This window comes from Ammospiza caudacuta, chromosome 14 (assembly GCF_027887145.1).
Source record: "Ammospiza caudacuta isolate bAmmCau1 chromosome 14, bAmmCau1.pri, whole genome shotgun sequence".
NCBI classification, from domain to species: Eukaryota; Metazoa; Chordata; class Aves; order Passeriformes; family Passerellidae; genus Ammospiza; species Ammospiza caudacuta.
The window spans coordinates 6,068,576-6,140,664 of NC_080606.1; the positions used below are offsets into that span (position 1 = coordinate 6,068,576).

General features: G+C 40.2%; 1 protein-coding gene across 1 annotated transcript; it reads right to left on the reverse strand.

Annotated features, from left to right (window-relative positions):
• Positions 1 to 21,281: 21,281 nt before the first annotated feature.
• On the reverse strand, positions 21,282 to 25,805 carry SLITRK4 (SLIT and NTRK like family member 4). Its single transcript, XM_058814152.1, has one exon. It carries the CDS (start codon positions 25,753 to 25,755, stop codon positions 23,242 to 23,244), a length of 2,514 nt encoding a protein of 837 aa, XP_058670135.1. The 5' UTR covers positions 25,756 to 25,805; the 3' UTR covers positions 21,282 to 23,241.
• Positions 25,806 to 72,089: the final 46,284 nt, after the last annotated feature.

Consider the following 72,089-nt stretch of genomic DNA (forward strand, 5'->3'; position numbering starts at 1 on the left):
GGTGACATTACAGGGGACGTGACAGGGGCACTGCACACCTGCAAGGGCTCACTGTGCAGACCTGCCCATTTAAGAGAAAGCTGATATCCACATGTGTAGCCATGATATTTTCTGAAAAATCCTTTCCTTAGGATTTTTCCTCCTGAGAAGCTGAGAGGCCTCAGGAACAAAATGCAAACAACGATTATCTGCTGCTGTGGAATGCAACAGGTGCATCTGTGATTGGTCTCATGTGGTTGTTTCTAATTAATGGCCAATCACAGCCAGCTGGCTCAGACTCTCTGTCCGAGACACAAACCTTTGTTATTCATTCCTTCTTTTTCTATTCTTAGCTAGACTTCTGATTAAATCCTTTCTTCTACTCCTTTAGTAGAGTTTTAATAATATATATAATAAAATAATAAATCAGCCTTCTCAAACATGGAGTCAGATCCTCGTCTCTTCCCTCATCCTCAGAACCCTGTGAACACTGTCACACAAATCTTCAGGTTGCTATAACACACAGTAGATTAATAATACCCACAAAAATTAGATAATGCGGCCCTATTTCCAAAGGTGTGCTGTCACTATCTTTAAAGGTAGCTGCTTGATATCTGCAAGCACTTAAAGCACTTTGAGGATTGGATTCTCAGTGCAGATCCACAGAGCTCTTCGAAAAGTGGACAAAGTGATGCTGATCTCTCTGGATCCCTGGTGAGACACAAGTTCTTTTAAAAATTTGGTGCCAGATGAAGAACTGGTTTTGCCTGTAAGAAAGCTCTATTGGCAAACAAGCAGAATAAAAAAAAAAGTAAAAAGTACATGAATAGTACAAGTACATCCTCCTGCCTGTCTGCCCAGCTCCTTCCAGAAAGCCTGAACAATTTCTCTGTGCTCTGAGGTAACACAGCCTCATCTTAATGCAGGAATGTGAACGCAATAGTGGAAATAATGGGGGTACATCCAGATAAACATTCTGGTTCTGCATCAGTTCTTTGAGGGTATTTTTAGCTAGTGAAAAACTATTCAACCATGTTGAAAGCAGCAGTTAATTTTGTTTTTTTTTTCCCCAGAATGCAACATATTTACATAGAATCTTGAATTCTTCTGTGGTTTGGTATAGAATTTACTCCCTTCCACTTTAAATGCCTTACTGTTTGATTTTGGTGTTGCCTTACCTTTTTTTAAGTCAGAAGCAGAAGAAATCTTGATGGCTACAATCAGTTTTCTGTTACCCTTACACTGTTTCTTTAGCTTTTGCCTTCTCACAGAGCTGTTACACCATATAAGCAAAAGTAGATTTACTGGTGACAACAGTAAACAATGTTCAAGTTATAGTGCAGCATTTTTCTGATTAAGATTTCCCATTCAAGCAACACCAAGGGTTTCATAGAGCTGCCAGACTGCAGCTGTGGCATCTGCTCAGGACACTAGGGTGAGCTGGGGAGAGCTGAGGGTGTAAAAGTTTAGGCTGAGGGTTAAATACTGGATAATTTCTGAGACTACTTAAATATTAGTGAGCTCCCATTCCCAGGAAATCATAACACAGCCTCAGCTCTGAGCCAGTCCAGGCACAGCTTCCAACCTCCAACTGTTTTATTCTCTAGCACTTCTAATATTTCCACATCTGCATATGATTTTGTGTCAAGCAATTATTAGAATTATCCCTATTAAAAAGGTGCCATATAAACCAGTTCCACTATTGCTACTGTTAAAATCTATGAGTTATAATTTCTTTCCCGAGGAGAATTTAATGCACAAGAAAAATACAATTTCCCTAAAAGTGGCTTAAAAATTTATAAGGACTGGAAAGCTTTTGTCCAAGTATCCTATATTTACAGTAATGTGATCTGTTGCCCAGTGTGATTAGCACTTACCAGATCTACAGCCCTGACAGGGCTGCTTTGCTCATTTATTAGAGGACATAAATCATCACTAAGGTGTGACTTAACACTTTTTATCTGAGTCCACTCCTGTGAAGTCACCCTGCATAAAATGCACCCTGCCACACAGGCAGAGGGGCTTTAGTCTCCTGTGCATTGGCAATCTAGAGCATGAGGAAAATAAAAAACCAAAATATTGATCCATGTCTGTTCTTGTACTTATACAATACAGGGTGTGTGTGCTGTGGGTGTGTTGTATTTCTTGGTATAAATGAATATTTAAACCAGAATAATTGCCTTTGTATGCAGAGGATTTAGTACCTGGAATTCAAATGAGAAAGAAAAATCCATTCCCATCCCATTTATTAGGTGATGAAATTGTATTGAATTATGTCAATTCCTCTTCTCTCTCTTCATTTCAAATAATATGTTCTGTTTTAAAAGGGTAAAGTAGTGTCAAACAGCCAGAATTGGCACCCAGTACTGAGCAAATGGAGGGCAGCAAAGTGAGTGAGCATGGGATGCTGACAAACTGTCTGGAGCAGAGGTTTTGATTATTTCCCCTCTTAACAAACATGTAAAAAGAGCTTGGAAAAAACTTGCACTGAAAAATGTCTCTTTCTGTGCAAATATAAACTTGCCAAAGAAAAGATCAATGTGGGAATAGGAACATGCAAATTTCCTAGTCATACACAGAAAAAACCACAGATTTTTTTTTTTTGCACACCCAAAAAGTGTGCATTTCTAGCAATTGTCTCACAAAGAATGAATTTGCAATGCAGAAACAATATTATCTGATTACAAAGCACAGAGAATTAAAATTTATTGGCAATCAGCTGGGAGGATAGAATTCATTCTCACTTTCTCAGTTCACATCAGTGAGAAATACATCTGCAGAAAATCAAACCTGTATTGATGATGTTCAGGAAAAGAGATAATTTTATTAGAGCAAATAGCTGTAAGTAGTCATGTGATTTTCAGCAACCCACAAAAGAAGCATTACAGTTTTGAACTATGTTATTCAGCCTCTCTCCCAACACTTTCATCAAAAATCTCATCTCAATCTGCAAGAATCTTTTGCTCATTGGCTGCACTTTTAAATGACCAGCAATAAAGATGGTTAAGCTACACTACAATTCTAGTCTTCTGGTTATGGATTTTTAATTACTCTCAATTACTCCTTCTCTTTTTTGATCCCTTATTACTTGTTTTTGCCAAACACCATCCCAATCCCACAGCCATTCAACTCAGCAGGAGTCATTCTATTAATGAAGTTTTGATCTGTAACAGCTTCTTTCATTTGCACTGCAGACTATCAGGATCAAATCACAGCTGAATGATGTGGTAGAACAAATTGGCTCATGAGCAGTGCAAAGTCTGGCTTCCAGATTACTCCTGTCCCATTTCCACCCCCATCCCATCTCCCTGGGTAATTCCCATTTCCCCACAGCTCCATCACAGTGGTTCTGCTTTGCACATTCCCAGACCTCCTGCTATGATTCTCCTTCTCTCTGGTCCCCAGGCCCTTTCCCTGCCACATTTTACATCAGAGCATCCCTCCTGCCATGCTGATTGCTCTGCCCTGTACAGGAAGGAGAGGAGTTGGCTGAAGGGCTCTTGGCTCTATGGCTGCTATAAACCCAACTGAGAGCAAGGGAGCGCTCCCTGTTTATCTCTCACTAAAGGCTCTTTGCCATGTAGCTAGCTGTCAATTCTAACAGAATATTTAGGAGCTTAACAGCTTCCAGATCTCTCTGTGCTGTGAAAGTAGTGGATATTTCCAAATTTGGTTGGAGTTTGCTAAAAAAAAAGTAATCAAAAGATGCTAGGAAGTAAATGACTCCACAGATGGACAATGTCATCACGAGTTGTGTTCCTTTAAAAAGCCAGACTAAATGTTCCCAGAAGAAGGTAGCAGTCTTATAAAATCACAGACCAGTTACGAATGACAGTGCACTGGCAGTCAAATCATCCATTTCCAAGAGCAGGGTCATAAAAGAAGAGTTTGTTTGCTCAAGAGAAGTAATTCTGATGTGCATTTGCAGCAGAGTGTGTAAAGCTCTCAAGGTTACTGAGGCTGCAGTGAGGGAAGACTTGTTTCCAGCTCCCAGCCTGCAGGTCATGGCAATCCCAAACAAGGTCACAGTTAAACTGCTAATCCTGTTTATTCTAGAGTTAAGCTTGAAACAGAAGAGAAAATCTCAACTACCCTTGAATTTTCTACCTGGAAACTGAACATCACATGTAGGCTTATGTCTTTGTAAGAATGAACTGCACTCTGAAATTTGAAATGCTCAGCTTTAGGGGGAGTCATTTCCATTTTATTTTATCCACAAAGTTTACTTCCCCCTTTGCCTTTTGCATCAAAAGAAAGTGAGCCTTGTTCACCAAGAGAGCTCATGCAGAATGTCAGACCATTGTCCTCTAGCTGCACATTCAACTGCTGTTTCCATCTGCAAGTTCCACTGGAGAAATAAACACACTGAGCACAACATTGCCATCAGTTAAATACCAAGCTGCCTCTTCACAAGGCAGGCCGTGCATAGCTAAGCATCAAAATATGTTCCCTGTACTGTTATTATTATGATATGACAAAGAGTCCTCACATTTTAATGATGTTATCTTCTAGTGGGATGATAATAATTTAACCTGCTTCAGTGGAGATAATACAAAGTCGTGTACTTTTGCACATCTCCCTGCTGTCAATACTGGATTTTTTCCACATTTTTTTTCTTTATGTGGGATGAATAACCATCTACTAAACACAAATAGCAACTAACAAGCTGAGATGACCCCATCGAAAAATGATTATTATAAGATCCTTGACTCTTTCCTCTCTGTCCTTCAAAAAAAAAAACCTCTTAAAAGTTAACAAACTGAATTTTCTATTTCACAGAAACACCAAACAATGCTTGAAACGCTGCCCACATCTGTGAAACTATATCTAATCAAATTCACGCCTGCCTTGGTTGCCTGGGTAACAATCAGACAGTTGCTCCTACAAACAAACTGCAAACAGCAGAAGGAAATGTGCTCTAACTGGAAGCACCTACTTCCCTGAGCTTGAGCCTCGTTAGTTGAAGAAATAATCATATATAAAATGATCTTATTCACAAGGCAGTGGATGAATGGAGGCGGGATATTATAGTGATTGGCTCACTCTGGAGGATAAGGAAGACTTAGGAAAGGTTGTGAGCAAATGAACATAAAAGCTCAGCTCCATTTTTATCATTCTCTCCCTTTCTTCTCCCTAAGAAGCACAGCATGGCATTTGGATGTAACTATATGTCCCTGCATAAAAGGGTGATTCATTACTTCTCTCTCAGCACATAGCTGGAGTTATTGTCTCCATTTCCCCCTCGCAGCACAGGCCCCAATTGATGGGCTCCGTGTCAGGCTCCTCCTCAGCACACACACACAAGAGATGGCTCTCAAGGATGTATAGAGATGTGATAGGCGCTGCAAAGGGCCTCGTTTCCACAGCAACAGGGATCATGCAGGAGCTGTGAGCCAAACTTCATCTCCACCCCATTCCTCCCCCCTCCATCTGACCACACAGGTTTCCTTCTTCACGCTCCCCACGGCGCTTCCGGGGAATCCAGCCCCGTTTGGGCAGTGAATGTCCCTCACACACTCCAGTGCCGGGGCTCTATAGACAACTGCTGGCTTCAGGGCTCACAGGATTTTCTGACAAGCCAAGTTTGTTAGCCTCAAGCATTCAAAAATTGTATTTTAATAAGTAAGATTTAGTTATCTAAAACCTCAAGATACTAATGAGTATTTTTGCATGAGATTTGACTTCTTGATTATAAAACTTCACTCTTTTCACACCAAAGTTGGCTTAAAAGTTAGATATTTTTTGGTGTTGTCAATTTAAATTAACAAAATGTAAGCTGCTTACAAAAGTCAGACCCAGGAGAAAAAGAATCGAAACAAACAATCATTATGATATAATATTTATAGTGGCATGCTATAAATTGGGCATATTGCAGCTGGCCTGTGACACTGGTTTAAAAAAGGAAAGAAAACAGAATTATCAAAGAGCTGCTACTTATTGAAACCTGAATCAATGACCTGCTAAAAGTAAGTGCTGCAGAGGAATACTTGTACTGCAAATTTCCCCCTCTGCTATGTACAGGCTGAAGCCCCTAAATAGTGCCTTACATCATGGGCTTCAGGTTGGTGGGTGTTACTGCAAATCTGAAATCATCACTAAAAAACAAACATAAAGATGCCAAGCTGGCTTCCTGGTCACAGAAACAGAACTGACAGAAACAAAAGTAGTGTGGGAAAGGTTCATCAGCAGTGTGGTTACTAACTTTGCCAGCAAATAAGCCTGTTGCAGCAGCAAGGATCAGATGCTGGCTGCTCCTCGTGGTCGGTTTTTCCACCAGATTCACAGCTCTGTTTATTTTTGGGAGTTTGCTTTGCCTCTGAGCAGCAGTAGCCATCCATTACATAATGCTGGACTGGCTACATGGCACAGATTAACCAGAAACCAGCTCTGAAGTTAATGCTTTCTTCATCTTTACACTTGTCATGCTTGTATGGTAGAGAGATTTTGTACAAAAAGGCCTCACCTCTGTAATGAGTTTGCAGGCATGTGTGCACATGTGCATTATCATCCCCCTTACTGCAATCAGCCAGCAGGGAGCTCCCAAATTCCCTTAGACATCCATGCAATCCCAAATCAAAGACAGCTACTGACCATAGCAAGTTTAAATTTTACCAAACAGGGACTTTCTAAATGGTTGTTATAGGAAAGCTTCTTACTCCCTCAGGCATTGAAACAACTCTGTCTGGGCTCTGGAGGAAAAGAGGAATTTCTGCTTCCTGGTGCCTTACTTCAAAACACTTTTTCTAAGGTAATGTCATGCTTTTAATGAAGAGAAACTGTCCAACAACGCCTGATCTTTTTCCTCCTTCTCAGACCAGAGATTACTTATGTGTGCATTAATCAGATTGTAAAACAGCGTGCCCAGGACTGCACCAGGGGCAAGGATCATCTCCTGCAGACACTGCCAGCACTGCCCCTGCAGCCACTGCGGCTCCAGCTTTGAACAAACGTCCTGCAGCTGCTGGCTCTGGTGGCTGCTGCTGATTGTGTTTCCACATCAAATCAGATACAGAGGAAAACACCAACACAAAGTTGTGAACACGAGCACAGAAATAACGAATGTGTCATAAAAGCAAGAACAGCCCTCAAGTCCCCAGTGTTAGAGCATCCACCACATCTGCCTCTGCTGGCCTTACCTAGAGGGATTTGCTATGTAAGATGAAAACTGTCACATGTACTTACAGAAATCAGCAACATACTGAAGTATCAGAATTTTAAAATTTTTGTTGTCTGTTTTTTTATTCCAGCTCTGTAAAAATTGTGGGCAATCTTCAATTTCATAAAAATTTTCCCTAAAGGCTTTTACATACATATCAGCCTGAAACAGATTATCTGTTTTCCAGCACTGAAAAATGAGATTCTTCCCAGTGGTTTAGCAATAAACACTTAGAAATTATTTTAAGTTTATTACAAAGCAAAACACTTCAACCTTTAGTGCAGTTGGAAGAACACTTTCTTCCTGAAAAATATTTTTTTTATTTCTTCCCGGCCCCCATAGTATGGCTTTCCATACTATGTTCTAGAAAAAAGCCAACAGGTCATGATGATACCCACGTGCTCTTTGGGAAAGCCTCAGGAAAATGAAAGTTGCTTATTGTGACTTTTTTCATGAGAGATCTGGGCTTTTTAGTTTGTACATCTTTACTTATTGCTGAGATATTTTATAGTGTTAAGTTGGTCAGAATTTCTAAACCTATCTTGAAATGGTTAAAATGAATGAATGAATAAGACTTTAACCTAGGAAGCAGAAACTGAGGCAGAGTATGTGTACTCTAAAGCAGTATGGAAAGAAATAGATGCCAGTAGAGTCCTAGAACTCCTCATTGTGTCTTAGAAGAAACAAAATCTTAATAAATTAGTGCTAAGTGAAATATACCTTTATAAAACTGACTTATGTAGGGAATTGTGCTAAGAGATAGCATCAACAAGGACATAAGATACAAATAAAAGATAAAAGGTATGATACGTAGACATTAATGTTTGCTTTAAAAATCACATTTCTGCAGGACAGCTGACTATTTACACTTACAATGAGGAACTCTGGGATATTTAGTAGTACCAATATTACAACTTTTTTAAGACTAATTAACTCACTACCTCAAACAATATTCTATATGAAGAACAAGCTTCTTTCAGCAATTTGCTGCCCCCTTCACACCTGACTTTAAATATGAAATTGGGGCAAAGTCTACCATGGCCATTCAAGCCACAAACCCACAGCTGTTGTCATCTTATTGTAAAGTCCCATACCTTCTTGGTGATTTCTCGTGGACATCTCCTCACAGCACTAACTCCTTCTTCTTCATAGTACAGCCAACAAACTCCATCTCTCTCCTCACCCAGCTAACCCACTCTTTTGTAGCACTTTTCTCATTGGACACAGCTGTGGCCTATTCCTAATCTTTGCTAATTAGTACAGCTGTAACTCCTCAGGGGTGAGATTACCTTCTGCACTATTTTCTTACATTCTATCCCCCACACACAACCATCCACCTTTGCTGTAGTCCCAACAACAGAGAGTAGAACTTACTATTGAACATTATTTCATAAAGGTGGAAGAACATTACTTTTACTTTTTATCTCCTGCACATATGTCCCAGGGAGAATTCACAGTCTGTGCTTCCCATTTCTGGAAACAAGGCACTTTGTAAACACTGGTCATATGCATCACTTAGGTATCCGTGGTTACAAAGATGTAAAGAGCTCCTGAATTACATCCTACTTATTTTCCAGCTTCTGTGCCTCTGAGGGTTGTGGCAGCAGCAACAACCGTGGGTCTGAACCAGAGTCTACCAAGGCTGACAAGGAGATGACATTAAATACAAACCTGAATATCTGAATAAATTAGGCAGCTGGTACAACCCCAGTTGGTCTTAATTTCTATATAGTGTAAGCAAGGAAAGAGGAGAGAAGAAGGCATTAGAGACTACGAAGGATTTTCCGAGCCCACATCATCTTTCCATGGTTTCAAGTGGATAAACCTGTTACTTATTCTCCCAGCACATTGCACTTCCATGGACACCAGTGACACTGCAGAGCCTGGACCCACTGTAAAGGTCATCCTGGGGCTGCTCAGGTCAGTGGAGCTCTGCTGGCCCCACCAGATGCAGGAGAGGCTCTCAGAGGTTCTCCATTCCAAGCCTGGAGAACCTCTTTCTTATAAATAAGGCCTTTCCCATCCCCACAGTGAAGCAGGGCTAAGAACATCCTCAGTTTCTTTGCCAGGGGCCATTCCCCTGTTGCATACAGGTAGAGATATTATAAAAGAAAGGCCTTATAAAATATGGTTTAGGTCCTTCTAGTCTAGCTAAGCTAACAGTTAGCTTGTAACTTCCCATGTGAAAAATCATAAGAATGAAAGCACTTAGCACAACAAACTATTCTGGTAAGAGAACCATTTGCACCTGTGAAAAACAAGAAATCTGTCCCATGGGAATCTGTGAAAAAACATGTAAACTATCCAGGAATAGAAAGATTTGATGGACATGTATAATGCCATTTACTAACCAATGAATTGAAGGGCAAGAAAGCTACGAACCAATTAGAGTTATAGAGTTATACACAAGGTCTTGAAAATGGTGTAAAAATGGGCTGTGACATTAAAGATTGGCTTTTTCTGCCTGAAGAAACTGAGCCCTGTCTGCTTATTACTGCAACATTCCCCAATACACATCCAGTGATATTCAGGAAGATGTCCACTGGTGCCCTTGAAGTGGGTACAAAGAAAGAAGGAGGGTGAGACTGGCACTCCATGGATTCCCTTTTCTGCTCTCTGGGTTAAATAAAGGAACTTCACCATTCACATACCAAAGTTAATTACCCAAAGAGAATAAAGTGCTGTTCAAGAAGCTGAAATTCACTGTTTTTACAGAGGTTAATACATGCAGTGGCTCATTCCAAGCTATGATGTTCTAAAAATGAAGGTGATCTCGTGCTCTGGCACCACAGTTTGAAAATCGCTGTTTAGTCTTGGATCACAGAAGAGCTTGATGACACCTTGCTGTAAAAATAAAGTGATAGATTTGGGACTGCATTTTACAGTCCCACAACACTGAACTTTGATATTTCTTAGGCAAGATTTCTGTTTGAGGTTTGGAGATTGTTTTATTGTTTTTTCTCTCCTAGAAAAGGTTTGTTGCTCATATTCAACCTCTGAAATCTCTTGTGCACGCCCTGTCATACTATTTTTCAAAACCAGCATTTGATCTTGTGAAATAAATAATATGAATAATTCATGAGAAAGACATTTAAAAGCCCAAATTCCACCCTTCCTTTCTTACTCCTACTTTTTCATTTGGCATTAAAGCTATTATAAACAGGCACATTTTGGTAACAAGCTAGACTGCCTGTGGATAGCAGGAGTAGCATCAGTTGGAGAAGCACAACCACACACAGAAAAAAACAACCCTTAAATATAACACTGGAGCAATAAATATTGCTAAGACAGTATTTATTCAGTGTAGTCTTGAAATATGTAAAGCTTTTAATTCCATGCTCTCTCACTGTTTTTCCTTAAGACCATATTACATTAAGTCATAGACCTGGGACCTTACAGGACAGCATTTAAATGTCATTGCCAGCATTAGCAACTTTCTCAGATTTGAGAACAAAAACAATTTAGTGTAAAAATGCATCTCCACCAATCTGTGCTCCTAAGTTAGCAATTTGTTTCATTAATATATTTTATAAGCCATTATTTAATTTTTTTAAAAGCATGTGACATATTGCAAAACCTTAAACTTACCACATTGTCTCATGTGTGACAGACAGTGGTCATAATTTTATACCAAATTCTAACATATTCACAAGACCTTTAGGAATCTTTCAATTCCACAGCATGTCTGGCTGCTCTTCAATAAAGGGGAGTGGTTTTAAAGATCCATGAACAGTTTGTGCCTCCACTGGCTCATCAGAAATGCCAACAGAAGAGGAGCTTTCTGTTTCAAAAGCCCTGCAGCACAGACTGGGTGATAAGCAAGGAAAAGAGCCCTGCTCACTGCACACAACCCAGGCACAGCTGTTTTTGGTGACAAATGAGGAAAAGCTGATATTCCTCAGTTCTGTTCCTTGTAGGTAATGAGATAGCACCAGGGATGAATAATTGGGGTGATGCTCCTTGCAGAGAGGCTTGTACTCTCCCCTGGTCAGTCTCCAAATTACAGATTCCCAGGGAACTCAGAAACATCTTGTGGTCTGGAAGAATCTAACTCTGCCCCTCGCTTGCTTTGGAGTCCACCTTTCATCAGGATTCCTGCTCTTACAGTTCTCCTGAAGTCATGGAAGAACACCAGGGTAAATTAGCCCATCTGTTTTCATCTGGCAGGCATTCAGCAAGGCACAGTCTAGCAAAGTGCTTAAATAAATGCTTAACCTTAAGCTTGCTATTAAGGACCTAAGGAAATGCTTTCCTGGATTAAGAACAAGAACTACTGAAAAATGAAGGAGATGTTCATTGTCTGCAGCACAGTCAGAGGCCTGACCACAGAGAGAGGGAACTGCTTTCAGGGTTTGCCAAGGTCCGTGTGTGGGATGGGACAGTCAGGGGAGATGGGGGCCATGTGTGACCACAGAACAGAGCACAGATTGTGGCATGGAGCTTTCACATGCCATGTTCATGACAAAATAAAAATAGGAATTGCACAGAACTGCTTTTTGACAGTGTTTAAGATCTACTGGCTTGTGTCTTGAGCCATCTCACCCTCCAGATATTAGAGTGGTACAGGGAGGCACAGAGGCAAAGACCTGAATTCCCAGGTGTGCAGGGACAGCTGTGCTGCCCATAGGTGTTGTCTTACATATCAAGAGTTCTATTATCATTATAGTGCAAGGGCTCCATAGCCTCAGAGTTTCATACCTCCTCAGTGTTTCTCATGGCCATCTCCTCTAAGAACTGACTCTTCCTGGTCCTTGCAGCAGCCATCCAACACCAGATCCCACCAATCCACTCTTTATACCACTGTTTTTGTTGGCTACAGGTGTGGCCTTTTAAGATCAGGCCTGCTCCTAATCTTTAGTAATTAGTTCAGATGCAATTCTTTGGGGGATAAGATTACATTCTATCCCACCTTCATACTGTATCCCCCTACACATGGGTGAAGGGGGCACAGGAACAGGGGCAGTGCCCTGTGCTGTCACCTCAGCCCCTCACACTGCTCTGTGCTCCCTCAGCCATGGGAGGTAGAAGCAAACAGCTCCAATTTTCTGTGATTATTGGGATAGTGAAGATCCAGGTGGCAGCTTCTCTACAGGTTCAAAATAACTCTCCCTTTGCAATACAAATACTGCCTGCAGGTGTTTACTGCTGCCTTTCTGCAAACTAAAATGAGACAACACGTTTGCACATGACTAATCTCTTAAAATGCACTTTACCTCCCGCAAACTGCTTATAAAAGTAATTATTTCTCAAAAGACTGAGAATTCTGCCAGATCTTATATATAGGTCCTTGTGGATGATGCAATCCATCACCTTTCCAGTAAAGAACGATACAAAATAAAATATTTAACTAATGATAAATTAAATATTAATGGCCAATGCATCACAGACATCTCCAAATGTTTACATGAGTATATAAGTTAGTGCTTATTTTTGTAACAGCTCAGTCTGTTCTCACCTATCTTGCCTGTTCACTGCTTCATAGGCCTCTAAGCAATCCCATGGACCCAAAATCACCTCTAAGCAAAAATTCCAGCTCCAGAAGTTCAAACTCAAGTTATTTCAATTACTCCTTCTGCATCCCTTAAATATATACCCCTATCTCACCATGAGCTTCTGGGTTTCTTGGCTTGCCTGTCTCCATCACCCACACTGAGTTTTTACTGTAGTTGGAGGTCATGGTGGCACAAACAGAAATAATTTACCCCTGCTTTCATTCACTCAAGAACAAACCCAGCATTCCTCTGCTGGGGAATCTGCAGAGGTTCTGTGGGGAGTTTGGAGCTGGCAAAGGAGGGGAGGCTGAGGAGGCTGCTCAGGCAGCTGGAAGGGGCTGTGTAAAGAGCAGAGCATCCTGCTGGGGCAGTCAGAGAGCTCCTACCAGATTTATTCCAAGATCAAGGCCCTAAACTTATTTAACTCCCCTATCTTTGAAAAGCTGCACACACACAGACAGCTGAAGAAGTACTTTGGCAGCTTGGGAGGGGAGTTTGGAAAAAGTCAAAATTTTCCTCCCCAGAATTAATTTTCTGACAAAGAGCATTAGGTTATCTGGGACAGATGCTGTCTCTCATGGAAATCAGTGGGGCTTTAAATCCTGCAATTTTTTCTCAACACCTGAGAAAGATCCCCAGTGTGGCAGTTCACACAAATTCTTCCACTGACTTCTCTTGAGCAAGACAAAGCAAAAAGAATATAAAGTTTCCCTTTTTAATCCCCTTCAAAATAGCTCAGGCCTGTATGATAGAAGTAGCTGGGAGAGGTAATTGCTGCACAGTGGCCCAATTACTCACACACTTCAAAACAACCCAAAACTCCCACCTGCTATGAGTGAAGGGCTTTAAAAGTGTGGGTTATGAAACAGATAGAAGCATCATTTCAGACCTACATAAGTGTTGGTTTAAATTTGGGATTTTTAAGTCTTACTACAAATTATCATTAACCTAAATGTGGCTGTTAGCTGTGAGTGGTGTTAGTATGTGGTTGGTCGGTTGGTTGTTTTGCTTTTAACTTGAAGCTCCTGCTTCAGATGAATTAAAGCCTCTAATCTCTATAGGAAAGTGAATTTTGGAATTTGTGTAGTGCAACTAGAGCCATGAAGGTCCCAAAGTTCATTGGGTCTTTAGAGACCTGCTGTGGTGTTAATATGCCTTAACATGGCCTGTAAGGGTTACAGACATGGGGAGATATCGTTTACAGAAAGGATTTTCTTTGTTTTCCTTGGATTTTTTCCTTTTTTAACAAAAAAACTCCTCTCATTGTGAAGATCAGTTATAAACTATTCCACATGGTTTGGGTTGAGTTGGAGTCTCCTTGTGATAAGTCCAAGTAACAGAAACCCTTCTTCACTCTTAATTACAGTAGCAGTGTTGGGTGGTGCTGCATTAAACTGACCTTTGGCTTTATGTTAGCTGTGCTAAATGAATAAAAAAATCACAATTTCCCAGTAACAAACACAAGCATATCTTATAATTCACAGTATGAAGTTGTTACTACAGTGCCATCTTCAGTGCATTACATAAAGTGGAGTTTTCCTGTAGAGGATATTTTCTTTGTTCTTTATGGGTTGGAAATGGATTAATAGAACTCCAACTGCAAAGGAATGAGTAAGAAAGAAAAAGGTGAAAGCCTTCTCTCTCTCTGTTAAAAAGAAAGAGAGTGTTGTTATTAAGAAAATAAACTATTATACAAGAAGCACATGTAATTATTAGGCAAAGCAATCTGAAGCTGGCCACCACAATAGGTTTTGAGGTAAAAAATGGTTCTGCTCATTTACTGCCAGTGACACTCAGCAATACCACAGGGAAATGCAATTTTACACATGCACATGCATTATATGTAGAATATTACCAAACCATTAGAACTGTTAATACAAGTTTGAGGGTATACTATTTACAGACAGGGAAAAAGATGTGTCTCCACACATCTGACAGAGAACCTGGGCTAGCTGTACTGTGGGGGAAACGTCATTTGCTCAAACAAGTTCTTCCTATCTGGTCCCATACTGATCTTGGCCATGTGTGATGTCACAGGGAATTCTGGTGTGGAGAAAGGAAACAGGAGCTGAGGCCAACTCCAAATCTCAGTCCCACAGCTTGTCAGCATAGCAAAAATGCCAAAGGTGCCAATGACAATGGAAAATATGACTGATTTTATTATTATAATGCAGATGTTCATTTGGGAGGGAATGTATTTGCTTGTCTTCTTCAGGCTTACATGTTTTCTTGCTGATGGCTCAGAGTTGTATTGCTCTGTACAGAGTAAACAGGTCTATTTAACAGCTGAAGAAGAAAAGTCTATAAAGAGGAAAACACAGCTTATCCACTCTCAATGATATTCCTCAATCTGAACAATAGAGCTCTGTGCAGAGCACACTGCTACTTCCCTTTTGAAATGGATTGTATGCTGATAATACTCATCATTTGCATGCTGCTTTCATTTTGAAAGCACATTACAAATGTATAGGAATCCTTACGAACACACTTTACAATCTATAATCCTTACTATCTTTGCTGTCATAAGTGGTTTAAATGACTTGACAAAGCTACACAGAGAAAATGCATCACACTGTTGTTTTGTTGACCAATACAGCAAAATCATAAAATCATGCTCATGGCATAGCTCCAACAGCTGAATGAAACTCCAGATTCTAGGAGAAGCTACTTAAAAGATAAAACCTCTTATGGCATCCACAGCTTATATTCTTGAGAAAGATTTACAAAATAGGGGCCTTATTTGTTGGCACAAACCAAATTTTCCCAAATTAATTCCTAAATATTTCAATTGTACTTTCTGAATATTTCACTTCATTAAGAAACAAGTAATTTTCATTGAACAAAAAGAAATCTTAAGTCTAGGTTATTCACGATGTTTTTGCTCTTTATTTTCTTCAAAAACATGAGAATTAAAAGCAAAACTTTTTCTAGACACTTGGACCCAATTTCCTGATCATATTTGTAAAACCACTAATGTATTGAACTGATCATAGAAGTAAAGATCTTCATAAGTATAAAACAGTGCAATGACATGGTGATATTTAAGAAGGAGGCCACATGAACCCCAATTATTTCAAAGTGTTAACCCCATCCAAAAGATGGGGTTATCTCCTTGTATGAGATTTGTACTCTTGTTCCTGACCAACCTCACCAAACTGCAGGCACAACTCAACAGGAGCTGCAAATCTGGTCCTGAGGAATGCCTGCTGATGTAACTTCCATTAAAGCAAACAGAGAGGGAACATTCAAAACCTTGCATTTCATTCCTACCACACAAAAGGCAGAAAGATATTGAGGATGAATCTTTGCATTGTGCCCTGAGCTGCACATCTAAGTGCTTTGGCACCGAGGGGCATGTTCTAACCCAAGAATGGAAGCTGAAAAGTTGCACGCTAAAAATATAAACACAACTGCTTTCCCCCTCTCTCTCTTAGTGAAATACTTTAATAGTACTGATATTAACCAACAATGTGACCATTCTTTAAAATACCAGTATTTTTCTTTTTCAATCTGGAAAAATTCAAATTCAGCCCATTTTTCTTTTCAGAAAAAAAAGAAGAAAAAGAAAAAAGAGGAAATGATTCTCCTACAAAACTATTTTTGGCTATAAGCAAACACAGACTGCACATACACGAGACTGCTGACCTGGAGCCTTATTTGCAGTGTATAGACAAGAATACCCTGCTGAGAAGGACTAACAGGGCCTATGAAATCCTGCCAGGGAGCAAGAAAATCTGCTGTATGGTATATCCTTTCCTGCAGTTTCTTGCAGTGAAGAGCTCAAAATCTGTCAAAACACGCTGCCCTTTGTGACTGTGCTCATTGAGATGTGCACCCTGCACAGTGTCTCATATTCAGATGTGAGCACTAATGCAGCACATGAAGGGAGCCCCTACCAAAGCCCTGCTCAGCAAACACTGGGCACAGACTGACCCCACACCCAAACAGCTCTCAGTGTGCACAGAAATGTATCCACACCCTAAATAAAAGCACCCCTGAGAAATCTGTATCACAGCTGGTTTAACCTGAGTGATCTGTGCAAGACTTTTCAGTGAACAGTGACCCCAAAGCCTGGCTCAGGTAAGTGGGTGCAGATGTCTGCAGGATTTAGCCACAGTCAGAATTCAGTTGACTGAACCACATTTCTTTACAGTGCACAACTTAAAGTCATGGAAAGCCACAACTGTCCAGCTTCAAAAGCTCAGCACAAAACTTCCCAACAGAAGCTTAAACCATTTCCTACATTTCTGTTTTGGATCATACACCATCTGAGGTGACTCAGAAACCATCCAGGACAGGCTCTTAGTTTGCCTTTTTTAGCTGTTTTCTAGGAACTGACAAATCCCACTCTTGTGCCTCTTTGGAAGCTGCCATCAACCCAAGCCCAGAAAAACCTTCAGCTGTAAAGCATTGGCTCACTGGAGGAGAAATGAGAGCATGGAGTGGGAGGATGCTCTGCAAGGTCATAGTGCACACATGTCCAGGAAACCACATGAAATTAAACCAAGAAATGAAATCCTCCTGGATGAGGGAAATTTAGGAATATTCTTTGTTATTCTACTGTTACAAAATGACAACTAAAGCATTTAGCGATCACTTTCTGTTTTCTGGTTAAACAAAGACCAAAAAGAAGTGAGGTACCCATGTGTTATGTACTACACTGTATTAAGCTTTTCCATTCATGCATTCAAAAAATTCAGATTTAGTAAAAGCTAGGACTCTTTTTCCTTATCCAATCTTTCTTTATGCTTTTGAAGAATTATTTATGGAATTATTACTGAGGGAATGGAAATTCAATACAACTCAGTATCTGTCTGTTACCAGTGACTGGTATTTTAAAAATATCAGACTGAAATGTACTGCTTTCAGATAATTAATCAGTTATCTCAAGTATTGCTAGTGAATACAAAAAAAATTAGCAGTGAAACAAAGATATTTGCAATAAACTCCCTATTTAATGAAAAACACGAGCAGAGTAACTTTGCTCCATTACAGGGAGAAAGTAAATTGTATTGTTAGAAAGCATTTCTATTTTATGTGAGATCTACCCCAAGTGTATGTATAAACCAGCAAATTTATATAGTTTTGTACCCATAGTACTGCTCTGGGATGCTCACAGCTCTTGAATCACTGCAGAGTTCCACTGACATCAAACAGACACAGGGCTGCACTTGGTCTGTGCTCTCCCTACAGTCGTTTAAAACAGCAACAGCTTTACCACACAGATCAACAGAGTATAAAGCAAGATTATATTACTTTTCAAGTCAAAAATTACTTATTTTTATTTCAATGATGGATAGATCTTGTACTTTCTGCTCTTTTTTCATTCACTAGGGTAATAGCAGATTTGACTCCATTGAAGTCTGTTCAGCCAGTCTGGATTTACATTGGTAAATTTTTGAGAAGAGTTTGTCCCTGAGCAACAACATTCTTACTTTTGTTTTCCAACACAGCATCAACCATAATACATAAGGATGAGTGAATCGAAATCGGAAATAAAAACTAATAATGACAAAACATATTAACAGAAAACTCTCAAGTTCCTCTGCATTCAGAAACACTTATTATCAAAACATGAATAATTAATTCCTGGTTCTCGAGTTCTTCTTTAGAAAGAAATTATATGGAATATTATATGTAGGCCTTTCTCAACTAATGCTGTGGGTTTGTTCCTAATGTTACACTTCAACTAGAAGTGACAAAAATCTGTATCAAGTCCTGATTTTCCACTCCATATCCCATTCTGATTCACATTCACTGCCATTATAATGCATGTTAAACCCTGCACAACAGGGAATGTTTAATCTAAATGCAATCCTGTTCCCGCTCCTCTCCCTTGCCATGAAGATTTTTATGAGGCTTTGTAAACCATTTTAACTACAAAATATAAATTTGGAAGTTAAACTGCCTAAAGATATCTTTGCAACTTTCAGTTATAAAACTAACCTAACCAAATGAAATGTTAGATGGATTGGTGGTTTTGCTTCTTCTAAGGAAAAATTACCTTTTCTTTCCTCTGAAAAATTGTTGTTGAAAATGACTAATAAGAAGACAGAAGAATCAAAGCAAATGCCCCTAACATTATGTAACTGTTCCTCTAAGCACTCTGGGTTGAAGAACTGAGAATCCAACTGAAAACTAAATTCTGCTTGTGGTAGTAATGCAAAAAAAAAAAAGTCACTGATTTTGGAGGGATTATTTGCATAACAGGGGGAAGGAAGATTTTGTTGGACAACAGAAGATGAGAAAAACTTTCTAAAACAGAAAAAATTTTTGATGTGGTTAGAAAACATTACTGCATAACTTCTTTACAGATTCTCTCTCATCCATACACAAATAATCCATAAGAGAATATCACAGGCACTTAACAAAGTCTAATTTCAGAAATACAATAGTACCAAACAATTTTATTAATATTTCATACAAATTTTGAAGTCAACACTGACTAGTATTTTGATATTGATGAAGGCAAACAAGATTAATAAACAGTAGGTTTCTGTGTTTTACATTGGACTGGATGCCATAAGTAACTGCCTAAATTATAAACTAACCTAAAATAATAATGATCAAAACAGGGTAAAGCCAATACATTTTATTTTCTTTACTTTATTTCAAAATAGAGTGATTATAAATACATTCTTGTTATATTTCCTTCCTAACTCTTTGGATGCAACCAAAAAAGAAGTCTCACTGTGCTCATTTCATACAATATCAACATACAAATCATGCAAAAGATATTATAGATATTATACCACCATCAAGTTCTGGATGTTTTTTCTTGATTCTGAGACATTTGTTAACATTATTCACAAGGCCATGCCTTTATAATTTATATCATCATTATGGCTTTAAAAAAAAAGCATTTAAAAATATATTTATACTAGATGGTTGCATTATTGTCAATCTTGAACACTAAATGCAAAACATAAATCACCTGTTCTTGTGTTCTTGCACCGCGGTATTTGCTGTCTGATAAAATTGCACAATTGTTTTTCTTTTTCAAGGAAACTAGTACACTTTATTGATTTCATTTAAAAATGGAAACTTCTTTATAATACAATGGAGACAACAGATTATGCCAACACCTTCACTGATTTAGTTTATGTCTATGGGTCTTAACAGCCATTTTACAAGCATGGCCACTCAAACCAATATAATGAACAGACAGACCCGTTAAGCCACACCCAAGAGTCACCTTCTCAGAAAGACTGACCAGAGATTTGAATGGACATCACACTAAAACTGCTGTGCAGACACGTACACCGTTTCCAAACGTGGAGAAAGTAAACTGACACTAAGGTTGCCATTCAAAGTAACAATTTCACAGAAAAATAGTGTTTTGCCAGCTTCTGCATTCTCCACTCGCACTATTATGCCTACATATTGCACCATACATTGTAAAACACTTAGGGACAATTTCTACAGGAAGGTCCAGATTGTGCAACCTTTACTGATGCTGGTGAACCTACACTCAACTGCATAACCCCAGACGAGTCTCTGGGCTCTATGGATTATATACAATGGTTCTGAGCTGGCTTGTTCTGAAGTCAATGACAAAACTCTAGCTAAGCCCCACTCTTGGGCAGGTATCTAATTATTATCCCATGAATAGTACCTCTGCACATGACTTAGGTTGAGGTGAAATGCTTTACTGGAATTGGGGCCTCAGGAGTCAGAAAACTCTGACCCAGTGTAATGGTACAGCATAACGGCTCAGTTCTTTTGATCAGCAAATAGAAGACACCACTCCAAAAACCAAAAAAACCTCAAAAAAATTAAAAAACCCAAACCAAACAAAAAAAAACCCAAAAAACCCAGAAAGAACACCCGCAGAAAACCTCACAACACAAAATGAAACAAAAGCTTAAGAAGGTATGATCATTTATCTCTGTTCTTCTGGCTCAGGGCAGCACAAGTCACAAGCACATCAGTTTTACCATCACTTAGAAGTAATTCCTTACTTGCAATTTTTAATATTTTCAGCACATTGCTGTCAGGAGGATCATACAGGACATGCCATTGTGTCAGACACCTTCTGCTTTGGCAAACTTCAGTGAACTTGGACCCATCCTCGAGGCCACAGAGCTCTGTGCAGAGCAGACCAGGACCTGTCACCCTCAGCCTACTGAAGGAGCCAGCAGAGTCCACCTGGTCAGTGCACCATGGACACCCCTTAATCCACAGACAACCAATAAACTCACACTTGGTTCCCATGCAACCCTTAGCCATGCATTATTGCATCATTGGCCAACCAGGAGCTTTTTATGCCAGAGCTGCACTGTGTACGCAGTATCCATGTCCTCAAAATCCCCATGACATTCTGAATCAAGTTAATTATTGTGCATGGATAGAGGCAGCTTTTTAAAGAAACTCAGCCATTAATTCATCTCTCGCAATTTTATTATCTGAAGTCGTGTATATACTAAGCATTATGGAGAAAAATAATAAAACCAGTCTCTTTCTAAGCCAAAAGAGCACAAACAAATGTCTAAAAGTAGAGAAATGTTTTGTTTGCTTTCCCTTAAATAAAGAAGCAGTGCTCTTTTTTTTTTTTTTTTTTTTTTTGGTCTATTTTGATAAAAATATACTGCAGGCTGTTTGCCAAGTATCATTCCAGAATAAAAATTTCAACTCAGTGTCACAAAGCCCTGAAATTAGAGGTTTATATTGGAAATAGCTGACACAGCCTTCTTCACAGTATTATTATTGAGTCTTGCTCTAATTTTTGCTAGCTTCAAATTAATGAAAAACATTCATGTTTATATCCTACTATCTTAATTGACTAATGTATTGATTATAAAAGGTAAGGAGGGGTAAAGGTTCTGAAAGCAAAGGAGATAAGAGGGTCTTATCCAAAGCTCATCGAGTTAAAGAAATTTTGTTAATCTCATCTCATAGATTTGCTCTAGGATGCTTTGTCAATGTATCTCCATTCTCATGTCAAAGTACCATCTATCAGTGAGATACAATGGGGATTTTCCATTCTCCTACCTTTTTTCTAGGATGCTTTACTAATATATCTCCATTCTCATGTCAAAGTACCATCTATCAGTGAGATACAATGGGGATTTTCCATTCTCCTACCTTTTTTCCTGGCTATTCAGATTCAGCCTTCACAAAGCCAAGCTTTTACTTTCTAGTTGTGAGCTACACAGTCCTCTGAACTGAGACCACTATATCCATTTTGCACTGTGGTTTTGAACAGGATTTCCCACATTGTTCACTGCTTTGATCACGTTTTGCTGACTAAAAGCAGCCAGAGAGATAAGAACAGAACATTTCTGCATGTGCAATAAAAATATTCCCCTTAGCATGAATTCCTGTAAATGCTTGTGAAAAGTATTCAGATTAAGCTGTAGAGACCTGAAAAGCAAGAAAATTGATGGCAAGTAACAGCCTGGGACACAATACTAAAAAACTAATCAATCTATTTCAAAATGCACCATTGGTAACAGATCTGAAATAAGGTAATATGCTAATCTCACGAGAATAGTACAGAACAATTTTATTATTATTATCATTATTATTATTATTATCATCATTATTATCTGATCACTTAATTCTGGATGATGCTATACATTACATCCCCCGTTGCTGTTTGGTATATTGTTCTGGTTTTATTTATACTGAATGATTAATGCATTGTGATCAGGAAAACAAGTCAGGCATATTAAATACATATTAAGGAGTACATATTTTTTTCCTATGTAGTATACAAAGTATTTCATAAATATGAATTATATTACAAAAATAATTTCTGTTACGCTCACACAGTAAGCACTTTGACAATTTTGGACAACCTGTTGGGGTTGCACGAGTTTCACGTAACTGAGAAGGAGCTCTAGTTTTAATTGGAGATGAGTCTTAGAACAGATTCTGCATAAATATCAAATATTTTCTTCAGATGTCACGAATACTGCAGAAGTCAGGTTGAACTATTTTCTTTCTTTTTTTTTTTTTTAATTTTCTGTATAGACATGTATGCTTCAAGTGGTCAGATTTATTTCATAGGTATGTAATGCATGGTATATTTTAAACACAATTTATCATTATAATTCCAGTGGTTTCAAGATGCAGCCCATAAATGTAACCAATTTACACATACTATTGAATGTTCTCTCTTTGCATGCTTGTTACTTTCCAGGTAAGCTTTAAACAGTGCCATTAGAACACCACAAATCAAAGGATTACTCCAGTTCCACCAACTTAAATCCACGTGCAGGATGAAGGACCCAGCTGAAGTACAAATATCAGTACCAGGTTTCTTGTGTTTGTTCTAACAAATCACAAGGAGACGATGGTTTGCATTTGAGATACAAAACATATATGCCTCTTGAGGTTAAATTCAGTGTAACGTGTATAAAGCATCCCTTTGGCAATAGAGTTTGCAGTATCCCTACAGGATTCCACAGGGCATGACATTTATGGAGTAAAATCTACTAAGGAAATTCTCCTCTACTTCACAAATCCTACGCAGCTACAGTTAATCAGACACCCTTGGATACACCTGCCTCTATGCCTATCAATATAATATAGTATTTGGAAGTTAAAAGTCAACAAAAGGCACTTTCATCATTAAATAAATGTCCTCTGTAGGCAATAAGATTGTATGACCTATATTTTATTCAAAGCTGTTTGTTCTTCAAGGACTTGTAGGTAGTCAGGTGAACCTTGAAGTTTAGCTTTTAGTTCAAAATATTCACTTTTTCTTTGTTCTACTACAATTTTACTATGATTACCACCTATTAGAGATTTCTTGGCTTTTTTGTCTTGCAGTTTCTCTGGGTAACGTATTTCAAAGCCACTGACCCCTATGCTGTTGTACTCCTTTTTACTTTCAAGAAAATTTTGAATAAATACATTGGAATCCCTTCCAGGGAATAACTCATCCAGTTCATCGATTGTGCTAAGTCTTTTTCTGGAATCCACATGCAACAAATCTTTCTCCTTGTCATTCATATTTCTCAGAATGACTTTTTGCCCTGGTGGGTCAGCAAACGTGAAGCCTGTTTCAGACTCTTTCAAGCCACAGGTATGAGTTTTGCTCATCTGCTCAATGGTCTGAGGAATGAAGGCCTCTGCACCCAGTCCATCTTTTTTGTTTGACTTGTGATCGTGCTTTCTTAGCTGCAGTTGCATAGAACTGCACTCTTGGTTTCCAATCCCTTCATGCTTTATGGTTGGCTTTTTGTTGCGCCGAAGCACAAAAACAAGAAGACAAAAAGCAACAAACACCGTTAAAATCAGCACAACCAATATGCTCAGGATTAGGATGGACAATGGAACTGGGCCACCAGGAGGACTCCGGACTGGTCCCGGGGGTGTTGTAAAAATAACAGCAGGCATGGGACTAGTGAACAGAGCAGATGGCTTGTTTAAAAGTTTAGGACAGAGAATCTCATTTTTCAGAGACTTAAGTTCTATGTTAGCAAACTGCACAGGTGTCTCACATTTCAATTCCTTCACCACAATACCGTCATTTAGCTTCTCAAGCCAGAGCTTTAAAGCAACTAAATCACAAGTGCAGTCCCACGGATTACCTTCCAAATCTATTTGTGTAAGAGACTTTAGCTGATCAAGAACACCACTTACAGGTAAATACATGAAGTGATTGTTCCTCAGATTCAGTCTAGCAAGTGGTGCACCAGCAAAAATATAGGCTGGCAAACTTCGCAGAAGATTGTTGTTCAGGTAGAGCAACTGCAAGTTTGGCATTAAGTCAAAGGTGCCTGCTAGGATTTCTTTGATAACATTGTATTCCAAATACAGATATTGCAAATTGTGGAGGCCAGCAAACATCTCTGGGCTCAGACGCTCTATCTGATTGCCATTGAGGTACAATCTCCGTAAATTTGTAAGGTTGCGGAAAACATCTCCTTTGATCACTGAAATCCGATTGCTGCCTAAATGTAGCAAATCCAGCCCCTCAAACTCAGCGAAATCTGTAGTATCCACATCCTTAATATAATTGCCATTTACATGCAGTTTCTTGGCATTTAAAGGTTTGGGTACAAGTTCAGCCATCGATTCTATATTTCTTTCTTGGCAATTTACGCTTAATCCCAAGTCTGAAGGATGAGTTTTGCAAACACAAGGGAGCGGACAAGGAGTTAAAGGAGGCACCCTGGTCTGGTAAGATACGATCTGACTGAGATTGCGACTGGACAGAGCTTTGCCTGCTACTATCCCCGAGATCTTGGAAGGATTTGTAGTCTTTGGTGCCTTTGTGACTAATCTGTGCACTGATGTTTGAGTGGTGTGGCCGTTGGGCGTGCTGTAGCCGGGCTCCAGCTGCGAGGGAGGCAGGATGCGCACGTCAAAATCGCTCCCTGTCCCCATGGAGCACAGCTCCTGCTTATTGGTCTCTTTCAGCAGCCTTCCGTACAAGTCACTGGGTGTTTCACAGATAGCCTCTCCAATGTAGATGTTGTAGGGCATGTTCTCCAGCCACGCTTTCAAAGGCAACAAATCACAAGTACAATTCCAGGGGTTGTCTTCCAGCTGCAGTTCAACAATTCGCCCGATGTGTTCCAGAACTCCAATGTATGGCAGCTTCTGTATTCGATTCCCCCGTATATCCAGATGGGTTAGAGAAGCAAATCGAAAAATATTATCGGGAAGGAATGAAATCAGATTGTCATTAAGTATCAGGACTTTCAGCTTGTGAAGCTTATTGAAGGCTCCCCGTTCAATAAACTTGATTAAATTGTAGTCAGCTTGGAGATACTCCAAGTTCTCTATGCCAAGGAAAGTGTCAGCCCGGAGAATCTTTAATTCATTGTTGTTCAAGTGCAACTGTTTTAATGCACTAAGACCCATAAAGGCCCCTCCCTCAATGTTCTGCAACTTATTATTACCCAGCTGCAAGGACACTGCATGTGTAAAATTAAGAAAGGAATTTGGATATAGAATAATTAGCAGGTTGTTTTGAAAGTTGAGGTGGTAAAAATTAGACCATGGTGGTTTAAGCTGATTTGGTCTGTAGACTGCAACCTTCTCACAGTTGACATAGAGTACATTCTCAACTGACACACAGGAGCAAACACTGCAAATTTCCACAGATATATCAGCATCTGCAGTTGTAGAAGAAACTGGAGATGACAGAACCAGAAAGAGCCACAGAATCATCTTCTTTTGATCAGCAAGCAACCTTAGGCTCCTGAACAAAGATAAAGAATCTAAAGAAGAAAGAAGGAAAGAAAAAAAAAATGGTTTTCAGTTGACATTGTTCCAAAACGTCACTTGGGTTAGAAATTGTATACCACTGAGCTACTGTACCTGCCAAGTATTATAGATAAACTACAAGAACTGAATTTAAACTAACATGAAAGACTTTAACAACCAAACAAGTGCACAGGAGCTGGGATGATTTCAAACACAGAATGTGAATTTCTGTAGAGAAACACAAATAACTCTCAGGTCTGTCAAATGTATTTCTCTCTCTTGTACATGCCAAGCATGCATAACTAATAAAGTAAAATAACCAAAGGAGATTCCAATTTTATGCATATTTACTCCCCTCAATTGTGCACTGCTCATATGTTGCTGTGCATTTCAGGGATATTAAACACAAATGCTGATGTTATGCATGCCCAAACATCTGGGATGGGATAGCACAATATAGAAAGGATGGAGATGCTGACACAAAAAGCAATGCCAATGCTCAGTATACGTATATAAAGCAACAGCACATACAAATGTATCACTATGATAAAGATATTCACTCAAGGGCTACACAGGCATGCAAACACATTGTTTCTGTCACTTCTGATATCTAGTTTAAATAAGTAGGTGATAAACTGACTGCAGAAATACAACTATTCACAAAACAAGATCAGCTCTGGGTGACCAATGGAAGCACTCAGACATGGAAGAAGCATGCACAAGCACACAGCCCCATCCCCAGGAATAACAATACATTGACTTGCAGGGAAAAACAAAGTCACAATTTGCCAGTCTGACACAACTGAAATCTGAGAACTATTTTTTCCCCCTAAAGCATTATGTAATTTGCTCTTATTCCTGCATTGATAAGAACCCTTTGCATATAGTCCGGCCAGCTGAACTGCCATTTTTCACGCAGAAGAACTCGAGCCACAGCATTTCCTCTGAGTTATAAGGTAGGGATTTCCCCCCCGCCCTTTTTTTAATAAATCAGTCAATAATCAATACATTGCACACACACACACTCCATCTTCCCATTACCCCCATTTCCCAACTTGTCCCTTTCATTTCCTGCTGTAGGAAGCCACTGAGTTGGCAGGAGAGAGCCAGAATGAAAAGTGGAGACAGCAGGAGCCAGCTGGAGGGAGGAGAACCGGGCTGGAGGGAGACACAAGGGGAGGATGCGCCGGGGGTCCTGGGAGGGAGGGGAGAGGAGGGATGAGGAGAAACCGCAGGACAGAAGGACAAGACGGAGAGGAAAAGCACGGAGGAGAGAGGATAGGATGAGAGGAACGGATGGCCGAAGGAAGGGGTCAAGGAGGCCGCTTGCCGGGAGAAGGGGAAGCGGAGCAGCGCTGCGATGCCCGCAGGCTGCCGACCCCGGCCGCGGCGAGCGCGCCCCCAGGGGCGGACCGGTGTCCCCGCGCCCCCGCCGCTCCGTCTCCCTCCCCTGGAGCCGCCGTGCTCCCGTGTCCCTGCCTCGCCCACGCTCGAGTCCCTCTTCTTCCTCAGCCCCGGGGCCCCGGCCGGCGCGGAGCGGGCGGGCTGCGGGCGCTGCGCGGGGCTGGCGGCGGGGCGGCGAGCCCGGCCAGCACTGCCGGCACTACCGCAATTTTTTGCCGCATCCGGCTCGGCTGGTGCCGGCTCCCCTCTGCCGTGGGCGCCCCGTCGCCCTCTGTCTCCCGGCGGGGGAGGGCGGCAGGGGCACGGGCGCGCTCGCACATCCCGGCCGAGAGCGGGCAGAGCGCGGCGGAGCAGCCCCGCATCCCCTCCGCCGTCCCTTCGCAACCTCCGAGGCACGGCCGTGCTCCCCGCCGCGGAACGCACCGGCCCCCCCGCCCCGGTACCTTTGCAAAGTCCAGCCCGCAGCGGATCCACGCACACCCCCTTCCCCAGCCCCACTGCGCAGATCCTGCCCCCCCGTCCCTCCCACACCTCCGCCGGCTTTTCCGGGCCGCCCGGCCACTGTGCCTCCTCTCGCCCGCTCTCCCGGGAAGGATGGGAGAGGGCAGCGCTGCGCCTGGTGCCGCTGGCCGGGGCTCCGGGAGAGGCGAGCGCGATGGCAGAGAGGCTCCGGCAGGAAGCCACTGTCGCCTCGTCGTGTGCACCCCCGCCTCCCCCCACCCCACCCCTCGCCGTCTTTAAAACAGCACCGGTAATTCTTACAGCAATGAAAACAGAACCTTCGGAATAATTAAAAGAAATGAAAACGCCAACGTACGGGCGGCCCCGCCGTGCCCCCGCCCCCGCCCGCACTCACACGCTCGGCGGGCGCCCGCCGCCCTCGGCGATGCTCCCGGCTCTCCGCGGCCAGCCCCGCACCGTCCCTACCTCGGCGCCCGGGGTCGCCGCGGCTCCGCTGGCTGCGCTCCGCCGCTCTCCCCGCCAGCTCCGGGCTCCGGCGGCTCCGCGGGCGGCGGGGGCAGCCGGGGCGCCCGCGGGGGCCAGCACCCCCGGCCGCGCGGAGCGAGGGCAAGCCCGGCGCTGCGGAACCCCGCGGGCTCCGCCGCATGCAGCAGCAGCCGCCCGGCTGAGCCCTGCCCCGCCGCCGCCGCGGTCCCCCGCACACATGCGGGGAGAGGATCCCTCTGCACACGGGCGCCCGCTCCCATCGCACTGCTCTCGCCCACCCCCTGCACGCAGCGAGCCCCCTCCCCTCGCCACACGCACACCCGCACACACACGCACACACACACACACTGACAAACACACACACGCACGCACCGAGCGCTGCTCCGCCGGGGAGGGAGACGCCGCTCCGGGACAGCGATCCCGGCGCATCGCCGCGGCCGGAGGCTCTCCCACAGCCCGGAGGCGCCGTGCCGCCGGTGCCTTTCCCGCGGAGCCGTCGCGCTGCGCCCCCGCGGAGCCCAGGCGGGGCGTGCGGGGCGGGAGGAGCCCCCCGGGGCGGCGGGAGCCCAGGCGGGGCCGCGGCGGGGCTGCCATGGGCGGGTGAGGCAGCCACAAGTGCGGCCCGCGGCCGGGACGGGGCCAGCGGAGCCGCAGGGCAGCGCGGCTGCGAGAGCCGAGCGGGGGAAGGAGAGAGAGGAGGCAAGGAAGGACTCCCCCCTCTCTTTTCTGGTGATCTCCCCTCCCGGCTTGAAACAAAAGTAGAGGTGGAAACTGAGTGGGCAGGATGGTAACATTTGCTGCATTTAATGTGAATTGCAATTATGGAGCGAAATCGCTGCGAGGAGACATACCCGAGCCGTTCTTACGACAACGCAGCTATTTGTCTATCTCATTCTTTGTGGTTAGGTGAAATTCCTTCTCTGCGTAGGTAACAGCTGCAGTCTGATGGAAAAAATCCTCAAATGTTATGCACCGGTGCTAAACAGATTCTTCTAATTAACAACTCTTATTGACTCTAGCTTTCATAATACACTTTAAAATGGTAATGAATACCCTCGAACAAGGTGACATCGCATTCCGAAGCAGAAGAGTCAGTTAACCAAATGAAATCTTGCAAGGGGAGTTCAACTGCTTGTCCTTTACCACGAATGCTAACGTGATCCAGTTAGAAAACTGTTTATGTGCTGTACACATACCGGCTGTGAGTGCTAGTTCTGGGCAATAAACGCCAGGGAATGGAAAACAGCAACTGCTTTCTTCATTTACTGAAATGAAATAAATAGCTTGCTCCAAAGGCTGACTGCATCTAATTGAAATAATTGCAGAATGTTATTTTGCATTATGCGGTTAGACTGATACCTGAAAACAAATGCAGCTGAGACATCAATAATTTGCATATCACAACAGAACGGAAAGCGATCTGTGAATAATATTCAGCCAATTAAAAACTGAAGTCTTTAAAATGTAAACTCTCTTAATTATTGAGCCATTAACAAAGTACTGTTCACAGAAAAGGGGATGTGTGTATATAAAGGGCCCAGTTTAGAGGGATTTGCATATAGTTTAAGCTGAATTTTTCAAACACTTTTAAAATAAACTAATGAATTGGAGAGCAAAGGTCTAGAATAAAATTCATTTAGGAAGATAGCTGGTTTATAACTATTTTAGCAGCAGGCACAGAAATGCAGGTGTAAAGATCAAGATGCCAGTTTTGTTTAATCAGCAACCTTATCTGGATGCTAAACTAATTCCTTGCTTATTTAGTAGGTGAAAGAGCATATTGGCAGTTTCAAAAAGATGACTGCTCCCACCACATTCAAACAGCTACTCAGAGACTGAATTAAACATCAAACAAGAAGCATAATAAAATACTGTTTTTTAACCAAGTAAACTGTGAAATGAATAAGTATTTGAGAACTGAAATTACACTCTAAGTAAATAATTCTTGATGTTTCTATTATGAGTGGCTATTACCAATGGTGTATGTTTATGGTGTTGTAGAACTTATCTGAGAAGGAAACTTAGTTATGCAGCACAATTTCATTATTAGGGTTTCAGTATGTCATATATTTCTCTTTCTAATTTACAGTCACTAAAAATAACTTCTTCAAATCTTAAGTGATTCCTAAGCTACTTGCCCTAGCCTACGTCATGTCAAGCTCACTAATATTTAGGCTTACATGTCAGGACCACAATCCAAAGCAAACTGAGGGGAATTTTAAAGTATGACATAAGCACAAGCTAAGGTCAAGACTGGGATCCAAGCTGATGATGTGCTTCAGGAATAAAACACTTTAAAGGGTTACATCCTAGAATCACTTGGTTGCACCCATTTTCTGAGATCCAGCTTGAGGTTCTATCAGCATCAGAAGACATTTTCTGTTTAAGCTGATGGTAGATAGTAATTGGAAGACAGCAGAGCCAGACAGGGCAAGTTGGAGTACCTGGCCTGGTTCCCTGAAGTTTACAAGATTACTTCAGGCTACACACCATGCCCATTTAATGTCATCTCTAACCTTCCTTAAATTTCCCACTGTGATGGAACCTCATTCATCTCCTTTGATTTTTCCTCCTGTCTGTTGTTTGCCACAGCAGCATGTATTTTTTTCCTTCTTCAGCTTAGCAAGAGGAGAGCAAAAGCTAACAGGCAGACAGATTCATAACAGGGTTTTCTGCAGAGAGAAGTAGCTGAAGAAAAGGTAGAAATGTGGCATATATTACTTCCCACCCAAACAGACACACTCAGGTAGCATTCAGTATCATATTCAACAATTAGTTTGTTGATAATGCCTAAGTAGAAGGTCTTGGGAGAGAAAGGTACTTTTTAAATCCTAGCTACTGGCATTCATCATTAAATCTGCTCAGAAATTACAGAAGCCTGTTTATATTTTGTTTCCTTTCACATTTTTGTGAGACCTAAGCAACACTTTTCTTTTTAAACACACAGACATGCTTGGTCACCTACCTCTCCCAATTTAATTCTGGGCTGATGCAGGAACTTGAGACTGAAACTGAGCTTTATGTGCGTCCAAAGTCTGTCAGGAGAAAAAGCTTCTTGTAACAGAGTCATCAAAATGCAGAGGCCAGTTGAGATGCTGAGACTACTGCTCACAGCAGGAAACCTTGGAGAGCATTTTCCTCAAGCTGCTTGGCACACATGCAAATGGGGCTGCAGCTGAAGGCGAGGACAGGTCTGTGCAATAACTTGCTTTGTTTTCTCATCCACAGTCGTTTTCTGAGTGAGGAATGAACTGACAGGAAACAGGAGCGGAACATCCTACTCATTCCTGAGCACTTACAAGTACAATTTAAGATGCAGTACCTGCAATCAGGCTGTATGTGTGCACAGAAGTGGCAGAGAAGAGGTGTCTTCATACATCTGCCATCATCCTACACTTATAATACCTATGGATTTGTGTGCATCCTAACTGCATTCTCCACAGGCACTGCCTTACACATTTCTGCTCTCTCTCCAGTTTTTCTGTTGTCATCCTGAAAATCAAATAAGGATTAGTCTCACTCTCAGCAGTGAGAACTAACCAAAGATGCCTATGACCCACACACCCCTGGCTCTTGAAATCAGAAGGCCAAGACAAGAAATTGCAATTGCTGTGAGCAGCAGAGGAACACTCTTTCCTTGTTCATGTCTGCATGTCTACTGGCCAGCAGTGAACAAGCCTTGTGTGTCCAGATGGCAAAAACACACCTGGGAGAGAAGCAGTGGGCACACATATGTATTTGGGTTGTTCTGTTTGAAAAATTTCATGCCAGGAGTAGAAATTCTTATAAAAAATCTCTGGAAATTAATGTGGGTCCATTTGGATCAGACTCTAATGTTATGTTAACACTACATGCTACACCTTCCTTTTCCCAAAGAATGGTAAAAATAGCCCAAGAGTTAATATTTTGGCCCTTCACACAGTGTCCATGTAAAGAATAAACTGTTTTGTTTGAACATATGGGAAGCTGGTTAACAATTCTTTGAATAGGAAAGCACAGGTTTGTATGGGCTCTGTCTGTTGCTGGGGTTTCCGTGGTTAAGCAATTTCAGTTTAACAGGTCTACAACAAGCTTCTGCTTTCATATAGATCAGTAACAACAGCCATACTCAGCCAACAACATCCAACAAAGCAGAGTACAGAAATGACTGTGCAGTCTTCTAATGAGGCTTCAACAAATAGGTCCTAGCCTTTTGAGGAGGAGAGAAATCCCCAAAATCAACCAATAACTCCACCCAAGATGTCCACATCTTGTCTGTATTTTGCCAGACTGTCAGTTAAAAGCAGTGGAAGAAGAGCATCCTTGAGAACTCTGTATGTACTGGAGTGAGTCCCAGCATGTAAAATCCTTTTAAAGACACAGGGGGATAGGAAGCAGTGCAAGTCTGCAGCAGACCCAAGGCAGAAGCATTGTGAGCACTGTGCTGAATAAAGTGGAAGAAACTGTCAGATATATGTCTCTGCCTGTCTCTGTATTATTTCCACCTCACTTCCTCCATTTTATCCAGGACCCCTCCTCAATATGCAACAAGTAACCCATCACCTGCATCCAGGAAACCTGAGGAGTCACTGCAGTGCCTTCCACAGGGGTTGCTGGGGGTTTTAATTCCATCATTTGCTATTCATTTGCAATAAGTTTGAGTGCTTGATCAAGGTCATGGTGCTGGTAGTGGGTTTTCTCACCAGTTCTCTTTGTAAACTCAGCCCTTGGGGCTGTCCAGCTCCATAACCCTGTGCTTGCCAGCTTTTCATAACTGCAGAGCTGTCAGAGCACAGTGGGCAGGCATTTAATTTCACTAAGTTCCAAAATGTCCTGTGCCTTACTTATTTTCTTTCTCTGTGCTCATCTACCCAGGGGTTGTTCACCCTCCAGCTCACTGTCAGAATCTAAAACCAAGCTTGGCCTATTCTCCTGACTCCTGGAACAACCAGAATTGTGAAATCAGGAGACAGAGAAAATTTAGGAAAATAATTGGTAAAGAACATATGGGGAATATTTTTCTATAAGGCTTTATGATATAAGGTTAAATGCAAAACCTACAAGCAACTGCTCTTTTCCTACCCACCTCATGTGGAAACTGCTCACTAAATGATTTCTCAAGATGAGAGATATATTTAAAATAAGGATCCCGTGCTAGAAAACTCTGACATTATTGAATACACCAAATCACAAAATAACAGTTCATTCTCCCTGAGCAGACAGCCTATTAACCAAATAAAAGAACTGCAGAGAAAATTTAAAGAATGTGACACACATGACTGTGGTTGGAGATGTTAGAGGATAAGAAGGGGAGAAAATCTCTTGTGTTGCAAGACTTGTTTCTTTCTTTGCTGCTAATAACTTTGCCTTCAACAGTGGAGCAAGGGAAATCTTTCATGCCATGAATATCATGCCTGCTGTGCTTGCAGTCAGGATTGGGTGGGTTGAGATCACTTGACATTAACAGAATATGAATTTAGAACATTCTAATTTAAATCCTCACTCCTCCATGTTTTTCTCACACATGAGACTGTTTCCTATCACCTTCTGGAATTCCACAGACCTAAATGGGGCTTCTCACGTGTGAAAAGGTTGATGGAATAACTCCTTCATAAAGCTATGTGCCAGCAGAAAGGTCTCTGATAGTTGAAGAGTAAAGATAGTTGAAGAATAAAGCTTGCAGGAAAGAAAATCAAACAGTTGTCATCCAATCCTTAGAATGAAAAATAAAGGTTCTGTTTTTGCTGAAGTTTAGGCTGGTGCTGTCTCCTGAATGAGGAGCTCCAAGGAGTGACCCTGTGGGATGGGGAGCGAGCACAGAGCAGTGTGCCAGCTACCCCTGTCTCAGCACACTGAGATTCCCTCCCTCCCTCCCCAGCTCCTGCGGTGCCTGTGCTCATCAGCTGAAGGAGCCCTGGGTGGAACTCAGAGGCATGTGCAGCAGAAACCACGTGCTTTAGACTTGTTGCTTGATTTAGGGAAAAAGTTTCACCAAGGGGGAAACATCTGAAGCAACATTAAGTGTTTGCATGGGTTTGCTCGTTGCTCTACTTTAATCTGCTTTTGCTTCTGGGGTTTCTTTTGCAGCTGTCCTAATTTCCTCTACTTTTGCATTTTATATTAATTTCAATTAAAGCCTCCATAGGCTCATGAACTAACAGATTTTTTATTATTGTTTTTCAAAAAGCAGGCCAATACTGCCTTTCCTGTTGCCTCTAGACTATTGCAAAGGAATGTAGGAGCATGATCTTTCAAGAAAGAAACTACAGCTACTTCAGTAACAAAGTTGTGACTTTTTTTTAACCTAATGATGAAAGACCACTGCTGGTCTGATGTAAAGTGTCTTCAGCAAAGGGATGCCAATCCTGTAGTTGAAAAAGAGATGTTTGCTTTAAACAACAAACATTTTGACACTGTATCAAAATGATCATGGAATAATAGAATATCCTGCATTGTAAGGGACCCACAAGGAGCATCAGAGACCAACTCGTGACCCTCCACAGGAGAACCCCAAGAATCACACCATGTGTTTTCCAAATGCTTCTTGAGCTCTGGCAGGCTGCTGCTCTGTCCCTTTTCCTGGTGAGCTTGTTCCAATATCCAAACACCCTCTGGATGAAGAACCTTCTCCTAATATCCAGCCTAAGTCTGGATGAAGAACCTTCTTCTAATATCCAATCTAATTCTTCCCTGACATATCTTCTTTTGCCAGGAAAGATTGTATTTGAGATGGGTGTCTCACCCTCTATGAATTCCAGCCCCATCTGGGTGAAGGGAGGAATGTCCTCTCATTACCTGTCTGCCTCATGAAATTGTCTCTGAGGTGTGAGCAGCCAGTCCAGACTGTCCCAAAAGCAGGAAAATGGAATATTGCTCACCTGAGCAAAAGCTAAAGCACAGCAATATGTACAGGCAGCTCTGCTGCATTCTGCTGGATGGGCACACCAGGGAACAGGAGGTGGACCATCAGAAGGAAGACAGAAAAAACCTAGAAATATCTTAAAAAAATCTAAAGCTAGATTTCATGGTGTGTAAAATAATTTTTCAGAGCAGTGAAGTTTTCCAAATGAGAATCCAAAGAGTCCTGTCAAGCTCTCATACCATCTCTGGCACTTATTGGACCCTCTTTGAACCAGCCCACCAGGTCCAAATAACCCTTTTTACTTCCCTGGATCAGGCCAATTTTCAATTTAGGGACCTGAGCTGTTTTGTAAAGTGCTCCAGCATGTGTTAGAGCTGGTGTGTGATCAGTGGTGTGAGCACCCAGACACTTATGGGGGCACAGAGAGATGGAACAGGTTCTGAGAGGAGGATGAGCTGGACTCAACAACAACAACAGCATTTGTTAAATGTTTTAAAATCCCTATTGTAGCTCACAGTCTTGTAAATTTAATTTTGATCAAAGTTTAGATGGAAAAGTAAAGAAGAAAAATATATTTCTGTAGAGTTTCCTCACTTCACCAGAAAAAAAAGTCTGTATTTTCTCACACTTGTGCCTTTTAACATTTAAAAAGGGAAAATATCAGTTCTTCCCACATGTCCATGAAATCTCATTTTCAGAAGAAACATTTATGCATATTTACTAAATAGTGAAAGAATCAAAGACAGATTAATGTGAAAAGTCTAAACTGGTGCCTGAATGATTGAAACCTTGTAGTCTAAAGGCAAATTCTAGCATTATTGGAATCCTCTTAAGCCAAGAGGAGGATATGCTTGTAGACACATTGAGCATAACAAAAAAGATAAAAAAACCAAATGTCTTGCCTTATCTCAATATCTATGACCTGAAACTGTCCTGACACACAACATTTCAGGTCTTCTCCAAGGTGTGAAGTTTTACCAACCTCCCAGACAAATCTGAAACCAGCATGCTTGAAGCACAAAGGGAAATGAATTTTATTAAAAGAGTGCTTGATAAATCAATAAAGATATTCAGATATTAATAAAGTAATCCAGAAGCAGTACAGAAGGTGGAAAAAAGTGAAATGCTGCAACAAGGGGAGCCTTGCAGGGAACATGGTAAATGGCTGAAGAGCAGGTTTGAGGGACTGAGGAGGTTTTAGGAGGCTTTACAGAGTTTGGGAAGCTGGCTAGGAGTGCATGAGTAATATCCAGAGACACCTTTATCCACTAATGGAACTGACAGAAGCTGACAATTATGACAATGGTAATGAACCTGTCTTATCTATTTTAAGACACCTTGTATGAAGAATTCAGCAAGAAAGAAAAAGAAGATTATTCTTTGGTTGGTTAAAATACCATGACTTCAAGGGATTCCCTTTCTGTTAGCTTTGCATGGAAAATATACAAAAGCACCATAATTGCAGAACATTTAAATAGGTAATTTAAAATAGATCCTACAAAGTGAGGGAAAAAAAGTTCACCCTACTTTAAAGTAACCTTTTTTTAACAAAAAAGAAAGAGGACTTCCTTTTATCTTCTTATTCTTCTATTATCTTCTCTACCTTAGAAGGCCAAGAAAGCCCATAGATTTGTTTAGATAGCCTGTAGATTTACTTTATAAGGCTGGTTTGCCTTGAGATTAGCTCAGGTGTGGTGTCTTCTAGATGTTTACAGATGCCAAGGGATCTAAGACACCCCATTTTTTCCCCTTTTCAATTTGTTCTGAAAACATGCGATATTGACTTCGTGCCTTTTTCTGGTGTTTCTGGTGTTTGGGTTTTTTTGTGGTTTTTTTTTTCCTTTTTTTTTTTTTTTTTTTTTGGTTGTGTTTATCTCTAAGATCATTGCTTGTATTGAAAAAAAACTTTCATTGACATTTCAGTGGATGTAACTTTATTTTCTTGATAGCAATCCTGCTAGTAACCCTGTGATTTTCATTGAGGTTGTGAAGTAATTTTTGGACAAAGTCAAGATGTAATGCATTTTTTAGTGAAGCCAGTCAGACTAAGCTTCCTTTGAAATAAAGGATTTTGATGCTTTCCTGTTTCAATATGTAAATTATTTCAGTATGTAATGTCTTTCAAAAATAACTTCCATGTGCAAAACAGCATTAGCTCACACTGCAGGTTCAAAAGCCAATTATCTAACACCACAAAATGCTATTCAAGCACTGCTTCCCTTCCCAAGTTGTAACTTGTTAGTGTTGACAGGTGCACAGTAACACATCCCAGAAGCTGGAAAGGTCTTTATCTGTGTCCTTTTGGCTCTTTAAATCTGATTTATGGCTGGCAGGCCAATATGGCTGCATGGCCATTGGATAATGGGCCAAGTTTCAGCTGTGGTCAGTGGTCAGGGGCATTGGGGTTCCCAGTCAGGTTCTGGTTTAGCATCTACATTTTTTTGGAACTGCTTACTCGTTCTAATAGCATTTCTCTACCTGCACCCAAACATGGTTGGGCATCCAAAAGTGCAGTTTGGGAGCCAGTCTACAAAGCAATGAACAATCTCATGCTACTCAGATTATTTATTATCCAGTTTTGGGAATTAGTCACTCACATTATTGTTCCGCTTAGTGCATGCCTTAACTCCATCTTTCATTAACATCCATATTTGTGTTCTCATGCTTGTTTTCCAAAGTCATGAAAAAAGAATATTTCAGTTCTAGAGATTCACTGAGCAGGTGTTAGAATGGGGACATTCTTGAACCTTCCAGACCCAGTTTTATTATTGCAGGGAGAGTTGAGAATCAGTATTCCCCAAGGACATCATAGAGGCAAACAGCTGAATTTTGTGGCCTTTATTCTGTCAACTTCTGTCAGCTCTGAATTTCTTTCAAGAAGTGACATCTCTATTCTATGAAAAATCCCTACGTAACATTTAATCATTTTGTTGTATTTCCCCGATGACCTAATTTTTAATTTAAAAAGTATATTTAAAAGAATTGTTATTTTTGAAAAACTAATTCTCAACAATACTTAATGTCAAGCAGAGCTGATAATCCTGAAGTTAAAATGTCAGATATGAAGTCCAGGAGAACACAGTAAGGAAATCTACCCCAAACCATTTATCCTGGGACTATTACATTGCAGTGGCATCACTAGCCAGTTCTCTGAAAAAGAACATTAAAGATGTGGTTTTTAGATTCTTTCTCCAGAATAAGGCATAACAAAGCTACCACATATGAATGGAAAATCTAACCTTTTGCTGGCTTTATAAATTGTAAAATTTGCTGCATCTAAAAGGAATTGAGAAAGCAAATGGATAAGCATAAGTTGGAACATGCTAGGAAACCAAATTCACAAAACTTTGACAGTTTTGAATATGCATTTGCAAAAAAAATCATTAAAATTTGAAACTTAGCCAAAGTTCATAGCTGGAATTTAAATTTTAGAAAACATTTCCACTTGCTCTGACAATAAATATTACACATGATATAACATTAATCTCAGCTGATAATGTTCCCTATAACACATTTTATGAATCATCACACTTCTCTGTTTTTAACACCCCATCACTTGTTGGAAGGAAAAACGGAGGAACTGAGAATGAGCCTATTTTTTTAAAATCAGGAGTAAAAGCCTCCTTAATGCAATGGTCTTTGGAGCAGACATCTATGAGGGTCTCTAGTTGCTTGACTTTTATTCAAGTAATAAAAGTTAGTTATGTGGGGTTTTTTTTTTGCCTTAATTGCCTTAATAAACATGGATATGGTGGTGTAATCTGATCAAGGATTTCAGCTCTCAAATTCCTGACAGTGCTTTGTTTCAGCCACAGTTCCTGCAGTGCTGGTCTGTCTGACTGGAAATATCACATCACTTTCTCTTGTGAACTACTTTGAGGGTTTCAAATGACAAAGAACAGGAACTTTAATCCTTCTTTTTCCAAACAATTTGTAAATCAGAACCATCAAAACACACGTGCAGTGAGAGAGTGCAGCCTGTGGTTTTGAGGACATTGTGGTTCACTGCATCCTTGAAGTGCTTTGAGCTCACATGTCCTATGATTTCATTTCAACACCTCTCTTAATATTCTCTCCAGCCTCTCAAGAGTGAGGCAGCAAATACAGATATACAGAAGAGCACCTGGCAAGGCCATTTGTTAAGTGAAATTCTCATCTCCATTACAATCTTGCAGCTTCCTATCATTATGTCTAGGTTAATCAAAGATAATTACAGAGCCCCAGTGAAGCTGGCAGAGACCTATTTGGATGCACAGCAGAAGCCCATGTTGATATACACCAAGACTAGTTATGCATCCTTTGGCATAATTATTTTCCCTGCAATGGATGGTAGCAAAATCAGGGTCTGAGAAAGGGCAAGCAGTGATTTTTTTGTGAGTTATTGTTTCCTTAATGGCTCCTTAAAAGTGCTAAGTTTCTCACACTGCAGAAATTAGCCTGCCCTTCTACTTCATAGTGAATTAATATCACAGCAGTCAGGAAAATGCCCTGCAGTGTCTGTGTCAGCACCCAGGGGTGGCCCTGAGACTCCCTGTGACCCAAGGGTGGCAGTGGGCACTGGATGTGCCTTGCCAGAGTTCAGAGCCAGCTCACACAGGGAGCACAGTCCCTGTGCAGGGCACCCAGGTGGGCAGGAGGTGATGGGCAGAGGAGGCTCCTGGTACATTTTGCTCCTGGAACAGGCAGAGCTGTTCCAGTTTTACATCTGCTGAATCCCTTACCCTGACTCTTGAACAACACAGCAGAGGAACCCAACCTGAGCTCTTAGATCTGAGGCAGTGAAAGCTCTGTCTCTGCTTCCAGCAGCTTGGGTTTGCTCCTCATTCCTGTACAGGATCAGTCAACACAGATACATGGCCTGGGATTGTGTCCTAATATGCCTGCAGCTCCTGCTGACAACAGGAGGTGCTTAATATTAGCAGCCCATTGCCCATCTCCCTCCCAGATCCACTTTAAATCATTGCTTAAATCTTGGTGTTATGTATTCGGATATGGGGTTTATGTTTGTTTGCTTATGGGCTTGTTTAAGAGAAGAAGGGAGAACTGTCTGTGTAAGAACCAGTCTGAGAAACCAAAAATCTTTTGGTTAAAATTGGAATCTACAGTACTAGTGCAGATCTCAGGTTCAACTAATGCAACTCTGTGCTATTTGCAAACACCTTCTCATTGCCTGCAAAAATGGAACAGAACATACCAGACTGCCAAGGGCCAGGGAAAAGCATTATCTGCAAGTACTTTATCCTGTCACTTCTGAGAAATGGAGGAATTGTTCTGGGAGTCAGCTGAAGTGAATGCAAATATCTGTTCTTTCTAAAGAGACTTCAGTGCTGTTCCAGGTTTGATTGTCATTAGCCTAATGCTATAATTCTCTGCTTTGTATAGAAACTTTGTATAGAAACTTGAAGGTCTGTAAAATCTCTGGAAGAGATGTTGTGAATTCGGGACACAAGTTGTTTCCCATTTTAAGATTCCAATCACACATCTCAGGTTGGAGTCAGAAAGTGAACTTGCTCATGTCACAATTACAGGAGTAAATCTGCTTTTAGCAGCCACCTCTGTTTGGGATCCTAGCCCTTTTCACCAGTCCATGCTCTGAAATTCCTGGAAGGCCTTGAACAACATGCCAGCACTCATGGACAGCTGGGCTCAAACACTGAGTGAGTCAGAGATCATCACAGATCTATCCTAAAACCTTGCTTGGAGTTCAGGAACAGGATAAACTGCCTGCATAAATATGTGAAAAGTGTTTATGGGCATTAACCTCTGACCCAAAATGCTCTAGCAAGATTTTTACTCTTAAAAGTGCCTCTTTTGAAAATGCACCCTCAGTGATTTGATTATTGTCTCTTTTACTTATGCATTAATTCCCACCATTTACTGTGGAAATCTCAACTTCATTTTCTCTGATGGAGTAGCAGCTGGATCAAACCCATACTTTGTTTCATCAAGGAAAGGGAATTTATTCATTGTTGAAAAGGGCCACTTTCTGTAGATTCACTAAGGAGGAGCATTCCTTGGGTATTTTCATTGTTTCTTCCCCTGGACCTGGCAAACTGAGGAATGCTTAATGCATCAGTGTTTTCCAAAGAGCTTTTCTATGCATTGTGCATCAAGTTTCAAGAATTCTGAGTCCAGAATAAGGTGGTGACATTTCAATGTATTAATCACTCAGGTTACCAAAACAAATTACTGATTTGCCAAGACAGCTAGTACTGCTTCTATGCTGCTCTAAATAAATGGAGAGCTTTTCAAAAAGCACTATTATAGCTCATTAGATAGGAACTTGTAAGAAGGCAGCAATGAAATTAAAATAATAGCTTGGTAGCTTGGTCTCAGACACTTGAAAGTCTAGATGTTAATAGCTGTTTGGGAGGAGCTCTGAATTACACTGCAGCAAGTTCCAGAATTGGCTTCTTGTTATTCAGCAGGCAATCTGTATGCAATATTTAACAAATCAGGCATTTGATGAATAATTGTTGACAGATCCTGTCTGCTTCACTGCTTTTCACAGAACTGCATCAGTGAGACTAGACACAGCATATGTCTAAGAGGTTTCACAAATTTCTCTATCATTTTGTATATACTCATCTTCTGAAATCCACCACAGAGCTATTAGTGTTGTCCCTTCCATAGAATCAAAAGTTAACAGGTCTGGAAACCCCAGTAATCTGCTAAAGAGCTACCTGGTACTGCTGTATGGAATGGTTAGAGGAGCTACTCATTTGATTTAAGAATGTTTGTCGAAACTTGGCTCTCAGCAAAACCAAATTAATGATCATCTGAAACAATGCAGCACACATGATGTAAATGGAAGTAGGAATTACCCCTATTAATAAGAAGGGAGAAAAGCAACTTACTCTATGTGTAATTTTTCATTCATGAACACAATGAACAGCCTATTTCTCAAGAGTACAGCCTTTAGATATTATTCAGTGTTTGGTAACTTTCTGTGGATCCATCTGATAAGAACCTACTTATCTTCAATTTGCTCAGATCTTGCAGAGTGTCTTCAGTCAAGAACTGGGCTCTAGGACAGAAAACAACATGCTTCTGTCACAGATTGATGGCCCTGCAGCTAATGGACTTTAAATTGCAAGGACCTTTTGGCAGATAACTCACAGGCCAGAGCAGGGACAGAGCTGAGAATGGTGGCTCAGCAGAGCAAAGCAGGCTTCGCTCAAGTCAATTTTTAAGAAGGAACTCTCTGGTTCTACAACCTAAACCAAGCAGTCCTTGGCCTCACAGTGCTTGCTGTGAGCTGGACATTTGCCCTTGAATGAGCTTGGAGAGCCAGCACAGGGATTTCAGTTTTTCCAGGTTTGCTTGAATCCAAGTCCTTGTTTTTACTGTGGAATAGGAGAACACAGAAAACATTCCACCCTCCCTTAAGTGTGAAGACAGCAGTGCCCATGAGCAGACTGGCACAGCTCCCCTTGCTGCTGGCCACGGGCAGAGCTGGCCTGGCTCTTGTTTCTGTCCTCAGTGAATCAGGTGAATGTTTTACAGCCCAAAGTCATGGAAAAGGCATACAACATGAAGCTGCACAGCACCTCTTCAGTTTTCACTTGAAATTCTTCTGAATTAGGAGCAAATCGCCCATATCAGTTTAGCAAATTAGGCTACTCTGCTTTGTTTACACCGCAATTTGCTTTGTAGTGAGATTAATTTGATAAGTTTCATTAGGAACCTGAGAATTTCAGTGACTAAAACTGCAGTGCCCTTATTTCTCACAGGCCAATGGGTTTGTCCTTCATTCAACAACAGTATAAGCCAAGGGAAGCCCAGATGCACTCGCTGGGTCTGTTTGGCACCTCAGAGCTCTGTTAGATGACATAGCTGGGCCAGTAGACTGCAAAAGGAGTAATTTTCTCCCTACTCCAGGTTCTTAAGGACACTTTCCTTAGAGCACAAGAGCTCTCAATCCCCAGGCACAAGGAATCAGGCAAGGAAGGGAGAGACTGACATGGCTGAGGAGGAAACTGCTGGTCAGACTAAAGGGAAGGAAGAAATGCACAGGCAGGGGAAGAAGGCACAGGAGGAGCAGCCAGGGAAGAGTGTGGGGACAATTTCTGGATGTGCAGGAATGGGGTGCAGAAGGTTGAGGCATGGATGCAACCACAGATAAATATGAGCAGAGGATCAGATTTCAATTTATGGTTTAGCCATTTAATGGAGCTGGCCAGCATTTAGAGGGAGCAGAGAAATCCATGTGTGTGCTTGTGATACTGCAGTGAGAGTATTGAGTGCTATGGTATGGAAATTCATCTCTTTTTTTTTAAACCTAATTTATGGACAGCTTGCACAGAAATATGCCTTAAAATTGTTACCATCTATTAATAGTCAGGCAATACTGGTTTTGTCTCTATTCCAAAACTGGATTAAAACATAAGCTACGGGAATGTTCTTAATCATTCAGACTTTCTCTAAATATAAGTTGTGACTGATCTTTACTGGCATGTGAAATATTATAATTAACATTCCATGATAAAAATGGTACATTTTCCACTGTGGGAAATTGTTCTCTATTAATAAGCCAACCAAGTGAATATCTACTACATATTACCAATAGCATCATTCAAAATAATGCACTCCAGGGAAAGATATGCTTGGATTCCACTGGTGCTGTCTGGCACACTCCCAGTAGGGTTGTTGCTCTGTACCAGGAGGGATAAGTGTCAAAAACTGCATGGTTCTGCATGAAGCCTGCTGTCCTGGGTCATATTTGTGGACCATAATTGATTTTCTTCCAACCAGTGGGGAAAAGACAGGTCCGTGTTTTATGTATTGTGAGTGCAGGTGTTTATCCACGAGATGGCACTCTGCTTGCCACTGCAGGGCTAGACACGACTGAACTAGCACAGGAACCCAGCTGGAGAACACAGAAAAGTTTGTGTTCATCCTTAATTTATTCCATAAAATCTAATTTCTCATCACTTTCATAGCTCTGTATTTTAGCTGTATAAGACTCACCTTATAAGGAACTAAGGGGGACATTTTTCCTCAGCCAGTGCAGATAGATTTGCATATCCACGTTTTCCCCAAAGCTGTGCATTCACATTCATTGTTGATTGGGCACAATTTCCAAATAGAACCAAAAATGTTGCAGGCTAACTCAAAAGTTGCTGAAAATTCACAAAACTTTCAGTAGAGCTAGCAACTTGCAGAGTTTAATAACAATCAGAGGTGGCTGGATGTCACATTAGTCTGGGTTGGAAGAAAAATATTTGGGGATTTCTTATTTTTTTAATATAAGATATAGATATTACAGAAGTCTCCTCAGGACCCAGCAAAAGAAATGTCATAAGATGACTCAAAGACTCTGGTGACAATGTGTGCCCATTGAATGAAATGCTACACAAGACAGACTTAGAACCATCGCTACAGCTGTTTTCTTCAAAGCAGTAGCCCAGAATGTGATGGACCATATTATTGATAATTTTAAGCCTAATTTTTGCAACAAGGAGCAATGAAAAAGTATCTAATCCTGACTGCTTTATAATACAGGAGGTAAATACAATATACATGTGTTTATATGTATAAAAGAAAGTATTTTCTTCTACATTTGGGATGGTTGACACAAAAGATCAGCCACTACAGAGCTAGATAAAAAAAGATATAGAGCTCTTATTAAAAAAAACCTCAAAAAAGCCGTGATCCCTAGGCCTGGGGTGTTCTTGCCATGTTCCAGTGGCACACAGAGATTCCTGAGCAGGTCAAACCCAGCTCAGTCAGGAGTGACAATTGTTGCTGGGGTAAAATGCCCCATCAAGGGTTCCTGGATGAGGTGCCTCAGAGCTGTTCATGGTGCAGCCTGTGCCCAGGGGTGGGGAGGAAGTCCCAGACCCCACAGACCCCACAGTTTGCCCATGGGGATCTCAGCAGCTCAGCCCCACAGACCTGGCTGGACAGGGGGCAGAGTGTCACAGACATCTTTTCATGAAAAATCTTTTTTTTAAGATTTTTCCTCTTGAAGATGAGAGGCTTCAAGAACAAAATGTAAACATTGATTATCTGCTGCTGTGGAATGCAACAGGTGCATCTGGGATTGGTCCGTCTTAGATGTTTATAATTAATGGCCAATCACAGGTCAGCCAGCTCAGAGTCCGAGACAGCTGCCTTTGTTATCATTCTTTCTATTCTATTCTTAGCTAGCCTTCTGATGAAATCCTTTCTTCTGTTCTTTTAGTATAGTTTTAATGTAATATATATCATAAAATAATAAATCAGCCTTCTGAAACATGGAGTCAGATCCTCATCTCTTCCCTCATCCGAAAACCCCTGTGAATACCACAGCAGCAGAGATGGGGGTGCTGCCACAGGGTGGTATTGAGGGGCTCAGTGGGGCTCTGAAATGGCAGCTCTGGGGCAGGGGCTTGGAGAGGGATGGGGATGAGGACTGGGGTGGAGAGAGGCACCAAGACCAGCCAAGCCCTGCACACTGACCTCTCACTGCTGGCTGAGCAGCTGCCAGGCTTTGGCCCAGGCAGGATATCAAAGCAGAGCCAGCCCATCGCCCCTGGGTGGATGCCCAAGCCCTGGAGCTCTCTGTACCACAGCTCACCATTCACAGCACTGTAGTGATGGGCACATCTCTGCCTGTACCTGGACTCAAAGTGGAGAAGTTTCTCAAGGGGAAGAAAATAGCCAGAAACTGTGAGTTGTTGTTCAGGCAGCAGATCAGAAACATCTGAGATGCTGCTGCTGCTCAACACGAGCTGGGAGCAGGAACAGACTGTGCAAAACATGGATGCACCCTAAATATCACAGTTCAGAAAGGAGGCACCCTAAATATCACAGTTCCTTCTCTGAGCAGAGCCATGGTAGACCTATTTGAGTATCTGCAGTATGATATAGAGGAGACAAGCATTCACTGCAATGCTAAATATCCATGGGTTGCCCACACTTCTTAACTAATTTAAGCTGTTCCTATGGGTTTTTTGTTTGTTTGTAGGGATATTTTGGTGTCTGTGTGTATGGAGGTCACCCACATGAGGCTTAAAAGCAAAGAGGAAGCAGGGAGACATTAGAAGCAGGTGTAAAGACAATAAAGACAGAAATACTCCTTTTTTTTCCAGAAACCAATCTCTTATCAATTGCTTCTTTATCTATTTAGCTGACAGTTGATCCACATGAACCAGTTCTGGAGATGGAAAGAAGATATTTTTACAGCTGAGGAAGGGGGTATGGGGATAAGCAGAGAAATAATGTGGAGGGGAAATTTCAGGTGTGGGACACTGAACCAAGGGCTGCCATCAAAGCATTGCCAAGACCCATGGGACAGGAACATAAGTGAGAGGATCTTGGGGCTAGGGATTGTCCTTTTCCTTTTGTTCTTGGTCAGCTATTGGCAGGGGATGGAATTTGGGTAAACCCCTGTCAAGCAGCAGCCAGATTGGTTCAATGGATGTGAAGCAGAAGGGTTTCTCACACCAAGATTAAACAGTGGGAGCTGTGGAGAAAATCACCCCCATGTCATCTGAGCCACAGCTGAGCCTAAAGCCAAGAGATCCTCTGAGAAAGAAGAATCAGTGGCTTTTGTCCCCACAGTGGCAGGAGCAGCTGTACCACATCAGTGGGAACAGCAGCATAAATATAAACAAATATAAACTAGGTTATGCAGTTGACGTGTATTTAGTGTAAACTGACTTTCTGAATTATGCTGATGTAATTCCTTTTTCACACTTGCTGTAAAAGCAGATAACTCACACATTTAACACCTCCAGTTGCACCCTAAACTTCCTCTGCATTTCCCCCTAATATTCTGAGGAAAAGCCCTGGCTTGCCTAAGTCTATTACATTGCAGGTGTTCTCATCCACAGGCTGAGGTTTGTGCTCTGAAAGCTTTTCAGCATCCATTTCCAGTTCAATGGTTTTTTGAGTCAAAAGTCAAATTTTCTTTCAAGGAACTGTTCTGATGTACGGTTTAAACAAACCCTACTAACCAAGCACTGCTCCCTAATGGCTGAAATTAGGCATAAAGAGCAGGTTTATTTTCTGTGGAGATTCCAATTCCTTGAGACTTTGTAGTTTGCTTCCTCCCACTCTGCTCCGACTCTGACTTCTGGAGTACGTCACACTGAGATCTGGTTTAGCTTGTGGCAAGGGATATTTTTTTTAAATTTTAGCCTGCTACATCTGTGTCTTCTAAAAGAAATGAAATACAAAAGTATTTGGGAGAAAGAGTATGAGAACCTGACTTCAGCTGGGAGCTGGAAATCACTCAACATTCTTGATAGATTTTTCCATATTTCTTCTTCCATGCTAGTCTGCATAGGAAAAAATAAAGCATCCTATAGGAGCCCCTGCAATCCCAAACCAACCCTCTCTTCCACAATAATAATAAAAAAGAAAAAAATATTGCTTTTTTATATCTAGTAGCTTACATTCTGTTCCTTCCCTGGAGGTACCATGGAAGTCTGCACTGGAGTACAATATTTTGCATCTTTGCTTTTCTCAAGGTTTTTCTCTTCTGCTTACAGACAATTAGTAAGAGAAAATCCCTCCAAGCTGGTTGAATTCAAGTGTTCTGTGCCTTGAACTCTGAGTTCACTCTGTGCTGAAAATGTTGTATATTCTGGACTTGTGGCTTCAGAGCACTCCTTGTTTGCTTCTTGCTGTACAGAATTCCTGCTGCAATTCTGCTGGACTAGCTGTCAGAGACATATACTTTGTTTGATATTTTAATTCTAATGAGGGTCTCAAAATTAGAACAAGCCTTTATAGTGACACTGAGTGATGACTCACCATATAAAAGAGTCTCCTAGACAGATAATTATTTAGGCATGTATTTCAGCAGATCATCTGTTAGGTGTCTCAGAGGAAGAGATTATTTTTTTTTTTATCAACAGGAAGACAAGACAGTAAGTTAAATTACCTTGTAGGCAATACTGACTCAGGAGGGGTAATGGGAAGTTATTTGAGAGCTACGCACACGTCCTGCCTAAATCTGACTCTTCTTATTTAGGATGTGGCATTTGGAGCTTGCTAATTGTGAAGATTTCCTGGAGCATTTATCTGTCTGACAATATCCACAAGGCCTGAATTATTAGATGTGACATTGTCACCCCAGTTCCCACCTTGGGAGGAATTATGGTCACAAGCTCAAAGGGGCTGCAGAGGGTGACCTGGCCTAGGCTGCCTTTAGTCCTGGCTAAAGACTCTGTCAACAAAGCACCCAAAGTAGATACGGATGTATTTTTATTTCTTTGCATTCTGAAAGAAAACACCACAGGCTGAAGGAAACTCATGATGCTTTTGAGGTCCTTGAAAAGACAGGCTTCAAATTGTTGGATTAAAATTGTAGCCTGAGCGACTTGACCATCTGAGCCGTGTTATTCCATTTAGATTCCTTATTCCATTTAGATGAGCTTTTTCTTTTTAATGCTACCCAAGGTGTTGGCTTTTCACAGGGAGTCAAATTTATCTGCTCTGGGAGCTCTGGGTCCCACCCACTGCAGCAGCACTCAGGGGTCTTTACCTGGGGCAGCTTTGGGTTTTTGAGACCTTGAGCTGGGAAGGCAGAGTACAAAATGTGAGGAGGTACAGACGTACAGCATGCGGATTTCTCATCCAAGGCAAGCATCATGCATTGTTTTCAAATCCCTGATGAAAATTTCTTCTTTCCCCAGGATGCTTAGGAAGCATTTTTCTCTTAAATCTTGTCTCCATATTATCTTACCTTTGTGTCTTTTCCTAGCATTAATCTTGCTAAAGAAGTTTGTAGGCCAGACATCATATCTCAACCTCAGATATAATTAAAATATTTATAATTGCTGCTGCATCAAGTTGCTGCATCAATTACTTCCCCTTGCCCCTGCACCCAGTGTCGTGAAGTGAACCATTGAGAGCAACCATGGTTACAGCAGGAGAGAAGGGAAAATGGCATTTAATGTGGAAAGAATTAACCATTTTGCTCCTTTTCAGCTGTCCTGAACAAATGCTGCTGTTCTGACAAGTTAGTAGGTGGCTTTCAGGTGGTATTTGCAGTATCCAAGGTAAATTATGGCTTTACAGCTGAAACATCCCATATTTCCTAATCACCCCATTCCTGGAGTTTCTTAGAATCACCACCCTGTTGCAATTTTTACATTAATAAAGGCATAAACAGTCTTCATAGGGAACTAGACCCATCAGATAGAGCTCCTCATACTTGGAAAAATGGATGTGCTCATTTTAAATAGGAAAATAATGGAGAACTTCACAAAAATGTGAAAATTAATGGCATTCCCTTATGCAGCCTTTGATAGACTTGCTCTGTCTGTGTTAATTTGACTTAATTTTGAATGCTTGCTTGATCCCATATTTTCAATTTCTTTATCTAGTATTCACATATTTCTCAACTATAAATTTTTTAAAGCAAGGAATCTTGCTTAGGCTAAAATAACTCCATAAAATAGCTCACATTTGAAAATAAAACCACATCTCTTTTCAAAGACAATGCCAACAATTGGAGCAATTATGTAACAGGCAACGCTGGTATGTGCAGACAGCAATCACAGATAAAACCCAGGAGCTTCTCTGCAGAAAATTCACTTTGCACTGTGAGGTAGCAGACAGCCATACTGATGGATTAGGAATGGATGAGAAAAGGAGGAAAAACCTGTGCAGGAGTGCAGTCCCTGGATACAAGGGTTAGATTGGCACAAAAGCCACCTGTGATATTGTTTGGGATACACACAAGTGCAACCCTTTCCAAGCCACAATGTCCTATTTCTCTATTTCTCTTACAAGAATTGAGTTACCTAGCTATGTGCATTCTTGATTAAAATCCAAACTAAACTAAAACATACCAAAAAAGGTTTGTTCTCATGGAACCAGCTTTTTCATGTACTTTAAAAAAACCAATATGTTACTGCTTTTCTGTTATTATTTGTATTGTAAAATATCAATACATATTTTTCCCCCTCAGCCATGGATGTATTCTGGGGCTGGATTAAATTTCTGTGGAAAGTAATTTCCATTTTCTTTTATTTATGTAGTTTTAGTTTAGTACTTATGCTGGATGTATACAGCCATGAATCTTCAGTTGCTATGGCTGAAACCAGCAAAGCACATTATCATTTGTCCATCTTCATGTTAGAGAAAGAAATGTAAACAGCTTTTCCTCTAGGATTTAAACAATGAAAAAAGTTGCACATAATTGCTATGAAGGCCTAAATCCAGAGTGAGAGTAGCAGCAATAACTACCACTTTCCTAATGTAATGATTTTCATATCCTCTTCAAAAGTGCTTGAAAACCCACAGGATTTGTCTGAATATAGATGGGTTGACTATTATATGAGTTTAGTGCTTGATCCAGGCTGACTCTTTGTCAGTCATGATTCAAAAGAAATGGGATAATGGTCTGCTTGCCTAAAATCAGATGCATCGTTTGGATGTTCAAATCTCTTCTTAAGAAGAACCCTTGAAAGGAGTCTTCAGTGTTAATAGTAAAATGAGATTATAAAGAGTAAAAATACCACATTACACAAAACCAACAATTTTTAGCAAGAGCAAAAACCTAAATACAGAAGGGCTGTTCTATATTTCCAGATTTGGAATTTTTTATCTAAAAACAGAAACCGAGAAATTTTGTGAGTGAATTAAAAAGGTCATTAGAATAGAATTGGAAAGACTATTTCAATTGGAAGGGACTTGCAACAACCATCTAGTCCAGCTGCCTGACCAGTCTGGGGCTGACCTGCAGCTAAATTCTAATTCATGTTGTTGAGGGCATTGTCCAAATGCCTCTCAAACAGTGACAGCCTTGGGACATCAACCACCTCTCTAGGAAGCTGTTCCAGTGTTCAAACACTGTTCTCTGTACAGAAATGCTTCCCCATGTCCAGTCTGAACCTCCCCTGGCACAGCTTTGAACCATTCCCACTGGATACCAGGGAGGAGAGATTTAATTCAACCAAAGAAAGATCAAATGAAATAATTATGACTTGGCAATTGAGTTTAGTCAAAAAGATCATTCTAACTTGGCGAGAGAATTTAAGCAATCGTGTGCTCCCAACTCATTTCTGTACCTCTCTGTGTCTTGTTTTGATGATATAGGTTGCCATAAAAGAAATGTAGAACTGTTGCAAAATTAGAAACAGAAGATAAAAATAATTCAATGCTGTACCTGAGAAACCACAAGACTTGTTTGCATCACTTTAGTTCAGCTGTTCTGTAATATTCCAGACAACATATGCATCTTAATGCTTAACGGGATGACCATGAAGCCAAAGCTGGGCAATTCCTTTCTTGTGTTTCTTTTCATTTAACTTCATTGACACTTCACTTATACTTGCAAAACATACTCTGAAACCATGCCAGAAATGGAGGAGGAAAATGCCAATGTAATCAGCCTCCAGAAAGGCATTTGGACACAGTGTGAAAATGTCCTTGAGCCTAAATAGAGGCACATCAATAAGTGTGCAGATGACAGGAGATGCAGGACTTGGTGAACACTGTATTATTTCCCTGCAGTAAGCAAAAACTTTTTTAAAGATGTACAGTGAGTGAAGAAAATAAAATACTACACGTTTAAATAAATTTTGACCACTATTTGTGGTCTTTGTTGTGCTGCCAGCATTGTGAAGACATATCTGCTGGAATATTCACAAATAATCAAAATGTTGTGGGAGGAACATGTTCCCTGCTAGAATTGAAATGAGAAACTTGTCTCTCTGCCCTGTCACACTGAGGCCCCACTCCTGCTGCCTGGGAACTCAATGGGAATTTCAGAGAGAGTCCAGGGAAAGCAAGGCTGAGTCCTCCCAAACACAGGGAATAAAATTCTTAATTCAATGAACAGGTTGGGTTTTTTTTTAAGGAAATTTCTCACATTCAATTCTCATTTGTTCACCAAACCTTTGGCTTGACATCACAGTTGAGAATTGTTTTGTAACAAACTGATGATAATTTTAATTGACTAAAATATGTAACATCTTAAATGGGAAAAAAGTCTTTAGCAATCCCATAAAGGAAACAAAATTTCCTCTCTAATTTGTTTTGCTGAAAGCCTGGTGCATTAACACCTGTTAAAAGCAAATGTACTAAGAGGGGTTCTAAAAATAAAAAAAAAAAATAAAACCCACAGTAAATTGCCTCAACAATTGACTGTCTTATCAATGTTCTTTGTACACAGTGATGCAGTTCTGCATAATGCAAATTTTAAGAGAGACAATCTTTCCAAAAGGCTGAATCATGTAATGCAGTGTACATTTTCCATAATTTTCCCCTATGTGCTCTTATATAAACATCCGGTAAAACTTCCTTAATAAAATTAAAAATCTTTGCTGTCTGGGAAGCCTAGTTTCTTAACAATTGATTTCAAAAGAGCTGGGGGATAATTGGGTGATAACAACAGCTGAGCTATGTGAAGAACTAATTATGTTAAACAAATCTTGTGCTTCTTGACACTGTAACCAATATGTAGTGTAGTGGACAAGAAGGAAGAAGTGATAAAAACTGCCTTTTTTTCATTAGTGGTATCTTAAATAGTAGGAAATGTATTTGGGTGAAATTACCATTCTATAAGTGTACAAGGCAAAGAAAAAATTGTTTAGACTGGAAAAAGCCTTTAAGGTGATCAAATCCAACCATTAACCCAGCACTGCTCAGTCCATCACTAAAACATCTCCCTACTCACCACAGCTACACATATTCATTTAAAAATCTATATTAAAAATCTACTATCAATCACAACTCACTTGGTCTGAAGGCCATCAATTTTTAAAATGCTCCTTTGTGTTAAGGTTTGAGTGACATATGTTATAAAAAGAACACCTTACATTAATTTACTGTGGGTTTTTGCTGTCCAGAATTACTCTTACATAAAAAAGTGAGACTTGTTTCTTTCATCAGCTGTCTAAAGCAATGGCAATAAAACAGCTCTCATACTGATTGGCTTTCCCCTGGCATCCTGAGGAAATCACACTTTGAGATGTGATAATGCACCAGACAGAAGTCACTGTCACCTCAAACAGCAGATTCTTGTTTTCTTCCACTTGGATTGAACTACGAATCTGGCAGCCTTGCCCAAGTGGGGAGGTAAAGAGAGGGTACCACAAAAGTGGTGGAAATTCAACAGAAATATGCAGCTGTTTACTGCTGTACACTTGTGAAAGATGCGCAATTATTTGCAACAGATGAATGGGCAAAATAAAATATAATTTGTTGGAACAATATCTCTCACTGTGTTTGAAACAGGATTTACTGTGCTACAGTAATGGCACTGGCAAGGCTGAGTTTATAATCTCTGTCCCTGTGATTTTCAGAATTACTGACAAAACTTTCACAATAGTTTTTCAGAGTATCATGCTGGAGTTTTTTATAGAGACAGAAGTAATGAATGAAAATGACATGGCTGGGACATTCTCCAAAGTTAATTTAATGCAGCTACTCACTTAACAAGACTTTTTCACAACTGAGTGAAATTCATTTTGTAGAAAGTTATGGCATTTGCTAGACCCTGAAGAATAGTATCAACAAGCATGAGCACAAAACACTGAGTAAAATCCACTGTGTGTTGGTCTGAAATGAATAAATATTTCCAGTCCAATATGCAGATTTCCTTTGTATTCTGAACTTTGAGTGTCAACCTCAAAGTAAACACAGGGGATGGAAACTTTTGAAATGAATCTAAAATAGATTTCAACCTCTTTCAGACAAATTGGAAAAATGTCAACAGTTCCCCTTTTATTATTTTTTTTTTTCTCATTCAAGTTCTTAGGGAAAGTGTGTTTTCTAAATGACAAAACATAGCAATTTTTCACCTATGTATCATAGAACAATATCCTTCTTTGGCACAGATTATTTTCAGGTAATAAAATAGTAGTTAGCGTGAATTCTTTGCATATAACTCATGCCTTTATTTGTCCCAACAATTTTATGCTGCTTTGTTGAGATTTTCTGGTTTTATGTAGATACATTTAGTACTGCAGTTTTATATTTTAGGCAGCACAAAAATTAACAATTTACAGCCTAATGCAAATGGAGTACACTTTTATCATGTTGGCTGAATCTTGTTTGCCCTAGCTCCAGCTATCAAACTCCTTGCTTTATTCCACTGTGTCTTAATTAGTGGCTTGCAGCCACCAAGTGACTAATCACAGATTGATAGGATAAGGGTTGAAACAGTCAAATCAAATGAAGGGGATGTTAACACATGAGATGTAAGCTCAGCAGGGCCATTCAGAACCTGGCTGCTGTGCTAATATGCCTGGCTGGCTTTCCCAGAAACTTACACCAAACATATTTGCTAATATTGAACATTCTCACAGTCACACACAGTAGGCCACATAACGTTTTTTATTGCGTGCAGAAGTCAAGGGCAAAACCTGGATTGTTGGTTTGGATCTGTAGTTACCAAATGTATAAAATGTGTTTTGCTCAGCCTATCTCAGACTAGAATTATAATGGGAAAAAAGAACTATTTACAAACTCAAACACATGGAGGGTTTGTATAGAAAGACTATTGACTATCACTTTCATTAATAACAAAAAATACTTCAAACACTGGCAACATTCAAATTTGTTGGAAGTTCCTGTGGTCACCTAGGGATGGCCAAATAACCTGGGGTTCTGCAACAAAATATCTTGAGTTTGGAGAACAGCTTTGGAAGTTTCACAGAATAGACACTTTTTCTATGGCTTTCCGTTGTCACATATATCACAACAGTTCTATTATCATTATGTTGTCAGGATTCCATATTGCCAAAGTTTCATACCTCCTTGATGTTTCTCACAGGCAACTCCTCTAAGCACGGACTGATCTTGGTCCTTGCAGCAGCCATCTGACACCTCTTCCCCACCAGTCCACTCTTTTATGCCACTAGTCCTTATTGGCTACATGTGTGGCCTGTTATCATCCAGCCTGCTCCTAATCTTTAGTAATAGGGTCCAGCTGCAACTTGTTGGGGATAAGATTACATTTTACATTACCCATACTGTGTCCCCCGACAGCTTTTCTCCTGTTTCATGCTCAAGACTAAACCACACTTTTCAAGGGGAGAATTGGACTTGTTTTTAAAGATAGTGGAAACCTGAGGATATTTTAAGATCTTTTTCCTAATGAAGTGAGATTTACACAGGGTAGATGCCAATGTGTATATTAGGCTGTGTCTACAACACAAACCTTACATCCTTCCTCCAACCTCATCTAGATCTGACAGAGATACAGAGATCTCCTGCCTTAAACCTCTGCATGGACATTGCAGCTCACAGGAGCAGTAGGACTCAGGACCACCCTGCAGCCAGAGTAAGTTATTTTTTTTTAGCTTTTTTGCCTTGCCCAGGCTGCCTGGAGTTAGCAGGGAGCCTCTGAGCCCCAGTCTGGCCTGTGATCAGCAGGCTCCCTGCACAGGAGAGGGTGGGCAGGGAGGTTTGGCTTAGGGAATGTGCTTGTCAAGGGAAAAAAAAACTTGAAAAGAATGTGGTGAAAGGGAGCCTGGAAGAGAGCTGCTTTATTATGATGAGAGAAAGCAGTAAGTGAATCGGTAAGAGCTCAGATTTTGTTAGCTCACTAGGAGGCTTGCCTGTTTCTGCACTGTTTTTCTCTCTGAAGCAAACTGTGAGCTGCAGCAGGAGTGAGGGCCGGCAGGTACCTCACAGGGATGTGCATGTGCAGCACTGCTGGACATTCTCACACACCCTGCAGCTCCAGTGCATCCATCAGTGGGATGCAGGAATCGCTCAGACCTCATCTCCTGTGATCCCAGGCTTTGCTCTGTCACTGGCCTTTTCCAGTCCCTTTGCAGAGTTCACAGCCAATAGCTTCACACACTTTGCAGATCAGTCATGACATTTCTTCTGTGTCTGCAGCTTGTAGAGCCAAAGGCCATGAGACATCTGCAGTCTGTCTGTCTGTCCAGCTTCTTGTAACAAAACTGGCACTTCAGCACTATTTGGGGCCTCTGTGGCCTCTGAAACCAGGAAGATTTTTCCTCAAATAAATGGATTTAGAGCATCTAGGTGGTACACCTACTAGATATCCAAATTACCTGTGGGAAACAAAGGTATTTTGACAGCTGATCTGCTACAGTGTGGATTCAGACAGCGCTGAACTGCTGGTGTGCCTAAGCCTTTCAGCATTGTGCTGAGGAATTTGCTTGCATTGATAATGTAATCATTAGCCTGTGGGGATTTCTGGATTTCTTGTTTTTTCCTTGAGAATCATCCACAGTGAAAAGTGCTTGATATTATTACACAAACATAAAATAAGACCTCAAATTTGCATTTCATTCCTGTGATCTCTTATCTTTAGAGAAGGATTAAAAGCTAAGCCTCTTTACCAAAATCACCGAACATATTAATTATACACCATATAAATAATTTAATTGCACACAGAGAATAGACTTTCTGAAAGTTTCATACATACTTCTCTTTATATGATGGAAATTATTGTAAAACTAGAGCAATTTTCCTCTTAATACTTTTCATGGTTGAAATCTATCCTGCTTAACTGTAATTTATAATTTGGTAATAGACAACAAAAATTGCTAACGCTCTCAATGGGAAAGTCTATTAAAGGTTGAGATAACAGAGAGGTTTTGATCCTTGTTGAGGTTTTTGTTGTTAGATAAGCTCAGACCATCAGCTGCTTACCTCTGACTCCAATGAAAGGAATGTGGATTTATCCATTTGCCAGCACGGGGGTTTGCTCACAGCATCACCTGGATCACCATCAAAAACCTCACAAGAAAAACTTGCCCCCTTCAAGTCTTACACCCCTTAAAAACAGCACCAGCATATCCCCAATATCTAGAGAAATGTGTTGAAGATGTCAGAGTTAGGGGAGGAGAAGGAGAAGCACATACAAATCTCAAGATGGATAAACTCTGTCAGAATATTGCTTGCATAAGAATCTGTCTTGAGATTTGTGTGTTCCTATTTTCTGTATTTTTGTTCTTTTATTTTTTCAGACTCAAATCATGGTAATTTAAAGAAAAAAGTTGCTCCAAAGGGTATCTGGATATGAGGAGTGGAAGCAAGAACCATGCATATTTATAAAACCCCAACTGGAAATTCCATTATACATTAATTAACTGATACACATTGCCTACTTAGCCTCAAAGAAATTTCATTACTCACTTAAGGTCACCTCTCTGGTAGAACATCTTCTTATTTACCTGTCTCAGCAGAGATTTATAAGCCTGACTGTAAGGTTTGTCCTTGAGCTTTCCTTTCCCCCTGTCTGTGTTGGATGACTTTTCCCTGGAGTGCCAGTCTCCCATAGTCACTGTCACTGGAAGGAGGCAGAAGAAAAGAGACAGCTGACAGTCAGAGATGCTGGGACAGCTTCTTCTTGAGATTATTTGCCAATTTTAGAGAAGCACACTGCTGCTGACCTCAGTGCAGTTCATTGCAGCTATTGACTTTGGTGCTATTGACTTCAGCAGGCCCAGTTTAGAGTGTGGAGAGGTTAAAGTGAGGGCAGATTTGTTGTTATGTGAGAGAGCAGAACCCCTGGATCCCACTGTTTTTAACTCATCTATGAAGTGGATACTATAGATATTTACATAGGAGCTTTGGCTGCCATATGCAAATTCCCTTCCTGTTTCCAAGCACAGGCTGTTAGCTTCTCAGCCAACCCCAAAGTTAGAATTTCCCACAATTTATTGCCCAAAATAACTAAACTAGGCAGGCAAGAGACATGTAGACACAAAAAGAAACAAATTTTTTGAGTACTCATTGAAAATTAAAAGAATTAAGTCCTATACCCAAGTGCTTTTTATGCTCATGTTGGTTTGTGATTGGTCAAGCACAACAGACACCAAAGGGCAAATTCTCCTGTAGAGTTCTCTTTGACAATAAAGGGCAACATGCACTCAAATAGAGAAACATATTGATGTATATTCCTAGAAGTAAATGATCACAAATATGACTATTTTTTTCCCTTGACAAGTCTCTTGCTCTTTGCAGATGCAGATATTAAATTTTCTTCTGTGAGTATCCCATAGAAAAGGGCCAACACAGGTCAAAGAGTAAAATAGAAGCTGTCCATGACCCAGTCCCAAAACTCTGTTTCATCGTAACTGATATAGGGTCATGGTTCTACCCTCCTGAAGCTCTGAAAGATAATTTTTAATTTTTAGCACAAAAAGAAGTTAGAATTCTCACCCTATTAAATCTCAGATATACATATTTGGATTAAATAAAGACATTTGGCAGTTCCAATCAAAACATTCATTTCCTGGCCCTGACTAAAAGTGCAGTAGCTGTGTGGTACTGAACAGATGTTGAGTTTTGTAAAGAATGGATGATAGCTGTCTATGAAAATATGTCCTCCCTTTCATTGGTTACTGAAATTGGGACATAAATATCAGATTTTTTATCAATAAACAGCAATTTCCCAATTTTTATTATCCCATTCATTCATATGTGTTTGCCAAAAATCTGAAAATGATCTATCATTTTGTCAAAGATCAAAAAAAAAAGAAAACTAAAAAGAGAACTGCCACTAAGAGCAGAGCTGCTAAAAATCACAGGAAAACGAGATCCTCAAAATATAACAATGATAATAAATTTTTCCTTTTACAAGATATTTGTAAAGGATGTATTCTCACTGTAATTTTTACAAGTGTAACTCTCAGTCTCTTCAAGGTCCTCTAGTGATCATAAAATTATTTTCCTTCATGTCATTTTGAATGATTTCCTATCTAGTTTATTGTTAATGCCTGAAGAGAAGTGTGAAGTATGGGCTTATGATTTCTCTCTATAAAAATGTAATGGATCTTCTCCCTGTAACAATTCTCTCCAGTAAATGGCTTAGTGTGGCTGCTGCATTCCTATAAGTCCATACCCATAAAGCTTAAGCACACCTGATTTTGTATTCTGATGCTTTGCATAGTACACAAAAGAATAAATACAAATCTGATTATCATGCAATATACACAGAATCTAATCCAAATCAATACAGGCTTCAGAAAGAGAGAGATAAAGTTTTTATCACATTCTTTCAGACCCTTCAGTTTTTCTACTAGATGGCCATGAATTAAAGAAGATATTTTCTTCAGAGTAAGCACAGCACCTTCCATGTCAAACAACAGCCTGTAATTCTAAACAGCTCTGTGTACAGTTATCTTTCTTCCTCATTTTTTTGCAAGAATTATACTGTTCTATTTTTGTATGGCTGTGGTTTTTAAAAATGATACTAGTTTGAAAATTAGGTTACCTGTTTACTGGTGAGCCATTTCAGTAATTTTAGTCTCATTTGCATGGATAGCACTTTATCAGTCAATAAAAAGACCTCTATGGACGGTTTTGATTGTTTTTTTCCCAGATATTTTGTGCAACAGAGCAAAGAAAGATTAAAATAATTACACTGTGTAAGACCTATTATCCATCTGATGCCAGTGTTGTGCCTCTGAGATAATTTTACAATGTCCTCAATGTAAACACTTCAAGCCATGTTTCCTGAGCTGCTAAGATGGGACTGAATACTCCTACCACAACAAACTTAATAACTTCTGGGGGACAATTGGACCTGAGACACCAAGGTGTATGATGGAGCAAGAACCAATCCTTCACTCTTCTCACATGTAGAAGATCATTTCCACTCATGGCCTGCATAACTGTTTTGCCCACGTCAGCAAGAGCAGTATACAGGAAGGAAAATAATGCTCAGCATATCATAAAATCTTATTTTCTAGTTATCCTTTTATAAGCACTTAAAAGGCAGTAAAGTGTTTGAGATCCATCTCATCTTTCCAGAAGAAGAAAAATCTGAATAATTTTTTTTTTTCTCGGGCTAGATAATAATATTCAAGGCTTAAAACAGAATGAAGATGTGACTTTACAGCACCTATAAAGTCTTTATAGCAGTGTGGATGGAAGGAATGTGATGGCATCTTGCTACAAGTTTTCCATGACCAGTTTGGTCTCATGGAGGAGATACCTGAAAGGAAGATGAAAAACAGACACAAGCCATTAAACAATCCCTTTTCATACCACCTGTGCCTGCAATGATGAACCTCGTGTTTGCAGCCATGAAAGGGTTAAAAGCAGCACAGATGAGGTCAAAGGATGTTTTTGGAAATCAGGGTTGAGTGAAATACTTGGAGAACTTGAGGTATAGGTTTTGGAAGTTTCAGTGTAAAAAGAAAACAAAGCCAACAGTAACATACAAAACATCACTTTCCTAGCAAAAATATTGCCCAAATTTCTCCCTATTGTTTCTCCTAAATCAGTGCTTTTTCCTCACCAAAAAGCCTCACTCAATTCAATAACCATGAGCTCATCTGAGCAGAGTGTTGATATCTGTGTTCTTGTAAAATAATATGACAAATATAATGAGTGTTACTGAGTAACTGGGAGAAAATCCCTTTGATAGGAAGCTCAAAGCTGGGATTTGATCAAAATTTTTACTCATTAGAATGGTACTGTTGACTTCAGTGACCAAGTAATATTTACAGAATTGCTCCCTTGGAAAACTGATGGTCTTAACATTTTAAGCATTCATCTCACTGCACTGCACTGGCTGATTACTTCTTTTTTTAGGAGTGCATTTTTTTCCTCATTGTTCATTGGAGTGTCCCTACCACAGACAAGCACAATCAATGAGCCTTTGGATTAGAATTGAAAAAATGGAAATGGGAGGTATGATAAAAGACCAAATTTTAACAATGTGCTTGCAGCTATAGAAGTTAGTGCTTTTAGATTAGAGGCAATCCACATGTCACAGCTCTGGATTCGCTTTTAATGCCAGCATAGAAATCATACATTTGGTCACCAGTGACAAACCATACAGTTAGTTCTCGTCTCATTTCTATCTTTTTTCTCCTCTGTATAAGAGATAAGATGCTATCAAATGGACTAGGGCTGCAATTATTTTAGATAGCAGAGTCCAACGTTGATCCCAATGCATTTTTTAAATCTGGCAAGTTCAGAGTTTTTATTATTGCTTTGGCTTCATAAATCTCTTTCCTACCTGTGCTTTGTTGTGGGCATAGGATACTGTTAACTATGATTCAGTGAAATTTTCCAGAATACAATAACACTGAACTGTCTCATTCAATAACTGCATCCAGTTTATTCTGGGATAATGAAAATGTCTTTTGTGATTCATTACAACTTTCCTTTGTTCTTTATATGATATCAAACCATTAGATGGGAATTATCTGAAAATATTGCCTGCCAGCAACTTGGTGATCACTGAGAAAAGGCAGGAAATCTAATGCACATCCTGTATGGTGATGTCTGAAACTATCCTTATATAATTCTGCCTGCAAAAGGTTATTAAAATACAAAGTAATAATGTTTATGACTTAAACTTAGCAACATGAAATCTCACTGATGAGAGTAGGCTGCATCTGACCCCTCACAGACAGAGAAGTGAAGGAGTGGCTGCACTGAATTAAACAGGGGAGCTGAGCTTTTCTGGATAGTTTTTTAAAGTCATGTGGGTCAATTTATAGAGTCAGATATCCTAAGACTTAGTGGTGAATTTCCACCTAATTTTTTTCTATGTTTTCATGAGATAATGATATTACAAATATCAAATTAGTTAGGAACTGCTTGAAAAGCAAGACTAGGGGGGTGCGGTTTTGGAATAATTGCATTGAAATATTTAAATTTCTTGAACAGAACCCAAAAATTCTGGATCTGTGCCTTCTCATGGTACCATAATTTCTCATATATTTTGTAATCCGGGTTAATGATCCTAATTTCTTGAGGGCCAGGCTTCTCTCTGCTCATATAAAATATGCTTTGCTGGTTGCTGCTTCATAGGGATTGCAGGTGCTGGTGATGTCTGTTGGGACTGAAATCCTTTGGGATTGTGCCCATTCTTTGGGAACACCTGTCGTATTATGCCAGTGATTTGGAGGTACAATGCAGCTTAATATGATGTGCAGCAAAGTTAAAAACTTCCCTGACAATGGAGCAGCCACAAAAAATTTGCGGATAAATAATCTCACCAAGGCTGCATGAGTCAAGCTCCCTTAGGAGTGAGTATTGAATTCCTGCTGCCTTGAAAAGTGCAGTATTTAAAGTATTTCAAAAGATGTTTAACACAAATAAGATTTTTCTGCCATACTTTGGGGCGTGCTTTGTGTTGCTTCTAAGATCTGATTTTTTTAAGGACCTGTAACTTCTCATGAAGAGGACCTCAGAAGAGAATTGGGCTTTTGAATGAGTTGACTGCACACAAAGCACTTCTCACTAGCAAGAATCAAAGAAAAGTGTGCTGTGAAGACAGAGGCTATGTAGAAATCAGTAGCAGAGTTCTTTTCTATTTTATTGCAGCCAGGATCTCACCTTGTGCTTTTATTGCCTCTCTTCTAAGCACAGTCTGGAAAACTATGGTAAATAATTGTTGTAACTGCCAGGAAGAGAAACTAAAGTGGGCACTAAACATGAGAGCACATATATTCTTCAAAATGGCCCTTGCACATAAAAATGTGTAATAAAATCTCTTGGAAAGTGCTCAACACTGCAAATGAATCTGATTCATTTTTCATAAGTAGAGAGGATCAAGGAAGTAGAGAATTCAAGCATTAGGTTGAAACAAAGAAAAAATATTTTATAAAAGTCTCACTGTGATTCTGTTCAAATATTTCTTTTTAACTTGGTCTTGCATTCTTTATGCCCAAGAAAATCTCAGTGATCTCAGGAGAAGCTTGGCAGGGGGATGCAGCGCTGAGATATGGAGTGGTGAACCCAAAATAGTCAAGGCTTCATTCTTTAAGCTTAGACTAAACTCCTCAGATATTCAAAAGTCAAATGTCAGTAATAGGACCAATAAATCTTCATCTTGCCACTTAACCATCCAGAAGTTTTCCTATCCTATTCCTATTCTTATTCCTATTCCTATTCCTATTCCTATTCCTATTCCTATTCCTATTCCTATTCCTATTCCTATTCCTATTCCTATTCCTATTCCTATTCCTTTTCTATTCCTAGTATCTCACCAGACATCCATGACCATTTCTAAAATGAAGTACAAGTCCTCACACTTCCATTTCTGTGATAGTGAAGACTCTAAACTCATTTTCCAGCCCTGGCTGTGGTACTCCACTGGGAGCACACACATCTTGTTCCTGGTTCTGCTTTGATTTGGGCCCATCTCTTGCATCCTCTGCATCCACCAGAGGGCTGAGATAATAAATGCACAGATGTCTTTGTGAGTGTCATCTCACATGGTAATGGTGAGGGATTTTTAAGAATCCCAAATATTAGTAATATCCAAATAAACCACTGCAAAAGGTATTTCCCTCCCATCAAAGTCTGCCATGCAAAGTCGAGATCTTGCAGAAAGAAGATCCGTGCTACAGCCATCCTTCTAGAGGAGGTCCCTGACCAGGGAAGATGTTTTAAGGTGTTCTTGTGGTGACGAGAAGATCCATATTCTGTATTCCAGGTGGTAGGACGGGATAGTATCTTGAAATAATTCACAGCTTTGACAAACATTTGTATTTTTTCCTTTTAGTTTTGGCATATGCATATTAATAGCAGACACTGGATAGCACAGCTTCTGCTGCTGGAGATAACAACTCCTCAAGGCATTCTGAAAGCACTAGTAACTTTATTTTGTGGTTTGGGGGTTTGGGGGCTTTTGTTTGTTTGTTTGTTTGTTTGTTTTGTTACCTTTTTTTGTTTGTTTCAAATAAATTATGGAGGCACATGTAATCTGCTAAGGACAGGATGAGAAAGCACTCAGCAGAACATTTCTCCCTATCCATAGGCAAAACAAAGTATAAACACAGCAACACAAATGCAGTCTTCTATGAAATGAACCATGTAATGGCTGAGAATAGAAGCTGTGTCTGAATGAGATGCCTGGTAATTGGTTGTAGAAATGAGTAAATCTAACATGTTTCAGGCTTTTGTGAGTGATGTAACACAATCCTAAGCCAGGCAGGTTAACACTTAATTGCCAGGTTACAAAGCTGAGAAATTAAAATGCCAGGGGGAGTTTAATTTTAGTTGGTTTGACAGCTGTGCTGCTTTGTGACTAGAAAACAAGCCATAGAAAAACAACCCAGTTTGTGATGTATCAGATATGTATCAGATATGAGACTTACACATGACTGTAAAAGTAAACTGTTATGTGCTGATAGGTGGCCTTAAAACAATTCTGCCGGCACATTCAGTTTACATGCAGCATTTGAAAAAATATGCTTAATTCTGATGCAATGCCTGGTGAATATTGATCCTGTGTGACTACAGAGAATTGGGTGCCATTTTTCTAGTATTGGGGGAGGGCTGTTGTTTAACAAAACAAAACACCTCCAAGTCTCCATAAGGGTCATAAAATGAATGTAATTGATCTTCTAGAAATAAATTTCCTTCCAAGGAACATAGAAATCTACATTCCAGATTTTAGGTAATGGGTGAAAGCATATATAACCACACTGCTTCTCCTGAGAGTTTGATTGATCAGTATGTTTTGTTATAGAATGATTTCTCTGCTACATCTGAAAGATGTCAGTACTGCATGAAACCAAAATGGGGAGACCTCTCAAATTCCTCTGCAGCTGTTCTGTGAATATCTCACCTCTCAGCTTCTTCTCCTGAAATCAGTATGGCTTTTCTAGGGGTGAGATACTTCTCCCCATAAGCAGATCTCCACGAACATGAAGAGAACAGTAAGAAGTAGTATTTTGAATTGAATATAAAATAGATTTCATTTATAAGTGTCAGAATCAAGACTGTTCTGAAATACTGTTAGAAAACCACAACCCAAAACACACAGAGGTTCTTTCTGTGGTGTTGCAGTGTGTTGTAGATTCATACTCCAATACTGTGGCACTGCCCTCCATTAAAAGGAATAAGTGCAGATGGCAAAGTAGGAGGTATCATAGAAGCCCTCTCCAAAACTGCACAGCCTGAGGTTATGTTCTGTGCAGCCCTGCATTGCAAGTGGAAATATAATGAGCAGGATAAGGAGGTTTTTATCAGAAGGTGACCATTTCAAATCAAGTGCAGCTTTGCAGACCACAACCCAAATGCACTATGATCTAAAAGTATTTTATATTGGGTGTTCATTTAAAAACGTTCTGCTTGCTGGCACTATAGCTCTGCTATACTAATGCAGCAGCACAGATTGAAGTGTGAGAAATGTCTCCCAGTGATCCCTCTGGAAAAGTGTAAGGCACTGCACCCACAGCTGATGACCTGAAGCAGCACAGATAATCAGGCATTGTTCAAACACAAGAGCTCTCAAAAATTTGAAATAGAAAAATATGGAGGGTAGAAAGTCTTTGAGTTATTTAGATATTAAAAGTGAAAATTCTATGCATCTTTACAGAAAAAGAAAGCCCACTATAATAAATTATGAGCTTTTTTGCAATGATCTTGCTTTCAGTGTCTTTTATATTCATTGCATTCTGCTTTCACATCAATGTACAGGAACAAGCAATGTATCATGTTTTACTGTGTCTTATTGTGGCAGCTTTATGGAATGTAAAAAAACTGAATGAAAGGCATTATCAAACATATCTTTGTGCTACAAATCTGTGAGTTTGACAAAACATTGCAGTCTGCAAAACCTAAACGGCTACATGTAGCAAATGGAGTTTTAATTTAAAAAGAGACTGAAAAAAATCTGGGCATAGATAATGACTGTGAGGGGGCACTTAAAGCCTTAAGCCTTGTTAAGGGATGTGTTCCTGCACCTTGAGGATCCACTCTCCTGCTGAGCCTGCTGTCTCTGAGGCTGCCTGCCAGGCAGAAGGTCAGCATCATTTCCTTGATGTGTTGCTCCTCCTTGCCTTAAAGAACACTCTGAAGGATTGAGCAGCACAGGAAGGACCAGACTTTTCACACTGTGGGGCACTCGAGCACATCAAGCCCTTTAGGAAACCCTCTAATTGGGCTTCCTACCTGCAAGGCTCTCGCTCTAGACCATAACTTGCAGGCAAAGTCATCAAGAATGGACTTCTAGCCACAGAGAATCATACTTATCAAGCTCCACAAGGCTTTAAATTATTATTTGGGAACTAAATAAAAAAGATTGGAACTTTCTTTAAAGAAAACCAACTAAAATAAGGAGGAAAGATGAATCAAGACCCGTATTAGGAAATAAGAACATTCTGATTATTCATCCAAGAGGTTTAAGGCTTCTTTCAGTCAGATGCTCAACCCAAGCAATGTTATGTGTATGACATTACTTATAGACCTTATAGATGTTTATTCATGTCCTCTGATTAATTTTCATCCTCCCCCAGTCAATTGGACTTCACAGCTTTGGATTGGGTAGGTTTTCTATGAAACTATAAGACAATTTTTTATTAGAGAGAAGTGTATCATTAATTGGTCCTCTGAATCTCTTTGGTGGAGAAGAGATGATGGCAATTTTAAAGCTTTTTCCAATGATGCTGCTATTTCTGTTTAACTAGAAAGAATAAAATGTTTGACAGTAATAAAAGAAAAATTACTTAATTAGCAGTGAAAAAACCACTTCTTTCTTGGGAGACAGAGCCTAAGAGATGAAGGCCTTGTGAAACAAAGAAATCATCAAATAATCACAGGTGGAATTGATCATCTGTATAGCACAGATAGCTACACAGGCAGTGTTATTGCAAGAAAAACTACAGTGCAGAAATGACTCTTTAGATTGAGACGTTACTGTTGGTTGAGTGCTCTGGCAATGTTTCTCATGAGGGTAAAACTGCATTTTTTTAGCATATGTTAATGATGAACCATATTTACTGGGTTTTGTTGGTATTTTCCTCCCTGATCCTATTGTTTCATGCTCATTGAAATATTCACTTTTTATTTCACCATTTCACTGCTCAATATTTTAGCCTTTCAAACAGTCAGTGAACAGTATCTAGAAGTGAACTTCTAAACACTGTTCTTCTTTCCCTTTCCAAATTAAAATGCGCACATCCTCACTAATCAAGCAGTCTGTCTATTCCATTTGTGACACTGGACATCCAAGGACATCCAAGCTCAGAGCTTGTTCAAGTCATGGGCAGGATGGGAGGGAGATTATCAAATCCTGCAATCCACAGAAGACCTGGAGTACCAGGTAATGAAGGAGATGTTCTGCTGTGAGGGGCAGGCAGTCCTGAAATAGTGATCAGAAAAACAAACCACAAACAAACAAAAAAGCAAGCAAAAAACCCTGAAAAACAAACAAACAAAAAACCCACAAAAAGCCCTGCAGCACACCTCTGCTTCTAAGGCAGGAACTTCTGAGGAGACCTGATAAAAATGCAGGTATTTTTACTGCTGCATGCAGCTTGGGTCTGAGGTGGTAAAAGGTGTTATGGGACTTGCAAGGACAGGAATTTTGACTGGACTGTTCTGTGAGCAACTGGATTGTCCTTGGCTGACTGAAAAAAGCCCACTGATTTTATATATAAATATATGCAGTGTGGAAAGCAGTGTAGTTAGAAGATACCTAAGCTAATACTCTGTGAGCCAGTCTGGGTAATGAGAGCTTCATGGCCATGACAAAGTGGAGATCAAGAAGATTAATTTAACCTGACCTTGGCAAGGACTCCCAGTATCCAAGGCAGCTCATTTAAAACCCAGATGTGGCTACAGTACACTTGAGTCTGCAGTGTAGACACTTTTTCTGATGTTACTTTAATGAAGGACAGAAAATAGAATTGTTATTGAACTTAGTTAATTGCAGAGTGGCAGATTCTCCATTTTGCAGAAGCTGCAGTTCAGAATTAGAAAAGTCAGTGGTAGTTTACACATGTATACATGTTCCTGGATTTATTTATTTATTATTTTAAAAATTCATCTCTAAGCTAATGTGTTATTTCCAACAATCTCTTGTTACTCACCATATTTTTGCATTGCATCAGGAAGCACTGATTCATTCTCTCTGACTAAGAGCATGCCATAAGAGGGAAAAAGTGAGGAAAAATCACTTTTCAGCTGATGGTACCTGTTCTGAAAATCAGAGCAACTGCAAAGATGAGAGTTCAAACACATGAAAGAAGCTGAGTGCATAACTTCAATGACACTTCTCCAGAGTTCTGCTGAATTCACAATGATCTGTGCACCTAAGATTTTCTTTCATTTAGTTTCTATGCAGGGTCTGATCCAGACAGACTTAAAGTCCTCAGCCCTTAAGAGAGTGAGGCTTCACAAGTGGCTCATTCAAAGCAAACCAGGAAAAGAGAATTTACACGTCCATATGTATATATAAGTATGAATGTGCACGTGGACACATACACATCACTCAAATGATTAGTTATTTCTCTATAAGTAGGAAATATTTCTAGAGAAGATGCTTCTAACCTTCATATTGCCATCCTCAAACCTTCATAGTGGTCCCCAAACCACAAAGTGTGTGGTGGTGCAGAATGTATGTCCTGTCTCCTGGTCAGCTCCAGGAAATCATCTTCTCTTTTCACCCCTTCTAGCCAATGAGACTCAGCTGTTTTGGCAAACAGGAGAGCTTCAACAGGGCATAACCCCAGGTCCTGTCTCTTGGTGGGTGTCTCTGCTAACCACAAAGAGGTTTACCAAGGTAACCACAGCATCATGGTGCCAGCTGTAATATTAAAAGGGCTAGGAGGTTAGCTAAGCCTCTAAGAGCTCCACTGTGAGTGTTTAAGTGCAGAGCAGGGTCTCAAATTGTAAATGTATCATCACCAGTAGCACTGGGAGGGATGCTGAGGTGATGCACTCAGAGCTGTGGGTCTCTTTCCAAGAAGCACCTGCAGTGGTGCCCATGTCCACACTGGACCCAGCTGTCTCTTTGAATGAAGAAGAGATGTATGGAAGGAGCAGGGGAGGATCATTGCTTCCATGTCTGAGCAATTACCCTTCTTGGATTAAGGTAAGCACAGAATACAATAATAGAAAACCCAACAGCATAATTACTAATTCAGACTAATTAATTAGGCGCCTCCACTGCGCGGTGTTGGTGTCAAATACGTTCTACCATCAAATTTCAAAAGAACTTTTGTCTTGTTTCTGTACAAGAATGAGGAAATTCAAACAGCATAAATATTTCAGAGTGCTTATAATTAAAACTTCATGTGTTTGGCATGACACCACTTGAGCAGAGGAGGCCAACTGTGCCTTGGCTGTAGAGCTGTGTGTGCCCCTTTCATGCTAACAGCTGGGCACTAAACACAGAATGGCACACAAAGTATCCCCAGCATGCTCCTGTTAGTCAGGAAAACTTGTCAATGGACTCTTGTAGCATTAATATTAAAACCACAATGTGAAATCTCCATCAAGGTTGACCCCTTTTTTCTATTTTTTTTTTTTTTTTTTTGAGTGAAGGAAGGAGTGAAACACCCTACTGACTGGAGGTATCAGTGATGCTCTGCATGAGAAAAGAAATAAAGGGTTGAAGTCTCTGAGGGAATTAAATGATGCTGTAATGAAGATGCACTGTAATATGAAAGAATCAGCCTGATGGAGCTCTCATTTAATTTAAGCAGCACAGGACAAATTCTGTTCTCAATTACATCAATCCAATACTAATTAAATTAATAGGACAAAGCAGGACTTAACTCTTTATCCCTACTGGAAGAATTAAAAAAAAATCACTTGGAGGAGGAAAAAACCCTACAAGCATTCAACATATTATTTTTGTTAAATAAGAAGTTTAAAATCAAGCCTCAGTTGGCCTCAGGAGACTTTGTCACTTAAATGCCAGTCCCTGAAATTGAGTTTCTGGGACTTGGAGCTTGTGGTTTTGTGGCTCTGGAACAAGAGGAACTGCATGTCCTTCCACCTAGGTGACCACAAACTGTTCCACTGCCCAGCAGCATCAATTGCAAATATATTTTTTGTCCAAAATGAAGATTGGGATATTTTCATTGACCTCAGAAAAAGGCACCTTTCCAGCTTTTTGGGGTTTTTTTTACAATGCCTGAGACAAATTTCCATGAAAATCACATAAGCTGCAAGTCTCAGTAGTTCAATTTTCTTAATTGGAGCGATAGTTAGGGATTCCTTAGTTACTTGTCTAATTTGGGTTACAAACACACCTCATTCTAGGTCTCTAGCCATAATTTCCATCTCCACCCTGCCATGCATTTCTTCTGTTTCATCCTTTAAAAGCAATCTCAGTAGTTATAAATACATGCTAATACAACTGCAGCCATCCACTTTTGCTTAAAGGCTGCTGGCAGAGTATTATTATTTTCTCAGTCCTTGTTCTTCATTAATTACAAAACTCTATTTCTATAGGCTAAAGCATTCCTAATAGCACTGAGCCAAAGTCCATTCAATCTGCAAGCTCTGTGCAGCCATTTGATTATTTTCACTAGTGCAATTATTTTCATTCATCTACACAGTGAGCCAAGGTGAAGGTCAATAGTATACAATTTGATTCTACTCCAGCTTAATAAGGTCAAATGCATAATGGTTTTCTGCTATATTATCATAAATTCATTTTCCAAAATGAAGTTAAACTGCTTAGGACAATGCAGCACACCAGTTTTGCACACTTTGCTCATACCCAAAAGTTTGTGTATGTTTTGTATAAGTTGACTCCAGTTTGTGGAGTCAAGTTATAAGTTTGGACTGTTGTTGGTGTGCTCATATTCACCACAAACACTCAGAGAGGAAACTGAGGCTTGTTTTATTTGTTACAAAGTATTTTCAGCACAATCACACTTCAATCCAAGAAGGAGAGTGTTATTTTATGTTATTTTGCCAAATCAGTAAAATTGAGCAAACCATCGTACAGCCACTGCCTTAATCCAGTGGAATTGCCTCCCATAATATCTTTGTAATTAAAAGATTCACAATTTTTCTTTGTAGATTCTATTTATAGAGAATGCAGTTTTCTTTTTTATTTATTATGGAGTAAAAGGAATTTTATGATATTAGCTTTTTGAGGGGAGAAACTGAAAATTGGCTGTTTTAGCAATTAAAATCGGCACCAACACCAGAATTTGGAAAGCAATATTTAACAATATGTTCTTTTACCCAGAAGACAATACCCTGAACCTGTGATTTGGGAAAAGTTCATGGGATGATTTCTCACATATTCCCCATAGTCAGCTCAGCTGATCCACAGTGACTTGATGTCAGTGAGGTATCAGAGAGCTGGAGCTCCTGGAAATGTCATTGGCTTAAAATACAAGTGTCAAAAACTCCTCAAATAGGAAAAAGAAAGACATAATTACACAAAACCCTGTGTCACACAAGTGAAAGAACTGTTAAATGAGTCAGAGATGAGCTACCACAGGGAACTGTCCAGAAATAGCTGTGGCTCATGGCAGACTTTCATCAACGTAACATGGGTGTTGAATTCATATTTAACCCGAATCTTTAGACCATATTAATGCAAGAAAATGTTGCCAAACCCTGCCTTCTTTGTTTTCTTTTTTTAAAATTTTTTTTAAATATCAAGGAACTGCTAATAAAACTGCTAACATTATCTTTTTATCTGTTTCCTTTGGTCTATGGACTAAATGCATGAATTTTTAGAAAGATGTGTATCTGACAAATACAGGTAATTACCTGGATAAATACAATTTTCATGAAAAAAAATCAGGCCAAGTATATTATTTTTTAAATATAACCATTGCTTGGGAGAAAACTTTGTTCATTTGATTTTTAACATTTCAGTATTACTGCTTAAGACATTAAAATACTAAACACCATGGGCTTCATGTGAAATCATGTGAAATGTCAAACTGCTTCATTAGGAAAAGAGAAAAATCTGATCTTGCAGAACTTTGGGGAACATTAAGATTCAAAGTGCACAATCCCACAAAATAAACCAGAATTAATAAACCTTTTCTATGACACTATAGTGAAGGGATATTTTTCATACAAATGTTCATGCAGCTTTAATATAGCTTTTTTTTTTTTTTTGACTCTTAGGGACCTGCAGTACATTCTATTTTTCTTTTAAGTTCTTACTACAGAAAAATCAAATAATATGAAAGAATACTCCCCACCCGATCCAGAGGGAATTTCCAGGTTTTCAGCATGGGTAATGGAGTTTCACAGGAACAAAGGGCTAGAAAATATTCTGCTTGAGTAGCCACATAAAGAACAGGATTGCAGACTGGTTTTATGAGCTTTTTCTCAGAAGTTTATTTTCTATGCTGTTTCTTTGGTTTGTCTCTGCAAGAAAGTCTTATTTACCTTTAAAAAGAAGAGATGAAGTTGCTGACACAACCAAAGGATATTTTATATATTTAGATTCTGCCTAACTTGTTCCTCTAGGCTTCCTTAGCCACAATGTTAATGC

Bases quoted from the DNA above. Each gene is read 5' to 3' on its own strand.
- SLITRK4 (XM_058814152.1), bottom strand. From the start codon at position 25,755: ATGATTCTGTGGCTCTTTCTGGTTCTGTCATCTCCAGTTTCTTCTACA.